At 44.8% G+C, this 72,089-nt stretch overlaps 2 protein-coding genes across 2 annotated transcripts in view; one reads left to right on the top strand and one right to left on the bottom strand.

Moving 5' to 3' along the window:
- Positions 1-13,505, top strand: part of LOC144602161 (ovochymase-2-like) — a 23,239-nt gene extending 9,734 nt beyond the window's left edge. Inside the window, exons 4-11 of the mRNA XM_078414897.1 lie at positions 1-173; positions 1,077-1,172; positions 2,863-3,014; positions 5,000-5,195; positions 7,072-7,104; positions 9,530-9,659; positions 11,166-11,305; positions 13,351-13,505. Coding sequence (XP_078271023.1) covers positions 1-173; positions 1,077-1,172; positions 2,863-3,014; positions 5,000-5,195; positions 7,072-7,104; positions 9,530-9,659; positions 11,166-11,305; positions 13,351-13,505 — 1,075 coding nt within the window. The remainder of the gene's footprint in view (positions 174-1,076; positions 1,173-2,862; positions 3,015-4,999; positions 5,196-7,071; positions 7,105-9,529; positions 9,660-11,165; positions 11,306-13,350) is intronic.
- Positions 13,506-19,752: 6,247 nt separating this feature from the next.
- LOC144602302 (acyl-CoA 6-desaturase-like) lies at positions 19,753-67,092 on the bottom strand. The gene is made up of 12 exons (XM_078415242.1): positions 66,678-67,092; positions 47,550-47,660; positions 40,419-40,616; positions 36,461-36,562; positions 35,365-35,490; positions 33,221-33,281; positions 33,043-33,119; positions 32,445-32,542; positions 29,657-29,753; positions 25,786-25,865; positions 23,865-23,990; positions 19,753-22,539 (listed from the first exon to the last, which is right to left on the bottom strand). Exons 1-12 carry the CDS (start codon positions 66,879-66,881, stop codon positions 22,488-22,490), a joined length of 1,332 nt encoding a protein of 443 aa, XP_078271368.1. The 5' UTR covers positions 66,882-67,092; the 3' UTR covers positions 19,753-22,487.
- Between the last annotated feature and the right edge of the window lie 4,997 nt (positions 67,093-72,089).

The raw sequence follows: 72,089 nt of genomic DNA, 5'->3' as shown, positions 1-72,089 counted from the left end.
CAACATCTTGACCGTGTTGAAGGTGACAGCTGGTGAGCATAACCTGAAGAACAAGGATAGCGGGGAGCAGAGTCAGACGGTCAAACGCATCATCGTCCACCCCAAGTTCAAGGCCGCCTTCCCTGTGGAGTACGACGTGGCTCTGCTGGAACTCAGCGGCAACTTCATCTTTGGTAACGTCTGACCAAACAAACCTTGCTTTATTGACATGCTTTCCTTCAAGACTTCTCACGTATACACCTTCATAGCGTTGGTAGTCCATTGGATGTGGATATGCTCTTGCAACCTGATAGATCTCAATTAGATAGGCACTAAAACTAAGCAGAACATAGAACATAGAACAATGCAGGGCCTTTGGCCCACAAAGTCCATGCTGAACGATGCAAAATCAAACTGATTTATATCCCACTATTTCTTAGGTATCCATGTACCTTTCGAAAAGCTTCAAAAATGCAGAACATGATGCCGAGATAAAATAATCTAATCTGCTTACACAAGATCTTTTCCCTCCACTCCCTGCCTATGCATGTGCCTATCTAAAAGCCTCTTAAATGCCACTATCGTATCTGCCTCCACCACCACCCCAGGCAGTGAACTCTTCTGCTCTCTCTCCAAAGCCTCTATTTCTTTCCTGTAATGGGGCAACTAGAATTGCACACGATAAGTCTTCGGCTTTTGGAGATCTGCCCCAAAGTGTGTAGACTATCCTAGAGACTGGACTGTCAGGGCGGCGAAGTTTAGTTCAGTTTAAAGATACAGTACGGAAACAGGCCCTTTGGCCTACTGAGTCCGCACTGACTGCAATCCCTGCACATTCTATCCTACACACTAGGGACAATTTACAATTATACCAAGCCATTAACCTACAAACCTGTACGTCTTTGGAGTGTGGGAGGAAACCGAAGATCTCGGGGAAAACCCACGCGGTCACAGGGAGAACGTACAAACTCCATACAGACAGCACCCATAGTTAGGAACGAACCCGGGTCTCTGGCGCTGTGAGGCAGCAACTCTACCGCTGCGCCACCGTGCCACCCCTGAGAGATAGTGACGATGCTGGTGCTTGTCCATTCCAGGATCTACTGTTTACCCGGCTTGCCTTCCCGGAGAGGAGGATAGCTTCGGCAAAGGAACCGTCTGCACCACCACTGGCTGGGGCCGGCTGTCTGAGGGTAAGTCCTGTGTGTGAGGGGCGGGGGGGAATGAAACAGACCCGAAGCAACGAACGCAGATCCTGTCCTATTCTCCAAAAGGAAGGCTGGAAACCCATTCATGATTAGACGTGTGGCTTCTCGGTCTAACCTGCACAGAGCCGTTCCTGATCGTAACTACCCGATGCCTTTGTTCCTATCCTCCCGTGTCTCAACCATCAATGTCAGCGCAGAACAGTACAGCACGGGAACAGGCCCTTCAGCCCACAATGTCCCTGGTGTATATGATGCCAAATGAAGCTAACATCCTCCGCCTGCACGTCATCCAAATTCCCTTAATCCCCATCTATCTATGTGTCCATCTCAAAGTCTCTTAAACACCAAAATCATAACTGCCTCATCACCTCCCACGGCAGCACGTTCCCGGCACCCACTCCTCTCAACATGAAAAAAACCTGCCCCACCCCACCCCCCCAATTCTCCTTTAAACTTTCCCCCTCTCATCTTAACGCTATGCCCTCTAGTCTTTGACATTCCCACCCTGGGAAGAAGATTCTGAAGCCTTTCCTTCGATCCTCCTGTGTCTTGCTCATCACTGTGAATCATTGAAGATAGACACTAAAAGCTGGAGTAACTCAGCGGGAAAGACAGTATCTCTGGAGAAAGGGAACAGGTGACGTTTCAGATCGAGATCCTTCTCTCAGACTGGGAGTCAGGGAAAAGGGAAACGAGAGATATTGATGGGTGATGTAGAGAGATATTGAACATTGTCTTGTATCACCAGCAAATGGGAACAGCTTCCCTCTCACTGCTCCAGAAATCCCACACCACCCGGTCCATCTCCACCCAATCTCTCCCCACCCCCCCACTGCTCCAACCTTCTTTGGTCCAAAGAGAGCAATCCCACTGTAGTGACCTGGTCTTTTATTCCTTCAAGATATGTGGGATACACAGGGTAAGTCAGCATTTAATTGCTCTCCCTTCATTGCACTTGAGAAGGTAGTGGTGAGTTGTCTTCTTAAACTACTGCAGTCCTTGAGTTGTGGCTACACCCACAGTGGTATTAGGGAGGGAGGTGGTACAGAAGCCTAAAGTCCCACACCATCAAGTTCAGGAACAAAGAAAGACACAAAGTGCTGGAGAAACTCTTTGGGTCAGGCAGTATCTCTGGAGAACATGGATAGGTGGCGTTTCGGGTTGGGACCTTTCTTCAGACCGAAGAAGGGTCCCATCCCGAAACTTGAGTCTGAAGTAGTCTGAAGTAGGGTCCTGACCCAAAATGTCACTCTTCCAAGTTCTTCAGAGATGCTGCCTGACCTACTGAGTTATTCCAGCATTTTGTGTCTTTTTTTTGGTCAACCACTATCTGCAGTTCATCGTTTCTAGGTCCAGCTACTTTCCGACAACCATCAGTTTCCTGAACCAACTTGCACAACTCTATTCCTACCTCAGCAACAGAACACTACGGACCATCTCCTTCGTTACCATGGGCTTGTTTTTTTCTAATTGTGTTTGGCACAAATGTCGTGATTATTTTGCATGGTCTTTCATTTCACTGTCTTGCAGAATGAATGTTTTTGTGTGTTCGGCTGAGTCAATGTCCCTGTGATGCTGCTATAAGTGGGGGTTTCACTGTAGCTGCACATCATGTGCCTGGATATAATCTATCATCTCGAGTCCATTTGACTTGATTATCTGTGTTGCCCTCGAGGTGGAAGGCTGCCGAACACTCCGCAAGAGGTCGACCTTCCCATCCTGGACCTCCAGATCTGCTTAAAGGTGATGAAACTGGTGATAAAACAATTCAAGGGGAACACACTCCTGTGTGCGGGATTCCCCAGCGGGGGAAAGGATGCCTGTCAGGTAAGGAAGACTTGCATGTATAAGGCACTCTGCCCGATCTCTCAAGGTGCTTTGCAGCCAGCAAAGTGCAGCCACACTATCCTGCCTGGTGGGAAACATAGCAGCCGATTGATACACAGCAAGATCCACAACGGACAATAATGTTGGTTAGTTTTAGTTTTTAGTTTTTGAGATACAGTGTGGAAACAGGCCCTTCGGCCCACCGAGACTGTGCCGACCAGTAATCACCCATCCACTAGTTCCATCCTACACCAGTGACAATTTAGAGAAGCCAGTTAACCTACAAACCCGTACGTCTTAGGAGTGTGGGAGGAAACCGCAGCACCCGGAGAAAATCCACGCCGGTCACGGGGAGAACGTACAAACTCCGTATAGACAGCGCCCGTAGTCAGGAGCAAACCCGGTTCTCTGGTGCTGCAAGGCAGCAACTCCGCTGCTGCGCCACCGTGCTGCCCCAATGTGTGGTTGAGGCATTAATGTTGGTTAAGGATTTATAAACATCTTGAGATAGAAGGGGGATTACCCAGAAGGGAGATTACCCACTCCTTCTGCAAATTAGTACCAGGTCTTCATAGTTCATAAGTTATAGGAGCAGAATTAGGCCATTTGGCCCAGTCGCCATTCAATCATGGCTGATCTATCTCTCCCTCCTAACCCCATTCTCCTGCCTTCTCCCCATAACCCGTGACACCCATACCAATCAAGAATCTTAAAAATATCCATTGACTTGGCTTCCACAGCCTTCTGTGGCGATGAATTCCACCGACTCATCACCCTCTGATTAAAAAAAATCCTCCTCATCTCCATTCTTTTATTCTGAGGCTGTGGCCTCTGGTCCTGGACTCTCCCACTAGTGGAAACATCCTCTCCGTATTCACTCTATCCAAAGCTTTCACTGTTTGATAAGTTGAGTGGGCAGGCAGCTCCTCTGGCAGTGTGGTGCTCATTCAGCCCTGCATTGGGAGGGTCAGCCTAAAGATTGTGCTAACTTTCCCAATTTGGTCTGTGATGACAATGCCCTTGACTCAGAGTGATTTGTGCAACCCATACTGATGTTGTGTTACATAGAACATAGAACTGTGCAGCACAGGGACAGGCCCTCCAGCCCACAATGTCCACGCTGAACATGATGCCATATAGCTAATCTCCTCTGCCTGTACGTGGTCCATATCCCTCTATTCTCTCCATAACCACGTGCCTGTCTAAAAACCTCTTAAATGTTACTATCCTATATGCTTCCACCACCTTGCCCCAGGCACTCACCATCCTCTGTAATAACTTGCCCCTCTTAACCTAAAGCTATGCCTTCTAGTCTATGATAATTTTTATAAACTTCTAACTGTAGTTGTATTAGAAGTTGGTGAGGCCACATTTAGAGTGTTGTGTTCAGTTCTGGGCACCATGTCATAGGAAATATGTTGTCAAGCTGGAAAGGCTACAGAGAAGATTTACGAGGATGTTGCCAGGGCTAGAGGAGCTGAAATACAGGGAGAGGTTCAGTAGATGGGACTGTACTCCTTGGAACACAGGAGGATGAGGAGTGATCTTAAAGAGGTGTATAAAACCATGAGAGGAATAGATCAGGTAGATGATGCACAGAGTCTCTTGCCCAGAGTAGGGGAATCGAGGACCAGAGGACATAGGATTAAGGTGAGAGGAAAAGATTTAATAGGAATCTGAGGAGTCACTTTTTCACACAAAGGGTAGTGGGTGTATGGAATGAGTTGCCAGAGGAGGCAGTTCAGGCATAACTGTTTAAGAAACAGTTAGACAGGTAGACGGATAGGACATGTTTGGGGGGATGTGGACCAAACGATGTGGGACTATTGTAGCTGGAACATTGTTGGCCGGTGTGGGCAAGTTGGGCCGAAGGGCCTTTTTCCATGCTCTATGACTCTATGACTAAGTAGGGCATCTTGGTTGGCATGGTTAGACCACCCGTACATTGGTTGTGTTGACTTGATCCACCACTGTTTTTCTCGGAGGGTGATTCAGGAGGTCCCCTGATGTGCCGGGGGAAGGGAGGTGCCTGGACCGTAGCCGGAGTCACCTCATGGGGAATGGGCTGCGGCCGCAGCTGGAAGGACAACGGAAGCAAATCGCCCAACGCCAGAGGAACTCCAGGGGTCTTCACCCAGGTGAAGGCTCTGAAGTCCTGGATTCAGCAGAGTACAAAGAGCAGTAAGTGCCAGCACCACCGCTCGCCTAATGGGATCGACCAAACGTTTCAAACCAACGCACATGGACAGGGAAGACCATTGGAGCAGAAGAGCCTGCCCCAAGTGTATATAGACAGAAAAAATGCTGGAGCTACTCAGTGGGTCAGGCAGCATCTCTGGAGAAAAGGAATAGGTAACGTTTCGGGTCGAGATCCGGTCAACAGACTGAGAGTCAGGAAGAGGGAAACTCGAGCTCAGAGAAGGTACAGAACAAAGCAGAGCCTGCATTGATGACTCAGTAAAGGTGGAGCCCACAATGGTCCATTGTTGGCTGGGAACGAGGTGATAATGAAGGGATACAAACGGTGAAATTAGCACAAAGTCTAGAGTGGGGAAGGGATGGAGAAAGAGGGAATGCAAGGGTTACTTGATGTTAGAGAAATCAACATTCGTGCTGCTGGGTTGTAAACTGCCCAAGCATGATATAAGGTGCAGTCCCCCCAATTTGCATGTGGCCTCACTCTGACAGTGGAGGAGGCCCAGGACAGAAAGTTCAGTATGGGAATGGGAAGTTGAGTTAAAATGTTTGGCAAACGGGAGATCGCGTGGGCCAAGGCGGACTGTGCGCAGGTGTTCAGCGAAACGGTTGCCCTGTATGCCCCCACTGTGAGTTGTTGTCTCCACTTTGCTTCACTAAAAAAAAGGCCATTCAGCCCATCACAGCTGTGCCAGAACTCTATGGAGCATTCCCATCATTTTCATTCCCCCACTGATTTCCGAACCTCTTCCTTTGTTATTTCCCCGCATTTATCCTCCCTTAAAAACTCTCCTCAACTGAGGCTTAGTTTAGTTTAGTTTAGTTTAGAGACACAGCACAGAAACAGCTCCTTCGGCCCACCGAGTCCGCGCCGACCAGCAAACCCCGTACACTAACACTGTCCTACACACGAGAGACAAGTTACAATTTTATACTAAAGCTAATTAACTTACAAACCTGTACGTCTTTGGAGTGTGGGAGGAATCTGGAGCTCCCAGAGAAAACCCATGCAGTCACAAGGAGAACATACAAACTCCGTACAGACAGCACCCGTAGTCGGGATCTAACCTGGGTCTCTGGAGTTGTAAGGCTGCAACTCTACCACTGCGCCTCCGTACCACGTAAGGCTGTTAACTTTAATGTCTCCATTACCATTGTCTTCACTGTCCAAAGATTCTTCTTTGTCCCTTAACCATTGCTAATTGGTTTGGTTTATTATTGTTATGTGTACCGATACAGTGAAAAGCTTCTTTATTTTCGTGTTTATCCAGTCAAGTCATGCCATGCATGAGCACAATCACGCCATATACGAACGAGTACAACAGTAGTACAAAGAGAAAATACCAGAGTGCAGAATATAGTTTAGTTTAGTTTAGTAGAGTTTAGAGATACAGTGAAGAAACAGGCCCTTCAGCCCACAGAGTCCACGCCGACCAGCAATCCCTGTATACTAGCACAATCCTACAATTTACAATCTTTACTGAAGCCAATTAATCCACAAACCTGTACATCTTTGGAGTGTGGGAGAAACCCGGGAGCACCCCGGAAAAACCCATGTGGGTCACGGGGAGAACGTCCAGACTCCGTACAGACAGCACCCGTGGTCGGGATCGAACCCGGGTGTCAGGCGCTGCCGTGCCACCCCAAATATAGTTTTACAACGTTCCAGCTTTCCAGAGAAAAAGTCCAATGTCTGCAATGGGGTAGGTTGGAAGATCAGGACAACACCCTAGTTTATGGAAGAACCGTTCAGTAATCTGACAAAACAGGGGGGAAGAAGCTGTTCCTGAGTCTATTTCGGCTTGTTATGGTCAACATGAAGTGGTGCAGGAGGACTGAACATGTTTACTTCTCATTGCAGCACTTAAAGGACGTAGCAGATCGATTTTATCTGGTATGTTAGGATTTAAATTGTTAATAAATCTTTCAGCTCTAGATATTCCTTCCTAAGAACCTCCAGATATATATCTCTCTCTATCTCGCTATCTCTCTCTACATCTCTCTATCTCTCTCTATCACTCTCTAGCTCTCTCTACCTCTCTCTATATCTCACTCTATCTCCTGATTAAATATTACTCATGCCACGTTATCACCCCCTCAGCTAACAATTAACTATTCTACATTTCCTTAGCATCCCATGCTTTGATCTGTCATTTTCACACCTTACTTCTTCTATATCTCTGGACTTCCTCTTCCCTGACCCTCAGTCTGAAGAAGTATCTCGACCCAAAATGTCACCCATTCTTTCCAGAGGTGCTGCATCCCGCTGAGATACTCCAGCATTTTTTGTCTATCTTTGGTGTAAAGTTCCTTCCTACACCTATCTCTTGGGCTGAAGATAGACACAAAAAGCTGGAGTAACTCAGGCAGCAAATCTGGAGAGAAGGAATGGGTGACGTTTCGGGTCGAGACCTTTCTTCAGATTGGTTAGGGATAAGGAAAACGAGAGATATAGACGGCGATGTGGAGAGATAAAGATCAATGGATGAAAGATATTGAAAAAAGTAACGATGATAAAGGAAACAGGCCACGGTAAGTTGTTTGTAGGGTGAAAATGATTCCCTTGTCCTAATTTCCCTTCCATGGATTGCTCATAGAGTCATAGAGTGATACAGTGTGGAAATAGGCCCTTCGGCCCAACTTGCCGACACCGGCCAACATGTCCCAGCTACACTAGTCCTATCTGCCTGCGGTTGGTCCATCTCCCTCCAAACCTGTCCTATCCGTGTACCTGTCTAACTGTTTCTTAAATGTTGGGATAGTCTATGCCTCAGCTACCTCCTCTGGCAGCTTGTTCCATCCACCCACCATCCTTTATGTGAAAAAGTTACCCCTCGGATTTCTATTAAATCTTTTCCCCTTCACCTTAAACCTGTCCTCTGGACCTCAATTCACCTACTCTGGGCAAGAGACTCTGTGCATCGACCCGATCAATTCTTCTCATGATTTTATACACCTCATAAGATCACCCCTCATCCTCCTGGAATAGAGTCCCATCCTACTCAACCTCTCCCTACAGCTCAGCGCCAGAGACCCAGGTTTGAAGAGAATGTGGATGTGGAGAGGATGTTTCCACCAGTTGGAGGGTCTAGGACCCGAGGCCATAGCCTCAGAATTAAAGGATGTTCATTTAGGAAGGAGATGAGGAGGAATTTCTTTAGTCATTGGGTGGTGAATCTGTGGAATTCATTGACTCAGAAGGCTGTGGAGGCCAAGTCAGTGGATATTTTTAAGGCGGAGATAGATAGATTGATGATTAGTACGGGTATCAGGCCTATGGGGAGAAGGCAGGAGAATGGGGGTATGAGGGAAAAATAGATCAGCCATGATTGAATGACGAAGTAGACTTGATGGGCCGAGTGGCCTAATTCTGCTCCTATCACTTGTGAACGGAGACACTGCTGCAGGGTGATCACCTGCCTCTCCACTACAGGGAGAGAGAGGTTGGGCAGGTTGGCACTTTATCCTTTACAGTGCAGAAGGCTGAGGAGTGATTTTTTAAAGGTATATAAAATCATTAGGTAAATGTATATACAAAGATATATTTTCCAAAGGTAGTGAATCAAAAACTGGAGTGCATAGGTTTAAGGTGAGAGGGGAAAGATTTAATAGGAAACTGTGGGCAACATCTACACAAAGAAGGTGGTGGGTGTATTGGAACGAGCAGCTTGAGTAACTGCGGCAGGTACAATGGCAACATTTAAAAGGCTTTTGGACAGGTACATGGATAGGAAACATTTAGAGTGATGTGGGCCATGTGGGCAAATGGCACTGGCCTAGATGGGACATTTCGGTCGGCAAGGACGAATCAGGTCTTATGACATGTATCCCTGCTGGATGACCCGATGTCTTTAGTTTAGTTTGGTTTAATTTAGTTTAGCCATACAGCGCGGAAACAGGCCCTTCGGCCCAATTGGTCCGGACCGACCTGCGATTCCCGCACACTAACACTATCCTACTCACACTAGGGACAATTTACATTTATACCAAGCCAATTAAGCTACAAACCTGTACGTGTTTGGAGTGTGGGAGGAAACCGAAGATCTCGGAGAAAAGCCACCCAGGGAGAAACTCCATACAGACAGCACCCGTATTCAGGATGGAACCCGGGTCTCTGGCGCTGTGAGGCAGCAACTCTACTCATCCGCTGTGCCACGCTGTCTTTTTGAAGTTATTTTTTTTTAAAGTCCAGAGATAAGAGATGAGATATATGGTGTCCCATCACACGGCTCCGAAGCTGTCTCTCCCCCCCCCACCCATGATAGGACACTGAACGGTGACGCCCTCACACAGGCACTTTCTGTTGTTCCTCCCAATAGGAGCTGATCCGGAGACTGCAGGGGACACACAACCTACCAAGACCATTCATTACTCCCCTGGATGCGGAGACCTGCTACTGACAAGAGCTTGGGGTGAAATCCAAGCGGCCAGTTCCGTTAACCAGTCTAAGTATGTTGTGGGACAGGTACTGTAACCCCGTCTTTCCCGGGGACATCCTCCACAGCTAAAGGCCAAGCGGGAGAGATGGTGAGGGTCAGAATTCAACAGTCAGAACACTCAGCATATCCCTGCACACTCTACCACAACCTGTAGTAATCCCAGTACAAATACTGACACACTCCCTGTTCCAGTACAAATATTGACACACTTTGAACCAGTAAAAATACTGACACACTCCCTGTCTCGGTACAAATACTGACACACTTTGGCCCAGTACAAATACTGGCACACTCTCTGTCCCAGTACAAATACTGACACACTTTGGCCCAGTACAAATACTGACACACTTTGTCCCAGTATAAATACTGACACACTTCCCATCCCAGTACAAGTATTGACACGGTCAATATTTGTCCCTATCTTGGTTCAACAGATATTTGGCCACATTGGTGATGCACAGGATGAGGGGGACCTCATTGAAACTTACCGAATAGAGTTAAGACCTAGATAGAATGCATGTGGGGAGGATGTTTCCACTAGTGGGAGAGTCTGGAACCAGAGGCCATAGCGAGGGAAAGATAGATCAGCCATGATTGAATGGTGGAGTAGACTTGCTGGGCCAAATGGCCTAATTCTGCTCCTAGAACTTATGAATTTGTGAACTTACATTGACAGGATCATTCCCAACTCTGGAATAAAATGTGTTTCCCGACGGATGTCCTGGTGTTAAGAGATCATTATGTGAGAATCCTATTAGTTTCATCCCAGGCAACAGCATCTCAATGGTAGCCCTATCCCTCATGTGGTGGGTCCTCGTGTGACAGTAGGAATGTACTGCCTGCAGTGTTTTTGGACTTAATCAGAACTTTCAAAAGAATCTTGTCGAATCAAGAGATGCTAGATAGTTTGGGCCTGTATTCCTTGAAGGCTAGAAGAATGAGGGGTGGCCTTATTCAAACATGGAAGATTCCAGAATGGCTTGACAGGTTAAATGTTGAGATGTTTCCACCAACGGGAGGGTCATGAACAAGAGGCAGAGTTACAAAATGAGGGGCTGGTCGTTTAAATCTAAGGTGTGCAGATATCTCTTCTCTCAGAGGGTGGTGGATCTCTGGAGTTCTCTGACCCTGGGGCTATTAAGAGAGACAAGATCATTAGATGTATTTAAGGTGGAGATGGACAAACATGTGAAAGATCGAGGAAGCGAGGGCTACAGTTGAGTCATTGAGGCCAGCATACAGCCATGATCATATTGAATGGTGCGGCAGGCTTGAGGGGCCGAGTGGCCTACTCCTGCTCCAATTTTTTGGCACAGGAAAGAACTCCAGATGCTGGTTTAAATCGAAGAAAGACACAAAATGCTGGAGTAACTCAGCGGGACAGGCAGCATCTCTGGAAGAAGGGTCTCAACCCGAAACGTCACCCATTCCTTCTCTCCAAAGATGATGCCTGTCCCGCTGAGTTACTCCAGCATTTTGTGTCTATCTCCATTTTTTTTGCATTCTTGTGTTCCAGTTGCTTGTGGACGATCATGGCACCAAAGGACAGAATTGTTAAACTGGATGTCAAAGCCTTTAATGGCAGCGTGGAGGGTGATGATTGCGTGTTTTCTCTTTCTGTCTTCGATGGAGAAACTGCTGGCAAAAACATGAAGGGTATGTCCTGCTTAATAAATGGCCCCTGGCCTGGTTTCCTCTTCCACCTGTCCTCTGGATCGTCCTGAACTCTCCAGGTGGGGTAACAATCACCGAGGCTCACTGAGCTACAGACGCAGAACCCTCTCAAAGGTTTAATGACAGAATAAATGCCACGAGTGAAATGGAAGACATGCCTCCTCTGGAACATGATCTCACCACCCAAATTCAGGCCAATGCCTCCCATTTCACTTTGTACAGTTCTGGTTATCTAGCTACAGGAAGGAACATATTCTGTTGTGCTGCTGCAAGTAAGAATTTCATTGTTCTATATGGGACATAGGACAATAAAACACTCTTGACTCTTGATGTTGTTACTTTGGAAAGGGTGCCAAAGATTCTCCTCTCTCCGACGGGTTTTCTGCAACACCCTCTCGCACTATGATTCCTCCTGATCTCTGGCTCTATGACCACATGTTAACCTGGACTCTCTACCACAGCCACGCATGTTTCCTGCCAGTTCCACTGTTCGCATCTCTGTGTCTACTTCGTTATCACCTCTTCCCCAGCCAACAATGGAGCATTGTGGGCTCCACCTTTCCTTGGTCATCTGTTGCCAGCCCTGTCTTGTTCTGGCCTTTTCCTTCCTCCAGTCCCCCCCCCCGTCCCCCCCCCCTGTAATTTCAGTCTGATGAAGAATTCTGACCCAAAACGTCACCTATTCCTTTTCTCCAGAGATGCTGCCTGACCTGCTGAGTTACTTCAGCCCTTTGTGTCCATCACCAGGATGTCACCTGGGCTTGCGGGCTTGAGTTTCAGGGAGAGGTTGGATAGGCTGGGACTTTTTTCATTGAAACATAGGAGGCTGAGGGGTGACCTTATTGAAGTGTACAAGATCATGAGGAGCATGAATGAATTGAAGGCAGTCTTTTTCCCTGCGGTAGAGGATTCTAAAACTAGAGGGCATATTCCTGAGCTGTGGTGGAGAGATTTACGAGGGATCTCAGGGACAATTTCTTTACTCAGAGGGTAGTCCTAGCAGAGAAGATTAGTTTAATTTAGCATCATATTCTGCACTGACATTATGAGATGTAAATATATAATAATCATCTGTGTGATATCAGGTTACAGGCCTGTTAAGCTGCAGTAAGTAAGAATTTCTTTGTTCCGTTGACGGTATATATGACAATTAAACACACTTGGACTCTTGACATTAACATATAACATATAACATATAACAACTACAGCATGGAAACAGGCCTGTCCGGCCCTACCAGTCCACGCCGACCATTCTCCCTGACCTAGTCTCATCTACCTGCACTCAGACCATAACCCTCCAATCCCCTCCTATCCATATACCTATCCAATTTACTCTTAAATAATAAAATCGAGCCAGCCTCCACCACTTCCACCGGAAGCCCATTCCATACAGCCACAACCCTCTGAGTAAAGAAGTTCCCCCTCATGTTATCCCTAAACCTTTGTCCCTCAATTCTGAAGCTATGTCCCCTTGTTGGAATCTTCCCCACTCTCAAAGGGAAAAGCCTACCCACGTCAACTCTGTCCGTCCCTCTCAAAATTTGAAAAACCTCTATCAAGTCCCCCCTCAACCTTCTACGCTCCAAAGAATAAAGACCCAACCTGTTCAACCTCTCTCTGTAGCCTAAGTGCTGAAACCCAGGCAACATTCTAGTAAATCTCCTCTGTACCCTCTCCATTTTGTCGACATCCTTCCTATAATTTGGCGACCAGAACTGCACACCATACTCCAGATTTGGCCTCACCAATGCCCTGTACAATTTCAACATTACATCCCAACTTCTATACTCGATGCTCTGATTTATAAAGGCAAGCATACCAAACGCCTTCTTCACCACCCTATCCACATGAGATTCCACCTTCAGGGAACAATGCACAGTTATGCACATTGTGGGCCAAAAGGCATCTTCCTGTGCTGTACTGTTCTATGTTCGACATCCTATAGTGCCGTGGATGAATGGCCTTGTTCTGCACTCTTTCATTTTACATTTGTACAATGTTAAGCGTTATTTCTTTGCTCCTCCCAGCGAGATTGTGTGAGGGTCAAACATCTCCGCCCATCTGGTCCAGTGGGCCAGCACTAACGGTGGAATTCACTGGCAGGTTGAACAGTACGTCAGCTGGTATCCAGTTGGCTTACACCACCTACACCTCGACGTACAGTCAACAACTCCTCGTGTGAGAGGCGAGACGCTCAAGAGAATGGAGTACCTGCAACTTACAGCTCAGATAGGACATTTGGCATCGATGCTCCAGGGTACATACAAGCCTCCCGAGATGCACACAAGCCCCTTTCACCTCTTTCCAGCCACTTAATTCCTCTTCCATTTATCCAACTTCTCTTTTAAATGTGGTGGCACAGTGGCACAGCTGGTAGAGCCGCTATCTCCCAGCGCCAGAGGCCCAGGTTTGATCCTGACCTCGGGTGCTGTCTGTGTGGAGCTTGCTTGTTCTTCCTGTGACCACACGGGTTTTCTCCGGGTGCTCCGGTTTCCTCCCACATCCCAAAGACGTGCGGGTTTGTAGGTTAATTGGCCTCTGTAAATTGCCTCTTGTGTGTAGGGAGTGGATGAGAAAGTGGGATAACATGGTACTAGTTTGAATGGTTGATCGATGGTCGGCCTGGATTCAGTGGGCTGAAGGGCCTGTTTCCATGGTGCATCTTCCAATCAAAAACAAAATCCATCTCTCCTGGTCATCACAAGCCTTTCCTGCCATCTCACCACTTTTGGCACTCCCTTTTTAAAATTGAATTATTCTGTACGGTTTACCAAAGGGTTGAGTTAGGAGTCTTCAAAATGTAGTTGCTCATCCAGGTTATCCAACAACATGGTGTCGGCAACATTAGGGGGGCACTGTGGCACAGTGCCAGAGTTACTACCTTACAGCGCCAGAGATCCGGGTTCAATCCTGACTACAGGTGCTGTCTGTACAGAGTACGTAAGTCATCCCTGTGACTGCATGGGTTTTCTCCGGGTGCTCCGGTTTCCTCCCACACTCCAAAGACGTCCAAGTTTGTAGGTTAATTGGCTTTGGTTAAAAATTGTGAATTGTCCCTAGTATGTAGGATAGTGTCAGTGTACAGGGTGATCACAGGTCAGTGTGGTCTCGGGCCTGTTTCCGTACTATATCTCTAGTCTAAAGTCTAAATTGTCATAGACCCCAACAGCAAGGAACGATATGCGTTCTGGCACCATTTTGTCTCCAAAAAAAGAATTGTCCACAAGAATCTTTATCTTTAAACATGTGTAGAAACATTTTTTTCTGACACTGAATGACTGCTTAATCATGAACATATATTAAACAAATTGACTTTAACAGCCGGATATAAATTGTATTTTCGCTGGTATTCTGAAGAATCGCTGTAAGGTGATATTTTAACCCAAACTTAAATCAAATTGTACCTGCCACAATATTGAAGAGCCCAAACAAGGGTCTCGACCCGAAATATCACCTACCCATGTCCTCCGGAGATGCTGCCTGACCCGTTGTGTTACTCCAGCACTTTATATCTTTTATTGTAAACTAGCTTCTGCAGTTCCTTGCGTTCCCACAGTAATACATTTATAGTTTCACTCTGTGATTGCATCAGCACCCTACGTTTTATTTTTGTTTAATAATTATGGTTTGATATGTAGCAGATGGAAATTAAAGTTCCTCATGAATATTTTCCTTTGCCTCTCCATCAGTTATTTCTTCACTAATTTGTTAATTTTATTTTCAGAATCTGGAACTTGTCCACAAGAACTGTTTAAAATAAAATATGGGCATCAGATGTCCATCAGATTTTACTGCGTAGACAGCACTAGCGTGATCCCACTACTGGCCACATCTTCCCATCTCCACCCCTTTCTGCTTTCCGCAGAGACCGTTCCCTCCGCAAACCCCTGGTCAACTCGTCCCTTCCCACCAAAACCACCGCTCCCCAGGTACTTTCCCCTGCAACCGCAGGAGATGCAACACCTGTCCCGTTACCTCCCCCCTCGACTCCGTCCAAGGACCCCGACAGTCTTTTCAGGTGAGGCAGAGGTTCACTCGCACCTCCCCCTCATAGATACATAAATGCATAGAAAATAGGTGCAGGAGTAGGCCATTCGGCCCTTTGAGCCAGCACTGCCATTCAATGTGTTCATGGCTGATCATCTACAATCAGTACCCTGTTCCTGCCTTCTCCCCATATCCCTTGATTCCGCTAGCTCTAAGAGCTCCGCCTAAACCTATCTGATCTCCCGGTTACTCAAAACTTTAACTCCCTCTCCCATTCCCGGTCTGACCTTTCTGTCCTGGGCCTCCTCCATAGTCAGAGTGAGGCCCAGCGCAAATTGGACAAACAGCACCTCATATTTCGCTTTAGTAGCTTACACCCCAGCGGTATGAACATTGACTTCTCTAACTTCAAATAGCCCTTGCTTTCCCTCTCTCTCCATCCCCTCCCCCTTCCCAGTTCTCCCACTAGCCTTACTGTCTCCGACTACATTTTATCTCTGTACCACCCATTCCCCTGACATCAGTCTGAAGAAGGGTCTCGACCCGAAACGTCACCCATTCCTTCTATCCAGAGATGCTGCCTGTGAGTTACTTCAGCATTTTGTGTCTTCCTTCGATTTAAACCAGCATCTGCAGTTCTTTCCTACCGATTTTACTGCGTGTTATACTGTATGTGTGCCTATATGCGAGTGTGTGCATGTGTGTGCGTCTGTGTGACTGCGTGTGCATTTGCATGTGTGTGCATGTGCATGTGCATGTGTGTCTGTGTGTGGATGAGCTCTCCTCAGTGCATCCGTGTGCACCGGGTGGGGTTGGTGATGTTGTGAAGCACTATCCCTAGGTTAATGATGAGGTGCTGATCCTCGGGCTTCACTGGAAAAGCAGAAGAGACGGAGAGATCAGCATGAATGATGCTGCTGTTGTTGTGGACTCTTGCTGTTCATTTGTGTTGTGTGTCCTGTTATGTGTCATGTTGTGTCTCGTGTTGTGTCTCGTATTGCGTCCGGTGCTGTGTCTCATGTGTTGTGTCTCATGCCTCCACCACGAACTGACTGATCAGATCCATATAGCTGCCCAATAGCCACAGGAATGGTTCTTCTTCCTCGCCTTCCAAGATATTCTGCCTAAATCACTAAAAGAACTTCCCTGGAGCTCCATCATTGTCTCAAGATATCCCCTTGACCCTCTCCAGCCATCTAGTCGATAACTCTGGCCATCTGCCTGATGCTCCCAATCTTATAGAGACGTATAAAATTATAAAAGGACTGGGCAAGCCAGATGCAGGAAAAATGTTCCCAAAGTTGGGGGAGTTCAGAACCAGGGGCCGCGGTCTAAGAATAAAGGGGACGCCATTTGAAACTGTGGTGAGAAGAAACTTTTTCACCCAGAGAGTTGTGAATTTGTGGAATTCTCTGCCACAGAAGGCAGTGGAGGCCAATTCACTGGATGAATTTAAAATAGAGTTAGATAGAGCTCCAGGAGCTAGTGGAATCAAGGGATATGGGGAGAAGGCAGACACAGGTTACTGATTGTGGATGATCAGCCATGATCACGATGAATGGCGGTGCTTGCTCAAAGGGCCAAATGGCCTCCTCCTGCACCTATTTTCTAATCTATCTTCATGTCCCATATCATCTGACCAATACTCATGAACCATCTGCACAATCCTCATTGTCTGCCCAACATCCCACATCACCAATATGAACCCCTCTCTCTGCAATGGAGAGATCATGATGTATCTCACCACAAATTACACCTTGGGCTTCAAGTGCAGCAGAATATCAGAGGCCCTTTCTCAAGCCAATTCAATTGGTCTTGTAGGCCAAATGAGGCACGTGAACCATAAATTAGGTGGCCCTATTCCTGGCCGTGACGGTTGTAGTCACCATATCCTGCAGAAGATACATGGAGCAGCCACAATAAACCCGTGAGGGACGAGAGCTACACTCGTGCCTAGATTGCCGAGGAAGTAGGCACATGGCCCTGAATGCTATCTAGCTTCTTGTGTGCTGTTGCAGTTCACTCCGTCAGCTAAATACAGTGTGATCCCTCGTACAGGGGATAGGTGGAGTAAGCTGGGTCTCTATTCCTTGGAGCACAGGAGGATGAGGGGTGATCTGAAAGAGGTGTATAAAATCAGGAGAGGAATAGAATGGGTAGAGGCACAGAGTCTCTTGCCCAGAGTAGGAGAACCGAGGACCAGAGGACATAGGTTCAAGGTGAAGGGGAAAAGATTAAATCGGAATCTGAGGGGTAACTTTTTCACACAAAGGGGTGGTGGGTGTATGGAACAAGCTGCCAGATGAGATAGTTGAGGCTAGGACTATCCCAACATTTAAGAAACAGACAAGTATATGGATAGGACAGATTTGGAGGGATATGGACCAAGCGCAGGCAGGTGGGACTAGTGCAGCCGGGACATGTTGGCTGAAGGGCCTGCTTCCACACTCTGTCACTCTATGTTCCAAGCAAAACACAACTGCAGGAGGAACTGTGGGGAAGTTGGGGTAAATGCACAAAATCTTTTACCCAGAGTAGGGGAATCAGAGGACAAAGGTTTGAGAAGGGAAATATTTAATAGGAGCCTGTTGGGCAGCTTTTTTCACACAAAGAACTAGTGTACGGGTGATTGTTGGTCAGCATGGACACACTGGGCCAAAGGGTCTGTTTCCAAGCCGTATCTCTAAAAGTAAAAAATTGGACAGGTGCTTGGATAGGAAACATTTAGAGGGATATAGGACAAACGAAGGGCAAGTGGGACTGGTGTTGATGGGGCATCTTGGTTGGCATGGATAAGTTGGGCAGAAGGGCCTGTTTTGGTGCTGTATGGCTCTATGACTCTTCTGGCATTAATTCAGTGATTAATTCGGTAAAAGTCCTGGAGAAACTCAGCAGGTCAGATAGCATCTGTGGAGCGAATTGAAGGCACATTGAATTGAAACCATTGATGTTGAATTCTTGGGCAAAGAAACAAAGTACTGGTGAAACCCAGCAGGTCAGGCAGCATCTGTGGAGGGTCCCTTCTTCAGACAGAGTTCCTCCAGCACTTTATTTTTTTGCTCACGATTCCAGCATGTATGGTTTCATGTATCGTTCATTCCCTCCACAGATGTTGCTTGACCTGCTGAGTTGTTCCAGCACTTTGTTTTTTGCTCAAGATTCCAGCATCTGCAGTCTTTTGTGTTTCCAAAGCTCTTGTTTCTTAATGTGGACAAATCAACCCTGGGTGAATGCACTACTAGATCCACAAGGGGGCACTACTGTTACACTCCCACTGAGTCGTCAGATTCATACAGCATGGAAACAGGCCCTTCGGCCCAACTTACCCATGCCAGCCAACCAACATGCCCCATCTATGATAGTCCCACCTGCCTACATTTGGCCCATATCCCTCTAAACCTTCCCTATCCATGTACCTCCAGATGTCTTTTAGATGTTGTTATGGTACCTACCTTAACTATCTCCACTGGCAGCTCGTTCCATATACCCACTCAACCTCTAAAAGCTGACTCTCGGGCTCCTATTAAATGTTTCCCCTCTTGGTCAACGTGGGTTGTTTTTAAATGTGCTATACAAATAAAATTGACTTGACTTGACTTGACCTTAAACCTATGTCCCCTGGCTCTTGATTCTCCTATCCTGGGTAAAAGGCTCTGTACATTAACCCTATCTATTCCCCTCTTGATTTTGTACACCTCTCAGCCTCCTCTGTGGCTCAGGTCCCCAAATCCTGGCAACATCCTCGTACATCTTCTCTGCATTCTTTCCACCTTAACGGCATCCTTCCTACAGTAGGGTGAGATAATATTCCAAATAGTCCTTTGCCAATACAGTATTGGATCTCTGCTTGCTCTCAAACCGTTTAATTAGTTAATTTGAGACAGACTCAGAATTTTAGTTAATGGCTGCTTTGGGTTCTGGTTGTTGTTTTCCCTTCTGCTGTGGGATGCTGAGTCCAACAGTACTATAGAACCATAGAAACAAGGAACTGCAGATGCTGGTTTACACAAATAGGACACAGAATACTGGAGTAACTCCACGGGTCAGGCAGCATCTCGTGGGGAACATGGATAAGTTATGTTTTGGGTTGGGACCCCTCTTCAGTGATTGTGGGGGTGGGAGGGAGAGGCAGGTAATAGATGGACACAATCGAGGACAGTTTTTGATGTCTGCCTATACGATGCCTATTAAAAGTCGGATCCGCGCTTTACATTCATAAAGCACAAGAGTGGCACAGCGGTAGAGTTGCTGCCTTACTGCGCCAGAGACCCAGGTTCAATCCTGACTATGGGTGCTGTCTATATGGAGTTTGTACGTTCTCCCTGTGACACGTTCTCCCATGGTTTTCCTCCAGGTGCTCTGGTTTCCTCTCACACTCCAAAGACATGTGGGTTTGTAGGTTAACTGGCTTCTGTAAATTGTCCCTGGTGTGCAGGATAAAACTAGTGCATGGATGATCGCTGGTCGGCGCGGGCACGGTGGCCCGAGGGGACCCTTTCCACTCTGTATCTCCAAATGAAACCAAACTAGATGTTAATTTTGAAATTTTAAATCAAAATGTTTTGGAAACTAATGAACAACAGGAATTGCATTCAGTGATATGCAGCTGATGGAATGAGCTGCCGCTGCAGATGGGTGCATTAGATTTAAGAATCCACAATTTACAAATAATGTTCACCAGAGTAGGTTTAAAGTGAGTCAACGACTATTTGATGTTGTGTCATGCCAAAAAAAAAGCAGAATTAGTCAGTTTATTAAAAACAACATTGTCATAGTCTCCTGGTCTGTAGAGATTGTGAACAGAGATGTGGGTGAAGGAACCTTTGTTTCAGCAGATACCTGACCAGGATGAGGGGTGCATGCCGTACAAAGGTAAGGGGGCCTGGAGATCATGGTTCCAAGAAGATGAAACAGTGTTTGGCAAGAACAGAATCAATGGCGGCTTGGATCGATATCTCAGGTCAACGATCTGTTCCAAAACGACACAGACACAATTTTTGCAAATCACCCCTAAACCACTACAGAACCAGTCATTCCTCAGGTCTTTTTTTGAGAGCGTTTTCTTTTTAAACTAGACTCTCTGGGCTTGATTTTATTCATGTTCAGATTCACCAAATGTGTGTGTAGTGTTTACGTTAGTTCTCTGCTTCTGGCACTTTGTTCGTGTACGTGTGGGGAGGGTGTGAGGTGGGCAGGAAGGAGTGGCAATAATGGTGGGGGATGGATGGGAACAAGAGTGTAGGGTAGCAGCAAGTTATTCTCCCCCCCACCCCCCCCCCCCCATCCAAATGCTCAGACAGTTTAGTGATAGTTCAAAGCATATGGAGGTCGCTGGAAGGGAAAATATTTATTGTTCACCATGAGCTAAGAAGCTTGTTAAAGATCGAAGAATGTTGATAGATCTAGAATCAGGAATAGGCTGAACAGGGTGAGTGGAGTTCATCGGCAGCAAGGAACTGCAGATGCTGGTTTACAAAAAAAAAGACAAAGTGCTGGAGTAACCGGGATGCAACAGTGGCAGGCTGACCCCTTGTCCGGAGAAAGACACCAGCAGCATGTAGAAACCTGCCTAGTGTAGACTTTAGAGATACAGCACAGAGGCAGGCCCTATGGCTCACCGAGTCCACACCAAACAGTCATCACCCCACACACGAAGACTATTCTACACACGGTGGACTATTTACAATTTTACCAAAGCCAATTAACCTACAAACCTGTACTTGTAGGAGGAAACCGGAGCACCAGGGGAAAACCCACACAGGTCGCGGGGAGAATGTATAGACTCTGTACAGACAGCACTAGTAGTCAGGATCGAACCCAGGTCTCTGGCGCTGTAAGGCAGCAACTCTACCGCTGCGCCAGTGTGCTGCCCCATTCTGACTCTCTATGCTGCGGTCCCCACTGGCAAGTTGTATCAAGATGCCACCTTGGCGGAGAACGTGGGCTGTGTCTGGTCTGCAGGGCTCTGTGGCACCCATGGGTGGGGTGCCAGTGACCCAGGCATAGCCACAGTTATAATAACGCGTACAGATAGGAAAAGGTTAGAGGGTATGGGCTAAATGCTTCGGTGGGCACCTTGGTCGGCGTGGACAAGTTGGGCTGAAGGGCCTGTTTCTAGGTTGGGCTGAAGGGCCTGTTTCCATGCTGTGTGACTCCATGACTCTAACTGGTTCTCCCACCACTCTCTACAGAAGGTTAGTGACTCAGAAGGAAACAGGTTTCCAAATCCTCCTGCCTCAGGGATGTGTGCCATTTCTACTCCATTTTACTCAGAAGTGTTAGTTAAGTAAATGATCTCATCCAGGGTGAAGAACATAAATGCTTGCGTGCGGGTTTGTAGGTCAATTGGCCTCTGTAAACTGCCCCTCATGTGTTGGAAGTGCAGGTAAAGTGGTGTGAGCGTGTGATCGCTGGCCGGCGTGGACTGGGTGGGCCAAAGGGCCTGTTTCCATGCTGTATCTGTTAATCAATTAAAATAGGAGCAGAAGTGAGCATCACAGCCCCGTAGTCTGCTCTGCCATGCACTGAGATCACGGCTTCTCCAACCTTGCCTCAGCTCCATTTTATTGCCTGCTCGCCAGAATTCTTGACTCTACCATTGTCCAAAAGTCTATCGACCTCATTCGTGTGCCACCCATGGAGAGAGGGCAAGTGAAATAGTTGCTTTAAATACTCTCACAGCCCTTCCTCCTTAGCAACCCCTAAAGTAACTGGCAGTGGCCACAGCAAACCTTGTTGGACATATATTTCACCCAGAGTTAAATGTCCATCCACCTATTATTGTAGTTCCTCTTAGCACAGCTTAGCAGAACACAACATTGGTGTCACAGCTCTAAGGGCTGTGACTGTGAACACAAAGAAATTGAAATAAAATCAAGCCATTTGTCTCTTGTCTAATTAAAACGGCCTCTGCTCCATTGAGTTGGTTGCCTGCCAAGGCTGGAATGGGGAGGGGGTAGGGGTATGGAACAATCTGATTCAAAGGTGCTCTTCACCAGCCTTCAGTTGATGATGGGATCTGCCATCAGGTCTTGCAGAGAGCCAGTGGCAGCTTCCTGTTCATGCCGCGGAAAGCACTTGAGATGCACACAGACTCCGAAAGAAACTGGAATTCCAAAACAGTGCTGGAACTCAGGAGCAGTAAGGAGAGAGGGAAGTGAGGATTGCTGGAGCAGCCTCATTTGTGGAGGTAAGCATCTAACCACAGGTCGCCAGACTTCTTCAGGGACCTAGGGGTGTGAAAAGTAATATGTTAGATGACGAGCCTCGATCTACAACATACAAGATAAGCTTAAATAAAAGTCTAAACAAATAATTCGCACCAGAAATAGTGCAAGATTGAAATACTTTTGAGTTACAGTGTGGAAAAAGGCCCTTCGGCCCACCAAGTCCCCGCCGACCAGCGATCGCCCTGTACACTAGCACTATCCTACATATTAGGAACAATTTCCAATTTTTACCAAAGCCAATTAACTTACAAACCTATATGTCGTTGGAGTGTGGGAGGAAACCAGAACACCCGAAGAAAACCCACACGGTCGCAGGGAGAACGTACAGACCGCGCCTGTGGTCAGATAGGGTCTCTGGCACCTTAAGGCAGCAACTACCGCTGCGCCACAAGGAAACAGGCCCTTCGGCCCACTGACCTATGTTATCCCACTTTCTCATCCACTCCCTACACATCTGGAATGATTTCAGAGGCCAATTAACCTGCAAACCCGCACGTCTATGGGATGTGGGAGGAAACTGGATCACCCACAGGAAACCCATGGAAACTGGATCACTCAGGAAACCCACGGGAGAACATGCAAACCACACCCAAGGTCAGAACTAATGCTAACGGGTGATACAAAGAAAGGACACAAAATGCTGGAGTAACTCAGCAGGTCATGCAGCATCTCTGGAGAACATTGGTTGGGTTTTTTGGGTCAGGACCCTTCTTTGTGAACAGGTGATCGATGGTTGGTGTGGACTTGGTGGGGCAAAGGGCCTGTTTCCATGCTGTATCTCCAAACTGAACATCAATATACATGATTTCAAGGTGACAGGTTTAAAATTGGCAAAGCTTTAACTTAATAAGAAGTACAAGAAATAAAAGAACTAAAGCCTTGCATATATTTAAGTTCTCCGCTCGGCAACTTTGAAGGGGAAGATGGCGGCACAGTGGCACAGTGGTGTGGGAGCAGCATGGTGGGGATAGAGTTACAGACTTACAGCGCCAGAGACCCGGGTTCGATCCTAACTATGTTCTCTCTGTGACTGTGGCTTTTCTCTGGGTGCTCCAGTTTCCTCACACACTCCAAAGATGCACAGGTTGTAGTGTAATTGGCTTTGGTAAAAATTGTAAATTGTAAATTGTAAATTGTCCCTAGTGTGTAGGATGGTGTACGTGGATCGCTGGTCAGTGCGGACTCGGTGGGCCGAAGAGTCCTTTTCCGCGCTGTATCTCTAAAGTCTAAAGATAGGTTCAATTTTAAATCTCTCCGGCAGAGAATTAAGACAGTAAACAGTGTGTGCAAAGTGGACATCCTCTGGTATCGCTGCTTATGCTTACCCGATGATATCCTTAAAGCCCTGCGACAATGACTTCACCTGGTAGCTCAGCCCATGCTTGTCACACAGCGACTTCACTAGAGGTGCGATCTTGTAGTAGTTGTGACGAGGCATCGTGGGGAAAAGGCTGCAAAAGAAAAATGTTTCAAAGAAAGGAAATTAAGTGTCATTTTGCAAAGTCTGATGTCAGAAGAGTAGTTTAGTTTAGATATACAGCTCAGAAACAGGCCCAGAAGCTCACCAACGCCAATCAACCTACAAACCTGTACGTCTTTGGAATGTTGGAGGAAACCAGAGCTCTCGGAGAAAATCCACACCTGTCACGGAGAGAATGTACAAACTGCATACAGACAGCACTCGTAGTCAGAATTGAACCCGGACCCCTGGCATTGTAAGGCAGCAACTCTACTGCTGTGCCACTGTTTCACCCCCACAAAAGTCAGGAGCCCACAACCTAACAAACTCATCAGGATTCACAGACTCATCAGGAAGGCTGGCTCCGTCCTGGGGGCGGAGTTGGATTCACGGGAGGTGGTCTTGGAGGGGAGGATGCTCCTCAAACCGCGGAGCATCATGGACAATACAGCTCACCCCCCTCCATGACACACTGGTCAATCTGAGGAGTACCTTCAGCAACAGACTGGTTCCACCAAGATGCAGTACAGATCGCCACAGGAGATCATTCCCTACTGTTGCTATCAAACTGTACAAGTCCTCCCCCTTCTGTCATGGGGTGGACTGTCTCCCCTCCCCCCACCCCCCCCAATCTTTGCACATCCCCAATTCTTTCCATTCTCGCTTTAATTTCATGTTTCATGTATCTTGTGTTTTATGACTGTTGACAGATTAAATAAAGTTCTATTGTATCGTATCATACCTCCCATATGGCTCCATCTCCTTCCACCACACCCAAGCCCAGATCCATTCCTTGGTTCTATGCGACATTTTAACTCGATCCACCCGGTGGAATCGAACTACTGGTGGAATTATAATTTCTGTGCTAAACCTGCAGCCCATTTCTACCTGGGTCACCTTCTGTTGGATGGTTTGTCCCTCTAAGCCACTCGAGGTGCTCTATCATGGTGTCAGAACAAAAAGCTGGAGAAAATTGTTAGTTTACCAAGGTTACCAAGCTTTGTTTTGCATGCTATCTAATCAAATCAGATAACGTAAAACGTGAATACAATCAAGCCAAGCTCAAGTACAACAGGTAGAGCAAAGGGGAAGATACATAGTGCAGAATATAGTTAGAATGTGTAGGAAGGAACTGCAGATGCTGGTTTACACCAAAGATAGACACAAAAAGCTGGAGTAACTCAGCAGGTCAGGCATCATCTCTGGAGAAAAGGAATAGGTGATGTTTCGGGTCAAGATCTTTCTTCAGACAAAGTCAAGGGAAAGGTAAACGAGAGATAAAAAAAGGCACATAGAATAAATGAATGAAATATATGCAAAAAGCAACGATGATCAAGGAAAGGTGAAGCCCACAATGGTCCATTGTTGGCTGTGGGGTAGGTGATAACGAGTTAGACAGACAGTGAAACTCAGCAGGGCAACAGTGAAACTAGAATGATGACCAGGGTGGGGGAGGGATGGAGAGAGAGGGGGTGCAAGAGCTACTTGCATTGTAACATATCAGTTCCAGAGACAAAGCCCAATGTCTACAATGAGATAGAGGTGAATTGGACAAAACTCTAGCTTATTGCCAATCTTGTCAGTTTAGGGTACAACAATAGAAGTGAGGTGTTATTATTACATTACTGTTGACACGATTCTACCTCCTGTTTGTGCTCAGCCCAGGCACACATGAAAAGTCCTTCCACTCATCAGAAATCAAATCTTCGTCACTGAAAGATGAGCCCAAAAAGAATCTGTCCCCTCATAATACGAAGTGCTTCTGGTTGAAAGAGGAAAGTACTTACTGGTGCTCAATCTGAAAGTTGAGATGGCCACTGAACCAGTCATTGAAGAAGGATTGTTCAATGTTACAGGTGGAGTCCAACTGGAGAATCAACAGAATTGTACATCAGAAGCCAGTATCATATTTGCCTCCATCACCAACCCTGGATATGCATTCCAGGCATTCACCACCCTCTGGCCATGCCATGTCTGTCCCTGCAGCTAATACCCCATTATCCAGGCAATATTCTGGTCAACCTCCTCTGTACCCTTTCCAAAGCCTCAACATCCTTCCTGTAATGGGGGCAACCAGAAATACATGCAAAATTCCAAATCCTGCCTAACCAAATTCCTATAAAGCTGCATCATGGCTTCCTGAAGTATCATATCATATCATATCATATCATATATCTACAGCCGGAAACAGGCCTTTTCGGCCCTCCAAGTCCGTGCCGCCCAGTGATCCCCGTACATTAACACTATCCTGCACCCACTAGGGACAATTTTTACATTTACCCAGCCAATTAACCTACATACCTGTACCAGAAAGGAGCTCACATTTGTTCAGCAGGGCAGCATCATTGGGACATGTGGTATATTATCAGCTTGTATTTCACTGAATTCCAAAAAAATGTAGCAATTTAACAGCAGGATTGAAAATGACTATGAATTTGGTGGAATGGTAGATCAAAAACAATCAGTGCGAAGATTGTGGCATTTAAGAAGCTCTTAGAGAGGCATGTAAACATGCAGGGAATGGAAGGATATGGATCATGGGCAGGCAGATGAGACTAGTCTATCTTGGAATCATGTTTGGCACAAACATTGTGGGCCAAAGGGCCTGTTCCTGTGCTGTACTGTGGTAAGAATCCAGAATTTTAAAAAATCATGTCAGAATGTTTGATATCAGAAAGTACTTCTACATTTAAAAGTGGTGGAAAGAGAAAAGACTGTCCCCTAAAAAGCTATTGAGATTGGGTCCACTCAAAATTTCAGCAGAGCCTGGTGGATTTATGTTGGGTAAAGGTGCCAAAAGCTGCAGGAGCAATGTAGGGAGATTGGTCATTGGCTAATTGGGATGCCTCGTGGATTGCTATCACTCCCATGTAACACACCTTAACTTAGCAAATATTAATGTTGAAGTGATGTGCATTACATTAGCAGTTCTTAAGAAAGAATTTGGTTTAGCTTAGTTTAGTGTAATTTATTGTCACGTGTACCAAGGTACACTGAGAAGCTTTTGATGCGTGCTAACCAGTCAGCCTAAAGACAATACATGATTACAATTGAGCCATCCACAGTGTACAGATACAGGATAGAGGGAATAACGTGAATAATGTTTAGTGCAAGATAACATCCAATCAAAGATAGCAGTAGTGTCTCCATTGAGGTAGATAGTAGCCTCGGACTGCTCTCTAGTTGTTGCTAGGATGATTCAGTTGCCTGATAACAGCTGGGAAGAAACTGTCCTTGAATTTGGAGGTGTGCGTTTCCACACTTCTATATCTTTTGCCTGATGGGAGAGGGGAGAAGAGGGAGTGGCCAGGGTGCGACTCGTCCTTGATTATGCTGGTGTCCTTGTCGAGGCAACTTGAGGTGTAAATAGAGTCAATGGAAGGGAGGTTGGTTTATATTGTACTGCAGGGAATGTGATGCAGAGGCAGTTACATGATCTCCTAAAGTTAGTCTGGACTCCTTGTCCAAAGGTCTGTTTGAAAAAGAGAAATATCAAAGCCAATATGGAAAGAAGATATGTATGAAGGAACTGCAGATGTTAGTTTATACTGAAGGTAGACACAAAATGCTAGAGTAACTCAGCGGGTCAGGCAGCACCTTTGGAGGAGAAAGAATAGGTAACATTTTGGGTTGGAACCTTTCTTCCATTCTGGAAGAATGGAAAGAACAGACATCATTTTGCATCAAAATATCCCATTTTGCATCCACTGAAATCTGAATGATTAGCCCTGCGGTTTGAAAGCATTTTACAAATTAGTAGCATGACTGATCCTTAATGGCTTTACATGTTTGTTTTATTGATTATATGAATCTGGTTTCTTTAATTTAACATTATATGTTTTACTTTGAAATAGCACAACACAGTGGTGGCACAGTGGCACAGTGGTGGCACAGTGGCACAGTGGCACAGTGGTGGCACAGTGGCACAACAGTAGTGTTACTCTCTTACCACACCAGAGACCCGGGTTCAATCCTGACTACGGGTGCTGTCTGTACGGAGTTTGTACGTTCTCCCTGTGACCTCGTGGGTTTTCTCCGGGTGCTCCAAAGTTTCCTCCCACACTCCAAAGGCATACAGGTTTGGAGGTTAATTGGCTTCTGTAAATTGTCAATTGTCCCCAGTGTGTAGGATAGAGCTAGAATACAGGGTGATTGCTGGTCGGCTTTGATTTGGTGGGCCGAAGAGCCTGTTTCAATGCTGCATCACTAAAGTCATAGACAACACTCTTTAAATTTACCATCCCTAACTCCATACAATACTCACACTCCATTTGATCACCACCTTTCTTAGATCTTTTAGAAGGATGAGAGGGGATCTTATCGGAACGTATAAGATTATTAAGCGGTTGAACATGTTAGAGGCAGGAAACATGTTCCCAATGTTGGGGGAGTCCAGAACCAGGGGCCACAGTTTAAGAATAAGGGGTAGGCCATTTAGAACAGAGATGAGGAAAAACTTTTTTAGTCAGAGAGTTGTGAATCTGTGGAATTCTCTGCCTCAGAGGGCAGTGGAGGCCAATTCTCTGAATACATTCAAGAGAGAGCTAGATAGAGCTCTTAAGGATAGCGGAGTCAGGGGGTATGGGGAGAAGGCAGGAACGGGGTACTGATTGAGAATGATCAGCCATGATCACATTGAATGGCGGTGCTGGGTCGAAGGGCCGAATGGCCTACTCCTGCACCTATTGTCTATTGTCTATCTACGTCATTGTGCCTGCACTTTCCTGTTTTATCATGAAACTTTAATTTACTATAAAGATTCTAATTGTGTTGATTAGTATTTTAATATATTGCCTTCAGTATTCTTAACATTCTGAGCAACAAAGTCATTGAAATTTGAGGTTGAAATAGATAATAGAAACTGACGTAATGTCATTTGCTTCTCCTGTCATGAATAGTGTGCATTAATAATTGAAGATCTTTCTCCACAGATTAATGAGAGATCATATATCGAACATCTCAACATGATAATGGAACCATAAGACACAAAACTTTTCATGGAGTGTCTGATTGATTTGTGCTCTATTTATCTTTCTGAACTCTCTCTGTTTCCTCTCTTGAAAACAAACGCACTTGGTGTTCCACAGATACTGGACCACCTGTCGGGGTCCCCTACAAGTAGCAATTCCCCATTTCAGACTTGGCAATGATAAGATCAGTCAGGACTGATCTGTCCTCTCAAATTCCCCATTCCCCATTGTCGTCCAGGAGTCGTACAAGAAAGAGATAAAAGAAATGAATAGTGAAGATCTTGTTACCGAGCCTCCACTGATGCACCAAATCGTGACAACAGTCAATCAAGATGGTCTGAAGAAGGGTCCCGTCACGCAACATCACCTATCCATGTCCTCCAGAGATGCTGCCTGACCCACTAAGTTACTCCAGCATTTTGTCTCTATCTTTGGTATAAACCAGCATCTGCAGTTCCTTGTTATTAGCAATCACTGTCGAGAAACCAAGTGGCCAATTTGATGTGGCACTCTGTAAAACTGAGGGGCAATAGTTTTGATGCATCTCTTGTGTAATGACTATAATTTAGTGTGGTGGCCATTTTATTAAGAATAAAAATTTCTAACACCACGAAGCATGTTTTTTGAAGTGGAACTTTTATAAAAGGCCCAAAGAAAGTTCCAAATCTGTTCCTTAAATGGAAACTACCTGCATACTGAGCCAGTCCTTGTGCTTGTCATCGTCAATCTCCATAGGAATATGATTCATCTGGGTCACCCACACAAACCAATGGCTCTCGATGAACCTGCAGAGAGAATTATGCAGGAGTTAGGCTTCAACTTTTATCAACACTATGCTTACCTTATAACTATCAGGCTATTAAACACACAACCTCTAAATAAACTCTGACCTACATTGGTGTAAACCAGCATGTGCAGTTCTTTCCTACATATAACTTTTTTTGGTGTTTATTATGGTGTTTACAGAGTCCTACCCATACATATCTGTTGAACTGGCGCAGGTAGGAATTTCATTGTTCCATTTTGGGACATATGACAATAAAACACTCTTGAATCTTGACTATACAACATCTCCAGGACCTGACAATGTTTCTCCCTCTACCCTCAAGCTCTGTGCCGAACAACTGCCACCGATCTACACAGACATTTTCAACCAGTCCCTGCAAACCTGCACTGTCCCTGCCTGCTTCAAGGTCTCCACTATTGTCCCTGTACCCAAAAAGACAAGGATCGCTGGCCTTAATGACTACAGGCCTGTCGCACTTACCTCTGTAGTCATGAAGACCTTTGAAAGACTTGTGCTGGCCCAGCTGAAAAACATCACAAACCCCCTGCCGGACCCCCTGCAGTTTGCATACAGGGCCAATAGATCGGTGGACGATGCAGTCAATCTAGGCCTGCACTTCATCCTCCAGCACCTAGACCGCAAGGGGACCTATGCCAGGATTCTGTTTGTGGACTTTAGCTCTGCTTTTAACACCATTGTGCCAGAGCTACTAAACTACAAACTCTCCCAGCTGACTGTGCCTGAATCCCTCTGTCAGTGGATCATCAACTTCCTGACAGACAGGAAGCAGCATGTGAGGCTGGGAAAGCACACCTCGACCCGCAGACCCTCAGCATAGGAGCTCCGCAAGGCTGCGTACTCTCCCCTCTCCTTTACTCTCTCTACACCAACGACTGCACCTCCACAGACTCCTCTGTCAAGCTCCTCAAGTTTGCCGTTGACACTACCCTGATTGGACTGATCCAGGATGGGGAGGAATCTGCCTACAGATGGGAAGTGACACAGCTGGCGTCCTGGTGCCATCGCAACAACCTGGAGCTCAATGCTCTCAAGACAGTGGAATTAATTGTAGACTTTTGAAGAGATCCCCCTCCCCTCCCCCCACTCACCATCAACAACACCATAGTCACATCTGTGGAGTCATTTAAGGTCCCTGCCATCTCCAGGGACCTTAAATGGGGGGCCGCCATTGACTCCACAGTAAAAAAGGCCCAACAGAGGATGTACTCCCTGCAGCAACTGAAGAAACACAATCTGCCACAGGCAATGATGGTCCAATTCTATACTGCTATCATTGATTCCATCCTCACCTTTCATGGTCTGGTTTGGCTCAGCCACCAAGCACGACATCTGGAGGCTGCAACGGATCGTTCGCACAATGAGAAGGTTGTTGGCTGCAACCTTCCCCCCATTGACGAACTGTACACTGCAAGGGCCAGGAAGCGCGTGGGCAAGATCATCTCTGACCCCTCTCACCCTGGCCACAAACTCTTCAAAGCACCTCTCTGGAAGGTGACTCCGAACTGTCAAAGCAGCCACAGCCAGACATAAAAAAAGCTTTTTTCCACAAGTGATAGTTCTACTCAATAACCAAAGTGTAGTCTCTTTTTTGCTCTGGTTTATTTTCACCCACATGTTTAGACCGTAATGGTGTATCCTTATTGTTTTGATGTGTTTATGCTTTATTCTTAATTGTTAACTGTATGTTTGTGTTGTCATTTGTGAGCGGAGCACCAAGGCACATTCCTTGTATCTGCATACTTGGCCAATAAATTTATTCATTCATTCATTCATTTAAAGGTCGTTTTGACGGGTACATGAATAGGAAAGGTTTAGAGGGGTATGGGCCAAATGTGGGCAGGTGGGACTGGTGTAGATGAGGCATCATGGTTGGCATGGACATGTTAGGCTGAAGGGCCTGTCTCTGTGGTGTATGACACACTTCAAACACTATATTTTTACCAATCTATTAAAAATAACAGGCTTTGTGTCATTTATTTGGGTGCCCTTCCATGAATATTATGAAGTGCAACCAGTTAACATTTTTTATTCAAATTCATTTCATTTGATTTAGTCTCATTTCCTGAACTGATCACCTGAGTAGAGTTTCACGGCAATGGGTAGATGTCCAAATGGCTGTTATTGTTCAGTAAAGTTGACATTGAAAGTTGGTAAAACTTATAGACTTCATTAACTGATAGCTGTAAAGTCAAGTTCCTATTGGCAAGCTTTCAAATACCTGGAAAGCTATAAAATATTTCTCAATGGAATTTGGTTACTCCACTTAGTAATCTTATTCAAATTCTAACCACAGCCCAACTAACATTATAGTTATGGAGTCGCACAGCATGGAAACAGGACCTTCGGCCCAACTTACCCATGCTAAGCGAGTTGCCCCATCTGCACCAGTCTCACAGCACCAGTGTTTGGCCCATATCTCTCTGAACCTTTCCTGTTTCATGCACCTGTCTGAGTTATAGTACCTGCCTCAACTACCTCCTCTGGCAACATGTTTCATATACCCACCAGCACTTTGCCAGCCCCTTGGGCCGAAGGGCCTATTTCCATTTGGATCTTTCAATTCAATTCAACTATTTAAATGTGGCAGCACCTTAATATATAATCCAAATAATCGTAACACTAGTAGGTTTGACTGAAACAAAAGTAAATTCTCCCTAATTGTACGTACCTGACGAATAGAACAAAGATGACAGAACCAAAGAATCCATAGAAAGAGGCATAGGTGTTGAAGTAGCGGATGTAGTACGTTGTTGCCCAAGCAAGATCCTACAAAGTGGAGAAGATGCAAACCAGATCAAGTTAATGGCTTTGTGATATTATTCCTGATTTAAATGGTGTAAACACCATTGCTCTGTTGTGCATCCAACACAATCAATGTAGGGAGTGCTGAGCTTCAGCTCCCATCTTAGGCTGTTCAAGTTGTGTCGCTCAGGCATTTTTGGCAGGCGATGTTGCCCTAACCAAAACACTCATGAGGGAAGTGGCCGGGGATGAGGAGGGAGGGAGGGTGTATTGCCAAGTTGACCAGGATCGACTCCATGTGCCTGGATCTCTTAGTCTGCACACAAATCAGAACTGCCTTCCTCCTAGAACTAGGTTCTGGCCCAAAACGTCACCTAAACTTTTTCTCCAGAGAAGCTGCCTGACCCACCGAGTTACACCAGCATTTTGTCTCCACCTTGAAAATAATGTTCAACTTGGACAAATGTGGGGAAATGGGAGAGGGGAAACAAAACCTTGTGTGGGAGAGACGCGAATGTACGTACCACCCAATCGCGGCGGGTGACCATGGTCATCATTATCTGAATGTAGAAATACACCGGAATTAGCAGGGGCGGGCCAACTGTAAGAGAGAACAACAAATGACAGCACAGCAGATAATCAGCACACATAACAACCGTGACAACCTACAATATTGCCAGATGCTCAAGGAGACATACTCACTGAGGAAGAAGTACTTGTGCTGATAGTTGTACGGCAAATACTTGATCTTCTTTTTTCCAAACTACCGATAGAAAAGAGGACTTAGGTGTAAACCAAGCCAAGCCTTTAGTACATAGTTGTAGAATCAAGGAACTGCAGATGCTGGTTAATATACAAAAGGACACAAAATGCTGGAGTATCTCAGTAGGTTAAGCAGCATTTCTACAGAACATGGATAGGTGCTGTTTCAGGTCAGGACACTTCTTCAGACTGAAGAAGAGTCTCAACCTGAAACGTCACTTGTCCATGTTCTCCAGAAATGCTGCCTGACCCGCTGAATTGCTCCAGTACCTTGTGATTGAAGGGGGTTCTCGACCCAAAATGTCACCTGTCCATGTTTTCCAGAGATGCTGCCTGCCCTGCTAAGTTACTCCAGTACTTTGTGTTCATTGGTACACAGTTCATAGAATACACTATCCTAAACATGCCAGACCTTAATTAAATTCCACTCTAACATTCTCCCTGATCAGTAGTGCATTAGATTCCATCACACATCCTTCTCCTATATACTTATCATTCTATTGAGCTAAATATTGCAGGCGCAGGCTCCAAGTAGGGAGCAAATAGGAGATAGGGTTACAATATTTATTAAGGATTTTTCTGCCAACATTGCTACCCATCAGAAGCATGAAACACAGAATAGATATATTCAAATGGTAACACACCAATGAAAGTTCATTGGATTCAACAAGTAGATCTATTCTCAGGTTCAGTGAAGGATCTCTTGACTAGATATGGACTGTTGGACAGAGTGGGAAGAAGGAGCAATTATCCATGTGCTCCCTGAATGATCATTTTCCTTTCACTAACACACTACCCCCAATGTCTCTTCCTCTTGTTTTTGCTGGTTGGCATGGATTCGGTGGGCCGAAGGGCCCGTTTCTACGCTGTATCTCTAAACTAAACTAAACTAAACTAAACTATATTTGCTGTCAATTACATGCAATGGGGTGAGCAATATACAAAAATATCACGACTGGGACCAGAGTGAAATGCCTGCTTTCAGCTTTAAGAACAGGAATCTTTCCCACCATATTTTATTACATCTTCAAATCTTTGATCATCTGTGAAAAATCCAGGTGGTAGGTTGATATAAATCCTTTCTACAGGAATTTAAAAATGAAAGAAAACTCACATCCAAGGGCATTTTGCAGTTTTCATTATTCTGCTACTAAATCATCTGAAAACTTGATCTATTATTCACTCCTACGTACCTGCTATGTATGATAGCAATTGCTATTACGAGTGAAATGATTTTGTAAATGTCTCTATGACTCCTATTCTGTAACTCAGGGGAGTTTTTTTTAAATGAAACCAATGATTCTGTTTACTAAGTGCATGAAGAGGTCAGACAACATGACAGTCTCGCATACCTGTGGGATTTTATCCCAATTCTGGTCCCAGCCTCAAATATCAAGAAGATAGAAATAATCTGTATTGCAAATTTCCCAACGCAACTCCCTTTAACCTGTCCACTGTCAACTCTTGGCCATGACCCGAATATACTCGGAGGTTGAAATCAAGTGAGTCTAGATTCATAGAGTAATCCAGCATGGAATCAGGCCCTTCAGCCCACCTCATTAATGCAGACCAAAATGCCACATCCAAGTTAGTCCCATTTACCTGTATTTGGCCCATAATCCATGTAAAACCTTTCCTATCCATGCTGTTCCTTAAATCCCCCCCCCCCCCCCCTCCCTCTCCCCCCAAAAGAGAACAGAATTTCTTGTTTTAATTCATAATTTGGAACTCAGTAACAGAGAGTCAATGTTTCCTTATTGACCTCAAAGGTAGACACAAAATGCTGGAGTAACTCAGCGGGTCAGGCAGTATCTCTGGAGAGAAGGAATGGATGACGTTTCAGGTCGAGACCCTCCTTCAGTCTGAAGAAGGGTCTCGACCCGAAACGTCACCCACTCCTTCTCTCCAGAGATGCTGCCTGACCCGCTGAGTTACTCCAGCATTTTGTGTCTACCTTCGATTTGAACCAGCATCTGCAGTTATTTTCCTACACTTATTGACCTCAAGGTCATTTCTCAAACGTATTCTTGCCCACCATTATAAGCCTCTATTTTTATTTTAATATCTGAATTAAAAGAAATTACCTCCACAGGTTGTGTGTTTCCCAGTACGAACACCTTCAGCATGTTCACATCAGGGTCTTTATTAAAGATGTTGGGCTTGGCGTGGTGTTGGAAGTGTCGATGATTCCACCAGTTTCCAGAAGCTCCCTTAGAGATGAGATACAATATCATACGGCTTACTAGGTGCGCGGTAATCTCTATTCACCCTCCCTTTCAGATTGTTGCCACACCTGTTTACAATAATCCAAACTCGTTGTCTATAAGCTTCACATTTTGTCACAAACAAGTTTTAACATCCCGCTACTGAATGAATGAACAGATGAATGAACAGTGGTCAGTAGAGAGCATATTGACTGGTTGCATCACGGCCTGGTTCTGCAACGTGAACACCCAGGAGTGAAGAAGACTGCATAAAGTGGTGAACACTGGCCAGTCAATCTCAGTTCTGACCTCCCCACCATCAAAGGGATTTACAGAAGTCGCTGCCTTAAAAAGGCAGCCAGCATCATCAGAGACCCACACCACCCTGGCCACGCACTCATTTCACTCCTGCCATTGGAAAGGAGATATAGGAGCCTGAAAACTGTAATGTCCAGGTTCAGAAGCAGCTTATTCCCTACAACCATTAGGCTATTAAACACTACAACCTCCAAATAAGCTCTAAACCACATAGACTTGGGGGCTTTGCTTTTGTCTTTTTGCACTATTATTGTTTGTCTCGTTTATTATATTTTTACAGACTATTCTGTTTACAGATTCTGTTTGTGCTGCTGCAAGTAAGAATTTCATTGTTCTGTCTGGGACATGTGACAATAAACCACTTGACCTTGCGCTTGTGGATCTCATCAGTCTTTCCATATCCTTGTATAATATGCCCCTATCCTATTCAATATTTTCCGTAGGATCTTCTGGTATATCTGCACTCAACAACATTTTTACTGTTGTGCCCACCTCTGCACTATTTAACTGCTGCGCCAGTCTGAAGGAGGGCCCTGACCCAAAACGTCGCTTGTCCATTTCCCTCCACAGCTGCTGCCTGACCCACTGAGTTCCTCCAGCACTTTGCTTTGCTCAAGATTCCAGTCTCTGCAGTTCCTTGTGCCTCCATAATGATTACCTTCATGTGACCTATGAGGAACTTGTGCAACAGGTGATTCCATTTTGTTTTCCGGAAAACTGACAAATGTCCGAAGTCATGTTGAAGCCAGCCTGACTGAGCCTGGAATCGACAGAGAAAGATCATCACTTCTGGCAAAATTGCACTGGGAAACATTTCACTCCGTTTACTGTTTATCGCAAGTAATAAAATAATAGTCAAGAAATTTGACCATGCAATGCTCTTTTCTGCATTTCACTATTACAAATTAACAAATGGTTTCCTTTTGTTTACAGATAAAGCATGGAGCAGGCCATTCGGCCCACCAAGTCTATGCCGAGCATTGATCACCCGTTCACACTAGTTGCAGGCTATCCCACTTTCGCATCCACTCCCTCCACACAAGGGGCAATTTACAGAGATGCTGACTGTTGAATTAAATCTACTAGCGTAACTGCTGGATAGCCATTTCAGAATGATTAGTTTAGAGATAAGCATGGAAGCAGGCCCTTCGGCCCACTGTCCATACTGACCTGTTCACACTAGTTCCATGTTATCCAACATTCCGTACCCACTAGGGGCAATTCATAGAAGCCAATTAACCTACAAACCCGCATGCTTTTGGGATGTGGGAGGAAACCAGAGAACCCAGAGGAAACCCGTGCGGTCACATGGAGAACATGCAAACTCCAAACAGACAGTGCCTGAGGTCGGACCAAACCCATGACTCTGGCACCGTGAGGCAGTGGCTCTGCCAGCTGTGCCACTGTGCCTCCCATAATGAATGAAGAATTACGATAATAAATTATCTCAGAGATGCCTGGAATCTGAGTGACTGTCGATGGAATACGTGGAGGCACTAATAAAATATAAACCTGTTCTTGATTAGTACGGGTGTCAGAGGTTATGAGGAGAAGGCAGGAGAATGGGGTTAGCAGGGTGAGATAGATCAGATATGATTGAATAGTCTTTCATGACTTGATGGGCTGAATGGCCTAATTCTGCTCCTATCACATGATCTTATGATTTTAATACAGGTGGGAAATCAGCTCTAAAATTCTGCGCAAGTTTCAAAAGAGAGGTAGACACAAAATGCTGAAGTAACTCAGTGGGACAGGCAGCGTCTCTGGAGAGAAGGAATGGGTGACGTGGCGACCCTTCTTCAGACTGATGTCAGGGGAGTGGGCGGGACAGAGATAGAATGTAATCGGAGACAGTAAGACTAGTGGGAGAACTGGGAAGGGGGAGGGGATGGAGAGAGAGGGAAAGCAAGTGCTATCTGAAGTTAGAGAAGTCAATATTCATACTGCTGGGGTGAAAGCTACCCAAGCGAAATATGAGGTGTTGTTCCTCCAATTTGCGCTGGGCCTCACTATGACAATGGAGGAGGCCCAGGACAGAAAGGTCAGACTGGAAATGGGAGTTAAAGTGCTTAACAACCAGGAGATCAGGTAAGTTAAGGCGAACTGAGCTGAGGTGTTCAGCGAAACGATCGCCGAGCCTGCGCTTGGTCTCGCCAATGTAGAGAAGTTGACATCTGGAACAGCGGATACAGTAGATGAGGTTGGAGGAGGTGCAGGTGAACCTCTGCCTCACCTGGAAAGTCTGTTTGGGTCCTTGGATGGAGTCGATGGGGGAGGTAAAGGGACAGGCGTTGCATCTCTTGCGGTTGCAGGGGAAAGTACCTGGGGAGGGGGTGGTTTGGGTGGGAAGGGACGGGTTGATCAGGGAGTTGCGGAAGGAACGGTCACTGCGGAAAGCAGAAAGGGGTGGAGATGGGAAGATGTGGCCAGTAGTGAGATCCCGTTGGAGGATTATATGCTATAAGCGACGGCTGATGGGGTGGCAGGTGAGGACAAGGGGGACTCTGTCCTTGTTACGAATGGAGGGAGGGGAGCAAGAGCGGAGCTGCAGGATATCGAAGAGACCCTCATGAGAGCCTCATCTATGGACGAGGGGAACCCCCATTTCCTAAAGAATGAGGACATCTCTGATGACCTGGTATGGAAAACCTCACCATGGGCGCAGATGTGGCATAGATGGAGGAATTGGGAGTAGGGGACAGTCTTTACAGTAAGCACAGTGGGAAGAAGTGTAGTCTAGATTGCTATGGGAATCAGTAGGTTTGTAGTAGATGTCGGTCAATGGTCTGTCTCCTGTGATGGTGTCGGTGAGATCCAGAAACGGTAGGGAGATGTCGGAGATGGTCCAAATGAATTTGAGTGCAGGATGGAAATTAGTGGTGAAGTTGATGAAGTCAGTGAGTTCTGCATGGGTGCAGGACGTAGCACCAATGCAGTCATCAATGTAGCGGAGGTAGAGTTCGGGGATAGGGCCATTGGATGCCTGGAACAGTGATTGTTCGACATACCCGACAAAGAGGCAGACATAGCTGGGGCCCATGTGAGTGCCCATACGCCTTGGATTTGGAGGAAGTGGGAGGAGTCGAAGGAGAAGTTGTTGAGGGTAAGGACCAGCTCTGCTAGGTGGAGTGGATGGAAATTGGCTGGTTCTGCGGTCGAGGAGGAAACGGGGGGCTGGCTTTAAGACCTTCCTGGTGGGGGATGTAGGGTGACTGGACATCCATGGTAAAGATGAGGGAGTGGGGGCCTGGAAAACAGAAGTCGTTGAAGAGACGAAGAGCGTGTGAGGTGTCTTGGACATAGGTAGGGTAGGATTGGACCAGGGGAGATAGGATGTAGTCCAGGGATGTGGAAATCAATTTGGTGGGACATGGACAAGCAGAAACAATGGGTCTGCCAAAAGAGAGGTATTCACTGGCATTTCTCAGCACAATCTTTTGAGTCTGAAGAAGGGTCCCGATCCTAAACATTGCCTATCCATGTTCTCCAGAGATGCTGCCTGACCCGATGAGTTAATCCACCACTTTATGTCTTTTTGCAAACCAGCATCTGCAGTTCCATGTATTTAAACCTTAGTTGGGTTTTTTTGGTTCCTTTTTCAAGTTCCTTTATCCACTTCTTTTTTTTAAAAACCCTTAACGGTATGTAGGTTAATTGGCTGGGTAAATGTAAAAATTGTCCCTAGTGTGTGTAGGATAGTGTTAATGTGCGGGGAGCGCTGGGCGGCACGGACTTGGTGGGCCGAAAAGGCCTGTTTCCGGCTGTATATATATGATATGATGATATGATAACTGTTCCTATTCCATCTCAGTTTCTCCTAAGCAATTCCTTTGCACAAAATGTTTCGAATATTCTCCTCATCTCCCTCACTTCTTTTACAATCGTCTTATGTTGGTGTCTTTTCATTACTGACCAGTGACAATAGTTGTTCTTTTTGCACAAAATCATTGATAATTCTGAACACTTCCATTGCCTCAAGCTGAAGATAGTTCATATATATTTTAATGTCTTCAAGCTGCTTTAATAATAATAATAATAATACATTTCATTTGTATAGCGCTTTTCTGGAAACTCAAAGACGCATTATCTCACAGCGCCAGAGACCTGGGTTCGATTCCGACCCCAGGTACTGTCTGTGTGGAATTTGCAAATTCTCCCTATGACTGATTGGGTTTCCTCTTTCCTCCCACATCCCAAATACCTGTGGGTTTGTAAGTTAATTGGCCTCTGTAAATTGCCCATGGTGTACAAGGAGTGGATTTGAAAGTGGGATAACATAGAACTGGTATGAACAGGTAATCGATGGTCGGTGTGAACACAGTGGGCCGAAGTGCCTACTTCCACTCTGTATCTTTAAACTAAACTCAGCAGGTCTGGCAGCGTCCATGGAGGGAATGAACAAGTGACGTTGCAGCTCGGGATCCTTCTTCAGAGCTTAAATTACATCTGCCCATTCCCTACAAAGATGCTGCCTGACCAGCTTAGTTCCTCCGACACTTTGTGTTTGGCTCGGGATTCCAGCATCTGCAGTTCATTGATTCTCCACTGACATATTCCACCACTATCCCCAGCTCCATGCTTCATTGATCTGTTGCATGGCCATGACGGCCCCATACCTGTGAGGTTGCCAGGATTAAGGCAGTAATGAGCGTTGGAATCCAACCAGACCCAAAATATGACAACGTAAACCAGGCTAAGAATTCCAGGAGAAAAAGTTGGCCAAGGTAGAGGGAGAAAAAGACCAGATCTGTCTTAAATAGTTTCATGTCTTCTGCTGTTTTCCGCAATGCCCGAAAATCTTCAATCAACTCTAGCTGCAAAGAAGAGTTCATGGAAACTTCAGTAAACTGCTTTGAATATATTTTTAATAATTCATTTTTACATTATTTCAAATCTGCTGTGAATTAATCAGCTTCCCCAAGGTATGAAGTGAAATCTCCCATAAAGTGTCAAGGGAAAAGTCCTTAATGCTAGCGGCAGCACAGTGGTAGAGTTGCTGCCTCACAGCACCAGAGTCCTGGGTTCAATCCTGGCTACAGGTACCGTTTGTGTGGAGTTTTTACATTCTCCCTGTGATTGTGTGGGTTTCCTCCGGGTGCTCCAGTTTCCTCCCACATCCCAAAGATGTGCGGGCTTGTAGGCTAATTGGCTTCTGCAAATTGCTTTCTTATCTCTGGCCTTTGTTCCAACCATCTGCCTATCACCCCTCCCCCATCCATGCCACCTGTGCTGATCTTTTACCTGCCGCACTTTGCCCTGCCTCTCCTCTTTTCCAGCTTTCTTGTGCCCCACCCAACAATTAGTCTGAAGAAGGGTCTCAACCCAAAATGTCTATCTATGTTCTCCTGAGATGCTGCCTGACCACCTTACTCCAGCACTTGTTTCATTTTGTGTATAAACCAGCATCTGTATTTCTTTGTTTCTACACCTGAACTCCATTTAGTTAGCTGATACCTGACAGGAACTTAGTGGGAATCTGGACAAAGCAACCAGATGAGAGAAAAGTTGGGGGTTCCCAGTACACATAATGAGACATCTTTTGGAAGGCACGTCGATGTTGAGGTTATTCATCAAAGGCATTGACTTGCATAAAATAGCTTGATAGTACACTGCTCACATATGACGGCTATTTACTTGACACATTAAAGAAAAGCTGAGGAACTAAAAAACATTATCAGACACAAAATGCTGGAGTAACTCAGCGGGACAGGCAGCAGTCGAGACCCTTCTTCAGACTGATAGGCTCAACCCAAAACGTCACCCATTCCTTCTCTCCAGACCTGCTGCCTGTCCCGCTGAGTTACTCCAGCATTTTGTGTCTATCTTCAGTTTAATCCAGCATCTGCAGTTCCTTCTTACATAAAAAAAACATTATTGAAGCTTAAATCAGTGGGCATTAAAAAAATAACAAAAATGTTAATAAAACGTTATTTTCTTCTCTGCAAAGGGATGTGCTGTTCAAACAAACCTAGATCAAATTACAGGGAGTTGCAAACATTGCAGGCACACAGAGGCCATCTGTAAGGTAGAGCTTTATATCAATGTGCAAGGAGGTAATTGGATTACTGAGAGTATATGTGTTGTTGAAATCCATTGCTTTCAACTCTGCATTAGCGATGTAAACTGAATCTTTTAATAAATTATTTAATGACGTTCTTCTCCATTCTGACTGACCCGAGCACTGATCTATGACTAATGTGTGCAGATAAAGAAACTTGTAACCCACCACAGAAACTTTGTGCATTTCCACCTTTCTGCTCGCTGGACAATTAGTGCTGGGGTTGCTTCAGGGAACAGGGTCACCTAGACATCTTCCTTTCAATTCCCGCAAGCCATCAGGCACAATGATGTGGTTTAAAGAGTCCTGTTCAAAGCGGTGGTGGTTTAAAGATATCAGCATCAAGCACTCCTTTAGTTTAGGAAGGAACTGCAGATGCTGGTTTACACCGAAGATAGACACAAAATGTTGGAGCAACTCAGCGGGTCAGGTAGCATCTCAGGAGAACAGGAACAGGTTCAGGAACAGGTGTCTATCTACTCCTTTAGTTTAGTTTGGAGATACAGCGTGGAAACAGGACCTTCGGCCGACCGACCAGTGATCACCCGTACACTAACTCTATCCTACACACAAGGGACAATTTTACCGATGCCAATTAACCTACAAACCTGCACGTCTTTGGAATGTGAAAGGAAACCAGAGCACCCGGAAAAAACACATGCAGTCACGGGGACAATGTACAAACTCCGTACAGAGAGCACCCATAGTCAGGATCAAACCCGGGTCTCTGGCGCTCTAAGACAGCAACTCTACCACTGTGCCATGCCAGGTTTACCACTTCTATGCCAAGTATGTCACAATAATTATAGTTTTCCCCTCTTAATTCTACATTGATTTGCTTGACTAATATATTAGTTCAAATTAAAAATACGCCATGAGAAAGATCCTGTGTGCTTAGGCTAAACTGTCTCCCGGATGCTACTATTTATTTTAAAGAAAGTAATGGTGAATAGATATGTTTAATTTCCCTAAGTATTGACATAGATTTGCGCTCTGCCACCTTACTGCTGTGGACTCATCTACATTATCTTTTGGACCCACCTCCAAGGTTGACTGTGCAGCTAACAAAAAGAAGTCCTACATTTTAGGCAAAGTATCTAAACATAACATTTCAAATCAACAGCAAAATAAAAAGTGTTAGGTCTCCGTATTATGCAATGACAATAAAATAATCCAATAATCTGAGGCAGCACAGTGGTGCAGCTGGTAGTGCCGCTGCCTCACAGCACCAGGGACCTGGGTTCAATCCTGACCTCGGATACTGACTATGCAGAGTTTGAACGTTTTCCCTCTGACCACCTGGGTTTCCTCTAGGTGCTCTGGTTTGCTCCCACATCCCATAGATGAGCTAGGTTTGTAGGTTAATTGGCCTCTGTAAATTGTCCTAAATGTGTGGGGAGTGAATGGGATAACATAGAGCTAGTGTGAACGGTTGATCGATGATCAGCGTGGACTCAGTGGACCAAAGGCCTGTTCCAATGCTGTATCTCTAAACTAAACCAAACTAAACTAAACCAAACTAAACTAAACTAAACACTTTCCAAACACTTGCTGCCAGTACCAGGTCAGTAAGGGGTCTCCAATGAGGTAAATGGTAGGTCAGGACCACTCTCTAGTTCATGATGGAATGGTTTAGTTGCCTGATAACAGCTGGGAAGAAGCTGTCCCTGAATCTAGAGGTGTGCGTTTTCACACTTCTTTACCCCTTGCGTGATGGGAGAGGGGTGAAGAGGGAGTAACTGGGGCTGCGACTGGTCCTTGATTAGGCTGGGACCTGAGAGCAGATCAGTGGGCTTGTGCTGATTTTTTAAAGGAAGCATTGCAGATGGATATTAAAAAAAGAAACAAAGTGCTGGAGTGGGGTCAGGCAGCATCCCTGAAAAACATGGATAGGCGACGTTTCAGGTCTGGACCATTCCAAAGCATCCTGATCCGAAACGTCACCTATCTATGTTTTCCCGAGACGCTGCCTGGCACATGGAGTTACTCCAGCAACTTTGTCTTTTTTTGTGTAAACCAGCACCTGCAGTTCCTTGTTTCTACTTACTGATAGATATATTCTCTCCATGTTCTCCAGAGATGCTGCCTGACCCGTTGAGTTACTCCAGCACTTTTTGTCTTATTTGTAAACCAGCACCTGAAGTTCCTTGTGCCTACTGATAGATATGTTTAATTTGCTTAACTAAGATTATAGATTTAGTCTTACATTGTGCACCACTGGTATATGGCCAGGCCAGTCTAATGCATGCCCCTACCTCAACACTGCACACTGGATTTACACCCAAGTGGAAACTCACGCTTATCATCATACACCAACATCCCTCATTACCCCATCCCAAAATATATCCTTGCCTGCTCAGATTTTGGTGCGCTTTTCATGGATGGGTCAATCACAAAACACAGAAAAGCATAGATGGACACAAAAAGCTGGAGTAACTCAGCAAGTCAGGCAGCATCTCTGGAGAAACAGAATAGGTGCTGTTTCAGGTCGAAGCCCTTCAGACCCGCTGAGTTACTCCAGCATTTTGTGTCTATCTTTGATGTAAACCAGCATCTGCAGTTCCTTCCTACACATAGAACAGTACAGCACAGGAACAGGCCCTTCAGCCCACGATGTCTTAGCCAAACATGATGTCTTAGCCAAACATGATGCCAAGACTAACTCTTATCTGCTTGCCCATAACCCATATCCCTCCATGCCTTGCATTTGTATACAAGTGCATCTCCCATCTATTGCCAGCGGAGAATCTGCGCGGCTCGATTTCTGTCTTGATTAAGGGCACTTTTCACTGCATCTAACATGCACCGAGTCTGACCCATTAATATGTGATGAGGCTGCATCACGGGGATTTAACTCTACAGTAGCTGATCTGGCATGAATAGAGAGGGTGGGCCTTTTCTTTGGAACTGATCCCTGTCTGTGTGGTCGTCATGCATGGGGAGCCAGGAGAAGATGTGATCCTCGCCCTGACATTTATGACATTGAACGTGCACAAAAGATCTCCTAATTATTAATGACGGCAATGATGGAGGAGTTGGCATCTATCCACTCTCACACAGAATGTGGATCACAATACAATGGCGACTTGAATTTCTTTTTGGCCTGTTCTCGTTAAAAAGACTCTTTCAGTAGAAGCTGTAGAAAGACCCGTCTACTTTTGCTGAGGGATCAGAAACCAAGGGGAATAGATTTAAAGTAATTGGTGGAACGATTAAGGAGAAAGCATCCCTGGAAGTGTAGCATCAATTGATATTTATATGCTGCTTTATTAAACTATTATAGGATGCTTAGCAGCAATGTCTCACACATTGGAACACAGGAGAACTAGGCTTACTGACTTTTTCTCAAAAGCTAACATACAGTGCTCCAAAATACAGTGAATGGAATGAACCTTCACAGATTTGAACATCGATTAATCAGTTTGTATAAAGTTAATGGCAAGATCCGTAACAGCATTGATGTACAGAGGGATCTTGGCATCCAAGTCCATAGCTCCCTAAAAGTGGCAACACAAATAGGTAGAGAGTTAAAGAAGGCGTATGATATGCTTGCCTTCATTAGTCAGGACATTGAGTATAAAAGCCAGGAAGTCATGATGCAGCTTTTTACGGGTTTGGTTAGGCTGCTTTTGGAGTATTGTGTGCAGTTCCGGTCACCCCATTACAATGAGGTTGTGGAGGCTTTGAAGAGGGATCAGAAGTTTACCATTGACTTATTCTAGCACACTATGTCTTTCTTCCCCTCAGTTTGCTCTGTTCCAAGGAGGATCATAATAAAAGAAGGAACAGACATAAGGGAAGGCAATTCAGCCTCTCAAGCATTCTCACCTTTCAATAACATCAAGGCTCATCCAGTCTTACGTCAACACACTATTTTTCAGCTCTTTCTCATACCTCTTGACTCCCTATTCCCTATTTGCAATGTGCCAAATGGCTTCAACTTCACAACTCTCCAGAACTCCAGTCATGACCCTCCGAGAGAAGAAACTTCTCCTTATCTCTGCATTAAAGGGGCAACTTCTTCTTCTGCCTCCACCAAGATACACTCTCTCAGCAACCCCCTCAGAATGTATTTGGCTCCATAAAATCACCTTTCACTCTTCTTAACTTATAATTAGATAAAGGAAGGAAAGTGTAGCATCATGGTTAGGTTGCATGATTAGCAACAAGAGTTCCAGACCATTGATCCCGAGTCAAGAGTTCAAATCCAAACACGGCAGCTAGGACAATTAAATTCAAGTATTTTACGGGTGGAACAGTGGTGCAGCGGTAGAGTTGCTGCCTTCCAGCGCCAGGGACCCGGGTTAGAATCTGACTACGGATGCTGTCTGTGCGGAGTTTGTACCTTCTCCCTGTGACCACGTGGGTTTTCTCCGGGTGCTCCTGTTTCCTCCCACACACCAACGACGTTTGTAGGTTAGTTGGCTTCGGTAAAATTGGCCCTAGTGTCTGGGATAGTGTTAGTGTATGTGGTGATCGCTGATCAGCATAGACTCAGTGGGCCGAAGGGCCTGTTTCCGCACTTCATCTCTAAAGTCTAAAGGAACTCAACTCGTCAACCTTCCTACATTTGTCCACCCTTTCACCCAGTGAGCCTTCTCTGCCCAATGTAAGTTTATCCATCCTTAAACCCAGAGACAAAAACTCTAGAAGTACTCCAGCTGCAGTCTCACAATTCCCCGTAAAGTTGCTTCAAAACCTTCCTTCATTTATAATCCATGCCACTTTCAATAAAGCACCTCAGTCCACTAGCCTTCCTAATGACTTGCTGTGCCTGCCTGCTATCTTGTGTTTCATATAAAGGACCTGAATCTCTTTGTACCTCCACAATTTTCAATCTTCCACCATTTAAGTAATAATTATCTTTTTTATTCTTCATAACAAAGTGGATAACTTCACATTTTCCTATTTTACATACCATCTGCCAATTTCCAGTTCCCTTGCTTACATTGTTCATATCCCTTTGCAACCTCCTTACAATTTCTTCACTACTTGCCAACCCACCTTCAGACTTTAGAGATTCAGTGCAGAAACAGGCCCTTCAGCCCACCGAGTCCATGCTGACCAACGATCACCCCGTACACTAACACTATCCTACACACGAGGGTTAATTTACAATTTTATCAAAGCCAATTAACCCACAAACCTGTATGTCGTTGGAGTGTGGGAGCAAAGCAGGGCACCTGGAGAAAACCCACGTGGTCACGAGGAGAATGTACAAACTCTGTTCAGACAGCACCCATAGTCAAGATCAAACCCGGGACTCTAGCGCTATAAGGCAGCTACTCTACCACTGCACTGCCCCGAAGGTACACACCTATCTTTGTATCATCTTTGGCTACAGTATACTTAATCCTTCCATCAAGTCACAAATAGAAGTAGATGAGGCCCCGGCACTGATCCCTGTGGTATCCCATTAATGACTGCAAACTCCACACAGAAAGCATCCAAAATCAGGATTCAAACCCGGGTCTCTGGCACTGTGAGGCAGCGGCTCTTTTAGCTACACCACCAAAGCATACTGAAAAACATATTTACATTTAATTATTGGGCTATTTTAATTTAGTGATTAAGCTATTCAAATTAAACACGAAATAAAATATTAAAAATGGCACATGTCTGCTTTAAAATGGTGTGTGTTAAATTTAGGTCAAAAGAACCATAGTCGAGAAACTAAGCAAGATTTCACCTTCTTCTGGTGGTCCTGGCTGGGCTCTCCCGGTGCTAGTTCACCAAGCAGGAGAGGTTTCAGAAATTTCCGGACAAAGGTCAGGTCTGGATGGAAAGCCCGGAATGCATCCTGTAATGAAAAAAACCCACAAGCAATGAAAAAACAAAGCGTGACCTTTCAGAGAAAGAAGAATGCAAATATTCTAAACCAGTAAACTCATTGTGACTTCCAAAGCATGTTCAGTTTAGTTTAGAGATACAACAAGGAAACAGGCCCTTCAGCCCACCAAGTCCACACCGACCATCGATCACCGTTCACACCAGTTCTGTTATCCCACTTTCACATCCACTCCCTCCCATTAGGAACGATTTACAGAAGCCAATTAACCTACAAACTTGCACATCTTTGAATGTGGGAAGAAACCGGTGCAGTCGGAGAAAACCCACATGGTCACCGGGAGAACATACAAACTCCACACAGGCAGCACCCGAGGACAAGATTGAACCCAGGTCTCTGGCACTGTGAGGCAGCATCTCCACCACTACGCCACCGTGCTGCCCTTGCACAGGGTGATATTGGCATTGGATAAATGTATTAATTATCAATGATCAAATCCTCCCTGAAACAGCAATGGACTGCTGATACAAATCTGGTACAAGTCTAGGGATGGTAATCAAAAAATGCCAAATCTTTTGCCAGCATTTGCAAAAGCAGAGAGGTGTGCTGAGCATGGAATCTATATCCACTCAATTCACACATAATCCTTATACAGAAGACAAAGCTATGGTGGCATTTAACCATTATTATTTAAATTATCCTTTCTGGTGCAATTGTTATTAAATGATCCTCTTCCCAGCAAAAGCAAGATTCCACATCCAGGTATTTCCCAAGATATTTCCAATGTTTTAATGATCTTTCAATTTCCACACTCCTGTTCACACTATGGGAACCTTTCTCTCTCTCTCTCTCTCTCTCTCTCTCTCGCACTTTCTCTCTCTTTTACATCTTTTCTCCACAGTTTTAAATTCCTTCTGTTTGACAATGTCTTAAGCTTTTTTTAGTTTAGATTAGTTTAATATTATAGTCACGCTTACCGAGGTAATGAAAAGCTTTTTTGTTTGCGTGCTATCCAGTCAGCGAAAAGACTATACATGATTACAATCAAGCTGTCCACAGTGTCCAGACACAGGGAATCATAGTTTATGTAAGAAATGCTGCTTTTCAAATAAAGATTTAAAAGTGTGGAGCGGTTATAATGAATGATAACAGATCCACTTCTGGGACCGGCACGTAAGTAGTCGCCCGGCTTGAACGCCATCTTGGGGTCTTCTGACTCCTATTCATCATCTATTGATCCTGAAACTCGAACATGCTGAATCTAAGTGAAAGTCGTTGCTGCAATGCCTCTATTCAAGCCACTATCCTACCCATTCCCTCTCCTGTGCATTAAGAGTCATAGAGTGATACAGTGTGGAAACAGGCCCTTCAGCCCAACTTGCCCACACTGGCCAACAATGTCCCAGCTACACTAGTCCCACTTGCCTGTGCTTGGTCCATATCCCTCCAAACCTGTCCTATCCATGTACTTGTCTAACTGTCTCTTAAACGATGGGATAGTCCTAGCCTCAAGTACCTCCACTGGCAGCTTGTTCCATACACCCACCACCCTTTGTGTGAAAAAGTTACCCCTCAGATTCCTATTAAATCTTTTCCCCTTCACCTTGAACCTATGTCCTCTGGTCCTCAATTCCCCTACTCTGGGCAAAAGACTCTGTGCATCTAACTGTTCTATTCCTGTCATGATTTTGTACACCTCTATAAGACCCCCCCTCATCCTCCTGCGCTCCATGGAATAGAGACCCAGCCTACTCAACCTCTCCCTATCGCTCACACCCTCTAGTCCTGGCAACATTCTCATAAATCTTTTCTGAACCCTTTCAAGCTTGACAATATCTTTTCGATAACATGGTGCCCAGGTTTGTAGGTTAATTGACTGGGTAAATGTAAAAATTGTCCCTGGTGTGTGTAGGATAGTGTTAATGTGTGGGGATCGCTGGGCGGCGCGGACTTGGTGGGCCGAAAGGGCCTGTTTCTGCGCTGTAGAATCTAAATCTAAAAAAAATCTAAAAAATATTCTAAATGTGGTCTCACCAACGTCTTATACAACTGCAACATGACCTCCCAACTTCTATACACATTACTCTGACCGATGAAGGCCAAAATGCCAAAAGCCTTTTTGACCACCTTATCTACCAGTGACTCGACCTTCAAGGAACCATGCACCTGTAATCCTAGATCCTTCTGCTCTACAACACTACCCAGAGGCCTACCATTTACTGTGTAGGTCCTGCCCTTGTTCGATGCAACACCTCACACTTCTCTGTGTTAAATATCACCAACCATTCCTCCGCCCACCTGGCCAATCGATCCAGATCCTGCTGCAATCTTTTCTAGTTATTTTGCCGGGGATTGCCCATGTAGTCATGGACAAATAGAGTGGCCACTATATCCAAATGGACATCTGCAACCTAACTACTCCAAGTGGATACCACGCAAAATTAATCGCGAGGTCATTTTGATCCTCTAATTAAGTTGTTCCAGTGCAGTTGCAACACTGGCATCTACCCGATAAAGGAGAAGCCCAAGGGTGACCCATTCACAAACAGCAGGGCAAATCCATCCATCCTATTACTAGCCAATCGGTCTACTCTTAATCATCAGCAAAGTGATAGTAACTATCACAACCAAGTGGGACTTGGATACTGACCAATAACCTACTCATCAGATCCAGACCTCATTACGGCCTTGGTCCAATTTGGGGCCAGAGATGAGATGAGGGTGGCTACTGTTGACATCCAGAAATTAATTGATCGAGTGGGACATTGAGGTGCCCTGGTAGAACCGAAGTCAATAGGTATCAAGGAGAAAGTACTCCATCGCTTGCAGCCTTACTTCACATAATTGTAGATGGTTGTGCGATCAAAGATCAATTATCACAGCCCTAGGACTTCCTCAAGATATTGTCCTAGATCCAACTATCTTCAACTCCATTAGTTGAGTTTAGTTTAGTTCAGTGTAGAGATACAGTGTGGAAACAGGCCCTTTAACCCATCAAGTTGGCGCCAACCAATAATCACCCGTACACTAGTTTTATCCTACAACCTAGGGACAATGTACAAAAGCCAATTAACCTACAAACCTGCACGTCTTTGGAATGTGGGAGCAAATCAGAGCAGCCGGGGAAAACCCATTCGGTCACAGGGAAAACGTACAAAATCCATACAGACAGCACCCGTGGTCAGAATAGAAATCGGCACTCTGGTGTTGTAAGGCAGCAACTCTACCGCTGCGTCACTGTGCCGCTCAAATTGCTGATGATTGCATGATTCACAACTCCTCAGCAAATGAAGGGGTCCATGTCAGCTTGCAGCAAGATTGAGACAACATTTGGACTTGGGCTGATTTGTTCTACAAGAATGCCAGGAGATAACCAGCTCCAGTGAGAGAGAATGAAACTGTTTATCCTTGACATTAAATGGAATGACCGTCCCAATGTCCCCAATGTCAACATCCTGGGAGTCACCATTGACCATTAACATGACTAGACCAGAATATGAAAACCAAATGACTGCTTATCCCAAACATCTAAACTGAAAACAGAAAATGCTGGAAATACTCAGCAGGTCAGGCAGCATCTGTGGAATCCAAAACAGACTTAAAGCTTAAGAGCAAAGGGGAATCATAGGTTTAAGTGAGAGGGAAAAGATTTAATAGGAACCAACTTGTTCACACAGAAGGTGATGGGTATATGGAACAAGCTGCCACAGGAGGTAGTTGAGGCACTATAACAACTTTTAAACGACGTTTAGACAGGTACATAAATAGTTTAGAGAGATATGGGCCAAACGCAGGCAGGTGGGACTAGTGTTGATGGGGCATCTTAGTTGGAATGGTCAAGTTGGGCCGAAGGGCCTGTTTCCATGCTGCATGACTCTGACTCCATGACCTTTCAACAGAACTGAGATGTCTTCAAAATTTAACTCAATAGAACCAGCCACATAAATACTTTGGTTACCATCCGTGATAAAACAGTCCACTTTTACTTCCCCATATCAACCACTTTAGACATTTGATCGCTCGATCACCAGTCCACTGTTCCTGCAGCATGTACCATTTACAAGATGCAACAGTATGCTAATCTACTGCAATCCCCAGCAGAAAGAGAGGAAAGAAGACACAAAGTGCTGGAGTAACTCAGCATCTCTGGAGAACATGGACAGCTGACGTTTCAGGTCAGGACCTTTCTTTCAGCCCTCACTCATTTTATTTTGTTCTTAGGTTTACCTATAGAAACGCATTTCTTATTAGAAATGGCTGATTCTTTTCATGTGTTGGGCAGGCTGAAAGACCAACATAAAACATTCAACCATTTTTATTCTTCAAATGGCTTGTCATGTTGTTCCAAAATTTCCTACAGCCAGAGTAGGGACTGCCTTGGAATTCCCCCCATTCTGCCAACGTTGCTGGCAGTGAGTTGGCTGATAAATCACAAGGTTCTGAGACTGGACCAAGAACAGCTTTGACCAATTCCACGCATTCTTCAGCTTTTTTCTTCATATTTGGGATTTCCAACCTTCACGGATTTTATATGAAATTTCTATAAAGGCAGAAGTTCATCATCAACTTGATGTGAATTCAATTAGGTTACACTGGTCAGAATCAGATGCACCGGATCATCTAAACCTGGAGATGATAACTGTTCAGGTCTACTAACAATACATAGACACCAATGTCAAACGTCATCTGCCATTCCCTCCACAGATGCTGCCTGACCTGCTGAGTTTCTCCAGCGGATTGTGCTCAGCTCAAGATTCCAGCATCTACATTTCCTTCAGTCTCCACTGCAATGTGATGGCACGTTGTGAGAATTGAGTTAGCCTAGTCTTCTGTGTTTTTGGATCGCTAAATCAGTTTGTTGTTCCAGAGATTTACATCATAAAAAACTATATTTAGACTTTAGAGATTCAGTGTGGAAACAGGCCCTTCAGCCCACCAAGTTCATGCAGACCATGATCACCCCGGATACTAACCCTATTCCATACACTTGGGACAATTTACAATTTTACCAAAGCCAATTAACTTACAAACCTGTAGTTCTTTGGAGTGTTGGAGGAAAGCGGAGCACCCGGAGAGAACGCATGCATTCACGGAGAGAATGTACAAACTCCGTACAGACAGCACCCATAGTCAGGATCACACCCATATCTCTGGCGCTGTAGGGCAGCAACTCTACCGCTGCACCACCGTCCTATTCTGAAGCAAACTATTATTTTTATTCAGGATCTGGTGGAAACTAATCATCCTGATGGAAATGGAGGGTTGTACCAGTAGTAATCTCCCACTGGGAGGAGTCTGCCTTACCTACAGACACAAAGTGCTGGAGAAACTCAGCAGGTCAGGCAGCATCTCTGAAGAACATGAACAGGTGAGGTTTTGGTTGGGGAGCCTTTGGATTGCATTTTCTTCAGACATCCCACAAAATGGCTGCAGCTGAAATCTTTACTCAACCTTTCTTCACATTGATGCCCTCTTGAAATTTATCAGCCATTTCTGCTTGTGTTTCAGACAAACACATGGTTTCTAAGTTTTCCTTTCCACCAGTATTACGTTTTGAACAAAACAAAACCTCAACCGCCTGCATCCACCAGTTACATGTGAAGCTTTGTCCCACCCCAAACTCCCTTTTCCAGCTTTCTCCCCCCCCCCCCCCCCCATCCCCACTCCTATCAATCTGAAGAAGGGTCTCTCTCCAAAAAGTCATCGGTCCATTCCCATCCCAGATGCTGCCTGACCTGCTGAGTTCCTCCAGCGCTTTGCATTTTGCTCAAGATTACAGCATCTGCCGTCCCTTGTGTCTCTGAATTAAGTTTTGAGCATCCACATTTCCGATCACAGCGTGTTCATTTGCATTGCCCGGTCCGTCTTTCCCTCATTGCACTATCCTTTGTCATTGAGGATACTGACTGAAATGTTAAAAGATTTGCACAACCTCAGGATCCTGAAAATCTCCATCTGAATAGCATTCCTTCTACCAGCTAAACACAATCTTGGCATCATTCTTAATTCCCATGTGAAATACAATCGGCCTCTTGTTTTTTCAACGTGCTCACCGACAACCAGCAGCCAATTGACAGGAATGCACACACCTCGTATTGAAGCTCCCGAGTTTTAAATTTCCCCACATGCACCCTGAGGAAAGATGTGGCTGTTCCACGCTTTATACTCATTTAAATTAGCTGGACCCTTTTCTTTGCTGAACAGTTTTTTTTCTGGAATAGTTAAAACCTTCCAAGTGCCAGAGGGAGCAGCAGAGATTCTGTGTCAAGTCCTGGTTTGGACGCCCTTGTTTGAAATGCAAGAGCCAAACTTTCCACTGCAGTGAACGTAGTTTGATTTCATTAGTCACCCACTCAGCGGGGATTATTGGATAATGATTAGGGGCTGTAATCCAGGTTGATATCCCCCTGTGGAACCCGACTCAGCTTCCTCCCACTGCCTTGCCTTTGGCCAGAGTGCATGTGTGCCAATAATCTGCAAGGCAATGCCATGGTTTTTTCCATGATGCATTGGAGCTTTGGTGCAGGAGGTAGCGACTTCTGATGTTTGAGGCAGGGCGTGCCCTAGACATACGATGCAAAAGATGTGGGCAGAGTAACTGCAACATTCAACTGCAGGAATCAAATCCCAGTGAAAAACTTTGCGTGGGTTAATAGATCTTGAAATGCCATTCTGTCAACACCATCACTAGCCTTAGATATCACTCAATGTACATATTCCCCACTCACCTACCAAGGATCCACATTAATCATTTGCTTCAATGTACCCTCACAAAATGAATATTACTCCAATGCACACAATTATATCTTGCATATCTTGCACAAACTGCCGGTTGATTGTAAGATACAGCATGGAAACAGGCCCTTCAGCCCACCACGTACATGCTGACCATCGATGACCTGTTCACCCTAGGTCTATATTATCCTATTTTTGCAATCACTCTCTACACACTGGGGGCAATTTACAGCAGCCAAATAACCTACAAACCCGCACATCCTTGGGATGCAGGAGAAAACCAGAGCAACCGGAGGAAATCCACTTAGTCACAGGTAGAATAATATAATAATAATATAATAATATGCCTTTATTGTCATTGTACACAAGGTACAATGAAATTAGAAATGCTACAACTGATAACAGTGCGACAGTGCAGAGACAATTGCACAGACATACGAACCAACACAACAAATGCCAGTATCATATAAAAACCGATTTAAAATCCTAATAAATAATGAGTGGGTTAAACACTTAAAAATTCTTTTTAAAAAGTTTCTTTTTTGAAAATGATAGTAGCCGAATCATGTGCTTCCGTTCAGTTCTTATTGCCCAGGGAAAGAAACTGTTCTTGAGTCGATTTGTCCTGGCCCTTAGGCTCCTATAGCGCCTCCCAGAGGGCAGGAGAACAAACAATTCGTGTCCCGGGTGAGTGCTGTCCTTGATTATGACTCTGGCCCTGTTCAGACAGCGCGAGCTGGTGATGTTCTTCAGAGAGGGTAGTGGACAGCCGATGATTTTCTCTGCTGTCCTGATGACCTTTTGGAGGGCCTTCTGGTCTGCAGCCGAGCAGCCAGCATACCACACAGTGGTGCAGTATGCCAGTACGCTCTCGATGGTGGAGCGGTAGAAGGTCACCAGCAGATTCTCCTTCAGTCTGTTTTTCCGAAGTAATCTTAGGAAATGCAGTCTCTGCTGTGACTTTTTCACTACCGCCTTGGTATTTGCAGTCCAGGTGAGGTCCTGGGAGATGGTGGTCCCTAGAACATGCAAACTGCACACAGACAGAATCCGAGGTGAGGATCAAGCATGGGTCCTTGGCACTGCGAAGATACAGCTCTGTCAGCTGTGCCACTGTGCCATCCTAAATTCAACCATGGTGACTTTCATCTGATACTTGGCATGATGATCTGCAACACAAGAACACTGACACACTGCCTTGCTCTTGTGGGCACAGTTAACAGCTGTAGCTAACCAACCAGGAGCACACTGTGCTTCATCTCATCCAAAGGAGAGGCAGTACCTACAATCATCGGAGAACACATTGCTCAGAAACACTGTCCCATCTCACTTTATCCTTAACCCACAGTGCTACAAGCTGCAGATGGTGCAAGTGTGCACTTCTCTCCTTATCTCACTACCTTTTGTGAGATTTGTCCGTCACGGTTACTCACCTACCCACCAACGAAGGGATCTGCAAGGGATCATTGTCTCAAAAAGGCAGCCAGCATCATCAAGGACCCACACCACCCCGGCAATGCTCTCATTTCACTCCTGCCATTGGGAAGGTGGTACTAGGGCCTGAACACTGAACCATCCAGGTTCAGGAGCAGCTTTTCCAAACAACTGTCAGCCTATTGAACACTGCGCACTCCAACTGAACTCTGAACTCCAAACTGACTGCGTTGCACTAGGGACTTTGGCTTTGTTTTGTTTTAGCACTATATTGTTTTTTTGTAATTTATTGAACTTCTTTTATTTTGTGTGCTTATTTTATTATCTATTTAGTCCAGTATTTCCAAGCCTGTTGTGCTGCTGCTGTTGCAAGTAAGAATTTCATTGTTCCTTTTTCAGGACATGTGACAATAAAACACTCTTGATGAAAGGAGGTTCCAAAGGAGACACAAGGAACTGCAGATGCTGGTTTGCCAAAAAAATATACAAAGTGTTGGAGTAACTCAGTGGGTCAGGTAGCATCTCTGGAGAACATGAATATGTGACGTTTTGGATTGGGACCCTTCTTCAGACTGCTTGTGGTGGAGGAGGATAAAGCTGGAAGAGAGGTGGAGGCCGGACAAAGCTTGGGAAATGATAGATGGATACAAGTGATGGGTGGAGAGGGGGAGTTGATTTGCAGGTGGTTGGACAAAGGGATGGAAAGACAAAAAGTATGAGATAAGGATAGAAGAGGTGCAAGTTGTGAAGGCAGAGGAAGGAATACAGGTGGAAGGGGACGGGGGTTAGGGGGAAGGGGCGAAATCGATGTGAATCCAGGGAAGAGGGGGGAGGAATTGTGTAACGGGTTGGATGGAATGAAGAGGGCGGTTCAGAGTATAGAGAGAAGGTTGTGGGTGGGCTACGTTGTCCTAGATGGTGTACAAGTTGCACTCCACCAGCAGAATTGGAGAATGTTCCATCATATTACAGCATTCCACTGCTCTAACTACAACAGGCAACACAGAAAACCGAAACCCACTTTGAGGAGTGATAGGAACTGATAAATTCCTTTCCTACTTTTGACCAGCATTGTGTATCACTAACACGGTTTAAAAGTCCATGAAAGATTGCAATCTTCCAATGCATCATTCTCTGAAGTGAGATCCCAAATTATCTTGGTGTAAAGCTACATAGCTGTATTTGACATATAAATTTGTAATTGCAATACCACCCATTCACACAACAATGGTGCTAACGAGTCAAAAGTTAAAGTCCTTATTTTTTGATAATATAAAAATTAACTCATTACCAGAGAGTAAAATGTAATTGAAGAATTGTTTTGGACTTATCTCAAAACATTTTCTCAAATAAAATGTTCAAGGAACGAGGAATGTAAAAACAAGGAACTACAGATGCTGGTTGATACCAAAGGGAGACACAAAGTGCTGGAGTAACTCAGCAGGCCAGACAGCATCCCTGGAGATGCCACCTGACCCGCTGAGTTACTCCAACGCTTTGTGTCAATTTTTTGTGGAAACGAGGAACTGGAGATGCTGGTTTACAAAAAGGACATAAAGTGCTGGGGTAACTCAGGCAGCATCTCTGGCGAACATGGATAGGTGACATTTCGGATCGGGATCCTTCTTCAGAGGGTCCCGACCTAAAGCACCCCTATCCATGAAGAAGGGTTCCGACCATGATACCTGCCCCGTTGGGTTACTCCAGCACTTTGTGGCCTTTTTTTTTTTTAAGCAAAATACTGTGGTACTAGAAAGCCCAATTCTTTTGTTCTGTAAGAATTCTTATGGGCTGTCATTGCCATTTTTTTTTTACAAAGAAAATATAATTTTCCAATAAAGCTGCACATATTTAGCTCAAAGATTTTCAGCTGTTTCGTCAGTGACCTTCCTTCTAAGATATGGTCAGATGTGGGATGCTTCACTGGTGATCGCTCAGTGTTCATTTCCATCTGCAACTCCTCAGATAACGAAGCAATCCGTGCACGTATGCACCAAGGCATGGACAACTTGGACTGATAAGAGGCAAACACATTTTGATTAAGCCTGATAGAAGTATTTATAATTATGAGGATTTATAATTAGGATTTATAATTACGATAAGGTATGTTTTCCCCGGGATGAAAATGGCAAAAACTAGACAGCATAACTATACGGTGAGAGGGACAAAGTTTAAAGGAGATATGCTGGGAAAGTTTTTTTTAATGAGAAGGTGGTGGGTGCCTGGAAGGCAATGCCGGGGTGGTGGTGGATATGATAGTGGTGTTTGAGGTTTTTGGATAGGCACATGAACATGGAGGAAATGGAAGGATATGGATCATTTGTAGGTAGAGGACAGCCTGGACATTGTGGGCCAAAGGGCCAATTCCTGTGCTGTACTGTAATAAGGTCTTTGTTCTACATGTGTCAAATTAATTTGTCCAATTCATTGTGCGCTTCATTTTTTGAAATTATAGACTAGATATATGACAGCTTTTCTTATCCAACGGGTGTTAATTTTCAATTCTGGGCTTGTGAAATGTGTGTGGTACACTGCAAGCTTTCTGACTACTTTCTGACTCTGCAAGCTGTCACCCTACAGAAGGAATCTAACCCAGAAGTTGATGTGTGTACTATCAGTAGACTGGTTTTGATCCACTGGGGCTGCTGCCTTACAGCGTCAGAGACACAGGTTCAATCATGACTACAGGTGCTGTCTGCACAGAGTTTGTATGTTCTCCCTGTGACTGCGTGGGTTTTCTCCGGGTACTCCAGTTTCCCCCCACACTCCAAAGACGTAAAGGTTTGTAGGTTAATTGGCTTTAATTAAAAATATGTAGACTGTCCCAAGTGTGTAGGATAGTGCTAGTGTACGGGGTGATCGGTGGTCAGCGCGGACACGGTGGGACGAAAGCCCTGTTTCCGTGTTGTATCTCTAAAGACTACAAGTCACTGAGTGAATGCAAGAGAAATATCTTTCTTAGCTCTATATTGGAGTTACGGGGCCTCAGGGGAGGATACAGAACAAGCTTAATCATAATGTCTGCAGTTTCAAGTAGGTTTCTTGAACCAACTGGTATTTTAGTGCCCAGGAATACATTGCAACTAATCACCCGTTGGATAGGAAAAGTGTCTTGTATCTAGCATGCAATTTAATAAATAAAGTGCACAATTTTTGGACAAGCTAATTTGACAAACATAGAACAAAGAACATATAATACAGCACAGGAACAGGCCCTTTGGCCCACAATGTCCATGCAGAAATGAAAGACATTATTAACTACAGCAGTGCTCCCAAGTTTGATTGTAAAAATGAGGGCTTTTCCAACTTGAACATTTTTCATGGATTCATTTCAAATTAGCTTTAGGTGATATTTGCTGCCAGATACTACAAAATGCTATAATTTATTCTCTTAAAGGTCCACAGTGTTATCATACAGATTGTGTATTATATTCCCCGTCCCCCCCACTTTCAGTCTGAAGAAAGGTCCCGACCCAAAATGTCATCCATCCTTTTTCTCCAGAGATGCTGCCTGATCCGCTGAGTTACTCCAGAAGTTTGTGTCTTTCTTTATTATTCATAGAAAATGGCCAACATTTAATAAAGTTGGAGCTAGACCACTTAGGGTTGAAATTGGTAATCTTGTAAATCAGGATTCTCTTAAAAGCTCAACATCAAAAACCTCTTTTGTTATTTTAAAGGACAATGTTCTTGTCACCCAATTCATCGAACAATTTCAATTTATATTGTTTAATTCTCCTTTTCTTCCTTGACCAGCAACACTATGAATTACAGTGAAAATCCATCAGCCAGGTTGCTCAGCTGTTGCAGCTCCAAGAGGTTGACGTGTTTAATTTAGTTACATTGAGAGATACAGCAGAAACAGGCTCTTTGGCCCAGTGAGTCCGCGCAGACCAATGATTCCCATACACTAGCATTATCCTACACACTAGGGACAATTTGCAATTTCTACCAAAGCCAATTAACCAACAAATCTGTACGTCTTGTCTTTGGAGTGTGGGAGGAAACCAGAGCACACGGAGAAAGCCCACGTGGTCACAGGGAGAACATACAAACTCCCTGACGGACAGCACCTGTAGTCAGGATTGAACCTGGGTCTCTGGCGCTGTTAGGCAGCAACTTTATCGCTGCACCACTGTGCAAAAACACTGTAGATTTTCTTCATGTTTAACCAGCTCCACTTGTTAAACAACTATGGTATAACCATTGTCTTTTGTGTCACTGAGCCAAGTAGATGATCTTTGAACATCACCAAATTGGTTCCATCAGTGAATGAAACCAGGGCAGGTCTACATCTCAATGTTATTTAACCACCTTCTGTCTTTTCCCTCAGTAAAATGACCAAAATCTGTCTTGAAAGTTTTGATTAATCAGTCTCTATCAACAATTAAATGTTCCACATTTATGGAAATTTTTATGGAAGGTATTTCCTAATTTCAATCCTAAATGGTCTCGCTTGAAATTTATTAAAAATTGGTTTTACCTTGGATTGTTAACCAGAGAAAAATATTGTGCTATTTTTAATCCCTTTCACATTTCAGATACTTCCATTAGAACACTCACTAACTTGTTGCGCTCAAGAAAACACTGGTTTATGATATATCCCTTGATCTGTTAACTTTCTATTTTTCATCTTCTAACAACAATGTATACTTGCTAGGTCTGATGTTCCATATGGGCCTGAGCAAAGGTCTGCACACTGTACACCTCAAGGAATACCCTTCGTTTCTGAAGTCGACCAACAGCATGTATCACAACAATGTAATCCCACTTTCGCATCCACTTCCTTCCTAGCAGGAACAATATACATAGGCCAATTAATCTACAAACCCACACTACTTTGGATGTGGGAGGAATGCGGGGTGGCACACTGGTAGAATTGATGTCTTACTGCGCCAGAGACCCTGGTTCGATCCTGACTATGCATGCTGTCTGTACGGAGTTTACATGTTCTCCCTGTGACTGTGGATTTTATTCAGGTACTCCGGTTTCCTCCCACTATCCAAAGATGTACAGGTGTGTAGGTTAATTGACTTCTGTAAATTGTAAATTGTTCCTAATGTGTCGTGTACAGGGGTGATTGCTAGTCGGAGCAGACCCACTGGGCTGAAGGCCGTGCTTCCACGCTATCTCTCTAAGGTATGAATTAAAGTATCCAGCGTACCTGGAGGAAACCCACGCAGTCACAGAGAGAACAGGCAAACTCCACACAGACAGCACCCGAGGTCAGGATCGCCGTGAGATGCTATTAGGACATCTGTTTGCTTTCCTTGTTTAAACAGCCTGATCTTGGGCACAGCTGTGAAACTGTTGAAGAGTGCAGATGAAACAGAAGATCACAATGGTAAATAATGAATAGGATAGGAGCAGATTTCACAGAGAGAGAGAGAGAGAGAGAGAGAGAGAGAGATAGAGAGAGAGAGAGAGAGAGAGAGAGAGAAGGAATGATGAAATCCACAGGCACAAGGTTACGAGATAATGCAGTTTTAATATGCACTGATGCACTTAGGAGAGATAACCTGGACAAGATAGTATTCTGTAAATGATACTACTGGACAGGAGTAGATCATAGGAGTCCCAGGAGGTTCATAAAGGCTTGAAGGTAAGAGGATGAGTTGATAAGGTGATTAGAAAGCAAATGGCAGAGTTGGCTTTCCTTTCGTCTAGTTTTAGAGATACATTATGGAAACAGGGCCTTTGGGTCACCATGTGAACGCCAACCATTGATCACCCGTTCACACTAGTTCTATGTTATTCCACTTTCACATCCGCTTCCTGCACACTAGGGGCAATTTACAGAGGCCAATTAACCTACAAACCTGCATGTCTTTGGGATGTGGAATGAAACTGGAGCACCCAGAGGAAACCCACGTTATCACAGGTAGAATGCGCAAACCCCACACAGACAGTACCCGAGGTCTCTGGCGCTGTGAGGGAGCGGCACTACCAGCTGTGCCACTGTGCTGCCCTGGATACTTTGAACCCGACTCTGTGGAATCATGAAAATGAACATTTATTTCAGAGGGTCAGTCAAGGCTTGAATTGCTAAATGGCCTCTCACTGAAGGATTCCATCGCTCTCTAAAATACAACATCCACCAGCACAACGGCGCAGCACTTTTCACAGCGATAGAGTTGCTGCCTTACAGTGCCAGAGACCAGAGTTCAACCCGGACAATGGGCGCTGTCTGTACGGAGTTTGAACGTTCTTCCTGTGACCGGTTTCTTCCCACACTCCAAAGACGCACAGGTTTTTAGGTTAATTGGCTTCTGTAAATTGTAAATTGTCACTAGCGTGTAGGATAGTGCTTGTGTATGGGGTGATCGCTGGTCAGCGTGGGCTCAGTGGGCCGAAGGGCCCGTTTCCATGCTGTATCTCTAAAGTTTAAAGTCACTGCCTCAGCTGCAATGAGCTAACGGCATGTAATGAGACCTGCTTAGTGACTGCTGTGACACACTTACCCATGAATTTATCAAGAGCAGCTTCAAAAGAAGATTTAACAACTCACTGAAAACCACCAGTGCAGTGACAGTATCATTCAGTTTGGGTAATTGCACCGTGAAGTTCAGGGCCAGGAACCCTACGTCATCACTTCATCTGAAGAGCGAGGACAGAAGCTGAATCAGTTAAATCACTGGGCGAACAACCTACTTCATTCGCCTATAATTTACCAGCTGACCTTCTGTTTTCGACTGCCTGTATTATGCCCCAAATGGGTTACATGTGCTGCGGTTTCATTGATGACTCACACTATTATCTAACCAAATGCATCTCACTACAGGTTTATTGGGTACAATTATAAAATTCCAACACTCCGCCCCAACACCCTGCTGCTGTAAGATTCCAGAGTATTCCATTCTAGAGTATTCCATTCTACAGTGAACACAAACCATTGTACAGAACTGAGTCAATTATTTTGACAAATCTCTGATTAGTTTACTTTAGTTTAGTTTTGTTTAGTTTACTGTCATGTGTACCGAGGTACAGCATAAAGCTTTTTGTTGAATGCTAACCAGTCAGTGGAAAGACTACACATGATTGCAATTGAGCCATCCACAGTGTACAGGTACATGATGAAGGGAATAATGTTTTCTGCAAGATGACGCCTAGTACAGTCTGATTACCTGAAGTGGTCTATGAAAATACCTCAGCTCCTGTCAGGCAGAAGATACAGAAGCTTGTAAGCGCGCACCACCAGACTCAGAAACAACTTCTCTACTGGGTGTTCCAGTTTCCTCCCACATCCCAAAGATGTGCAGATTTGTAGATTAATTGGTTTCTGTAAATTATCCCTAGTGTCTTGGAAAGAACTAGTGTATGGGTGATCGTTGGATGGTGTGGACGTGGTGGGCCAAAGAGCCTGTTTCAACACTGTATCTCGAAACTAAACTAAATTAAACTATACTAAACCAAACCTCTGTTATCAGGCTTCTGAACAGTCCTTCCATAAGCTAGGATACTGTCTGATTCACCTCTACCCCATTATGGACATTGGACTTTGTCTATGGAACTGGTGCACTACAATGCTGAGAATTATATTCTGCACTCTGTATCTTCCCATTTACTCTACCTATTGTACTTCAATTTGGCTTGATTGTATTTATTAGTACTATCATCTGATCGGTTTGAATAGCACACAAAAACAGCTTATCAACCTCACTGAAGGAAAGCATGAACTGTAAGTATATTGCCAAAATTGCCCATCAAATTGCTGAACTTTGATGCAGAAAAAATACAATTTAGAAATCCAATCTCTACCTCTGAGCAACAGATGTCACTAGTGGAAAATGTAACTAAATTGGAAAGAAGGCACGAGAGGAAGTGACTCAAGAATTGTTCAGGAAATTGGAGATCAGATTGAATCAAGAGGATAAATCCTTTGGGAACACCAGGAACTGCAGTTGTTGAAATCTTGAGCAAAATACAAAGTGCTGGAGGAACTCAGGAGGTCAGGCAGCATCCGTGGAGGGAATGAGCAGATGACGTTTCAGGTCGGGATCCTTCGTCAGACTGATTGTAGTAGGTGAAAACTGGAAGAGTGGTGGGGTGGGACAAAGCCCCATGCAAGTGATATTGAACCTTAGGGTGTTGTTTCATCAAGGAAAGCCTACTGTGTGAACTAAATGTACATTAGCTTTACACAGCAGAATTTTCCATGGGTTTTGAGAACGATTTGCAATGCAATATTAAAATGGTGCGTAACAATAACATAACCATTGCCCTTGATGAAAGCCCTGTCATACAGGACTTCACAGCTACAGGTTTCCTTTGCATTCTCTAAAAATGAGGACAAAATCAGGAAGAATACTGAAAAACCTGATGGAAAATGTGCAAGTAATTGCCTCTCTCTGACTTTATTGCCTTGAAAGATTTCCAATGTATTAGAGAGTCCGAATATATATTTGACTGAAGTTTTCTAAAAACTAGGATGACCTTCAGCATGGACATTATGGGCCAAAGAACCTATTCCGGTGCTGTACTTTTCTATATATAATAACAAGGAACTGCAGATGCTGGTTTTGTAAAAAAAAAGACAAAATGCTGGAATAACTCATCAAGTCGTTTGCAAACTTTTCTATCCTGAAGCTTCAAAATTTACAGCTCTTTATCTTTTTGAGCTCACACCTGTCTTTTCATCTGTCCAACAATCTACCTATGAAATTACCCCCTCACCATTGTTCACCTATTACCGGCCATGTTTTATCCTACCCCTCCCCTTTTCCAGCTTTCTATCCTACCTCTGCCCCCCCCCCCCCCCCTCCACCCAATCAGTTTGAAGAAGGGTCCCAAAATGTCACCTATCCATGTTCTCCAGATATGCTGCCTGACTTGCTGAGTTACTCCAGCCTTTTGAGTTTGTACTTTTCTATGGTCTATGTTCTTATCATCTGATTTTACCAAACACTAAAAAAGATGAAACACCCCTGAAATGAACCAAACATAAAATCTGACAAATTAAGTACAACTCAGTGGTAAGTGTACAAAAGAAATGCAGATGCCAGTTTACAGCAAAGATTGACACAAAATGCCAGAGTACCTCAGTGGGTCAGGCAGCATCTCTGGAGAAAAGTAAGAAGTGACATTTCGGGTCGAGACCCTTCTTCAGACTCACACTTCACTGTCTGAAGAAGGGTCTCGACCCGAAACGTCACCTAATCCTTTTCTCCAGAGATGCTGCTGGACCGGCTGAGTTACTCCAGTACTCAGTGGTACAGGAGCTGAGAGCATTGTAATAACATTTAATAATAGGAATCTGTCCACTATATCCATTGCAGAGTCTATTCAATGCAACATGTACTCTGGGATAAACAGGGCACACAAATACAACAGTATTTCAACAAATCAATTCATAAAGGGGAGATTGCATCATATCCCACAAAGGCTCACTGCCTAATACGTGTATAATCCAGTTCCAAGTTTACAATGAACTGCCTAATCTCAGGTTGTAACAATCTGCAGAACTCCCAAATCCTGATCATTATTGAGCTACATGTGCAGTCCGTTAGACGCTGGTTAGGTATACGAGGCATACCATCTCCTACAGATGAAGAGCTTAGGAAACACAGAGTTTAAGAACCACATTGAGCATGAACATCTGACAGACATCAATCGAGCTACATCCCACTAAACAGGCAGCAAGTTCAGAAGGGGATGAGATTCACATGAGAGGGAGCAGAATTAGGTCATCCAGCCAATCATGTCTACTCCGCCATTCAATCATGGCTGATCTATCTTTGCCTCTCTACCCCATTCTCCTGCCTTCTCCCAATAACCCTTGACACCAGTACTAATCAAGAATCGATCAATCTCTGCCTTAAAAATATCAATTGACTTGGCCTCCACAGCCTTCTGTGGCAATGAATACCACAGATTCACCAACCTTTGACTAAAGAAATTACTCCTCATCTCCTTCCTAAAGGTATGTCCTTCTATTCTGAGGTTATGGCCTCTGGTCCCAGACTTTCCTATTAGTGGAAACAACCACTCTATTCAGGCCAGAATTGGACAACATTTACAAATATTTTGAAATAGTTTACAAGTTTCTGATTATTATCAAGAATCTACTCTAAGGAAGCTTTAATTGTGTTAATACAGTATATCAGTACAAATAATACTTTTATCCATTGAATTAAGCGATACGTAAAATGGTAAGTCATTGCCAGAACCGAGTAGGACAAGTGCTGTTCATATAAAACAGGATTTCAGCAGTTTCCAGATGCGTTCTAAAGTAGAACGAATTTACGTCCCACCCACTGAATAATGGTGGCTGGAAAAAAAAATATTTTTATCGTATGGTATCCCCCGGTTTTCCTAGATTACAGTGAGTATTTTAGAAACTGCAATCTACCAACAAATTCATGCACGTTTTGAGAAAACCACAGTCATTGCTTAGTCGATTTTGTTTAATTATATATTTAAAGACGAGCCCGTTTCCCAATGATGTTTTGTCTTCCACAGTAGCAATTTAGTATCTAGACGTGGACCAGGTCTAGAGTTGTACAGCGGGCAGCAGCGGGCAGCAGCGCTCCACAATGCCAGCCACAGATCCAGATGACCGAGAGTAACTCTGCATTTCTTGAACTCGAGTAACCTTGAACCATTGCCAAAAAAAATCTGGTGTTAACCCCGGAGCAAGTATTCCATATCAAGAATGCATTCCAAATAAATTTGCCAAGCGATTTGCCACGAAAAGGCGCTGTGGGTGGGGGGAGAGGGGGGTTTACACACGCGCTGTGATTTTCGGAAAGACGATAAATGTTCTCAAACTCGTCTGTTACAAACAGCAAGAATGCATCACTCCATCACTGGATGCCTTTAATTTACAGGCGCTCCGATTCTCTACGAAGGCTGTTTCCTTACCGTTGCATCTTCGCCGGCATAATGACTGATAACCCGTATCCCTCCCGGGTGTTTGAGCGCCCAGTTGGTGATGTTGTACACTTTACTGTCAATCACAAGCCACTGGTCCGTCCTGCTATTGTGCTTCTGAATCTCGTTCCACGTGTAAAGGGGAACTTTTTTCTCGAAATCTTCCTCTTCTTTTTTCTCTCCACCTTTCCCCATGCTGGTATGCTGGTGTGTTTGTGTGTGTGTGTGTGGGTGTCTCTCTCTCTCGCTCTCTCTCTCTCCACGTAATTCCCTGTCTCTCTCTACCTGTTCTCTTTGCTTTAGCGTTTCATCTTATATTTCCAACCCGCCCAGCAACATCCTACAAGAATTAACCATTAATACGATGCTGTATCCTCGGTGATCAGCAGAGTTTGTACACCAATCAAGTGGCGGTGTCACAGCTCTCGTCTGCAGGCATTGGCTCGATTCTGATCTTTCGAACGAGTCGGGGGCTGACACTTCTCCAAGAGTTTGCAGGGGAACCTCCGTCCAACGAGATGACTGCCAAAGCGGCGAGGCGCGGCGAAGAGTTCCTCCGCTGTGTTGCCCAACTTGCCAACCTTCTCAATTGCGTTGAGTTCTATCTTCCTCCTTTGAATCGGATACACAGACAGGATCAGATGTTTCCCGACTCGCTGCCCCGGGACGAAGGGTTGGTTCCTCCTCGCAGTGTTTCCCCAACTCTCACTCTGTTTCGCAGAAAGAAAGAACTGCAGATGCCGGTTTACGCACAAAGGGGGCACGAAGTGTCTGCAGTAACTCAGCGGGTCAGGCAACATCTCTGGAGAACATGGATAGGGGACGGGTCTCGACCCGAAACGTCGCCCATTCCTCTTCCCCAGAGATGCTGCCTTGGTCGCGGAGTTATTCCAGCATTTCGTGTCTAATGCATAGGGGACGTTTCTAGTCGGGACCCAACTTCAGACACGATTCTGTTTCATTCAGTCTGAAGAAGGGTCCCGACCCGAAACTTTGCCTGTTCATTCCTCCACATACTTCCATCTCTATCTCTGTCCTGCCCACTCCCCTGACATCAGTCTGAAGAAGGGCCTCGATCCGAAACGTCACCCTTTCCTTCGCTCCGGAGAAGCTGCCTGTCCCGCAGAGTTACTCCAGCATTTTGTGTCTACCTTTGATTTAAACCAGCATCTACAGTTCTTTCCAACACATCCCTCCACATATGCTGACTGGTCCGCTGAGTTCCTCTAGCGCCCACAGTGCATTCTGAGCCTCACTGCGCCAGAGGCACGGGATCGATGTGGCGCAATGATAGAACTGCTGCCTTAAAGCCCCAAGGACCGGGTTTGATCCTGACTACGGGGTGCTGTCTGTACAGAGTTTGTACGTACTCCCTGTGACTGCTTGGGTTTTCTCCGGGTGCTCCGGTTTCCTCCCACACTCCAAAGACGTGCAGGTTTATAGGTTAATTGGCTTTGTTAAAGGGGCTCATGTTGCCGACCTCCCCGTGGTGAGTCCTGTCAACTAACCTCAGTCACGCGATCGACAACAAACAGAGACAGCAGAAGCAGAAGCAGCTTCATAACTTCTGCTGCCTCAAACGCAAGAAGAAGAAGACTTTGGTAAAAGTTGAAAATTGGCCCTAGTGTGTTGGATAGTGCTAATGTATAGGGATTGCTGGTTGGCGCAGACATGGTGGGCAGAAGGACTTGTTTCCATGCTGTTTCTCTTTATCTCTAAAGTCTAAACGGACAAGGAATAGTGCTGCAGTTGGGTATCTGAAACTAAAGAGAATGTTGCAAATCACCAGTAGATTAAGCAGTTGAGTTATTGCCAGGTGGATCACTTAGAACCAAAGAAGGGTCCCGACCCGAAAGGTCACCTATCCATGTTCTCCAGAGATGCTGCCGGACCCACTGTTCTCCAGCACTTTGTATCTTTTTTTGTAACCCTGTCTCTGCAGTTCCTTAATTTATACATTTTTACAACAGTAGTGACCATTTCTAACGCAAACAGGAAAAGCCAGATATTTGAAATGATTGAATTCAGGGCAGGACTTGAGAGTAAGGAGTAAGTGGGAGGAGAAGAGAATAAGGAGCATTAAGGATGGAAATGGATTAAAAAACCTATGCACAAGAGGCAAGCAAGGAGCAAACGTGGGTGAAGCCACATAGGTGGGGGAGTCCATCTATCCGAGGCAGAGGGACGGGACTGGAAACAATGCATGTCAGAGGGTGCAGTAGTTTAGTTTAGTGATACAGCATGGAACTTCAGCCCACTTCATTCCGCACCGACCATAGATAACCTGTTCACACTAGTTCTATGTTATCCCACTTTCTCATACCTTTGTGTATACTTCCTTTCCACTAGGGACAATTTTTAGAGGCCAATTAACCTGCAAACCCGCACCTCTTTGGGATGTGGGAGGAAACCAGCGGAAACAGTTTAAGAATAAGGGGTAGGCCATTTAGAACGGAGATGAGGAAGAACTTTTTCAGTCAGAGAGTGGTGAAGGTGTGGAATTCTCTGCCTCAGAAGGCAGTGGAGGCCAGTTCGTTGGATGCTTTCAAGAGAGAGCTGGATAGAGCTCTTAAGGATAGCGGAGTGAGGGGGTATGGGGAGAAGGCAGGAACGGGGTACTGATTGAGAGTGATCAGCCATGATCGCATTGAATGGTGGTGCTGGCTCGAAGGGCTGAATGGCCTACTCCTGCACCTATTGTCTATTGAAACCCATGAGGTCACAGGGAGAACGTGCAAACTCCACGCTAACAATGCCTGAGGTCAGGTTCGAACCGGGGTCCCGGGTTGTGTGAGGCGGCGGCTCTACCAGCTGTGCCACTGTGAAGCATAGCTGTGGTGATGACAGCGGGTGACTCAAGCAGGGAAGAATTGAACAGCGCCCATCCCCACACCACATCTGACATCATCCAATGTGAGTGGTCAGCCCTTCTATATGAGCTCCACAAGGAATCGCAGATGCTTGATCTCTTCAACAAAACACAGTGCTGGAGGAACACAGCGGGTCAGGCAGCATCTGTGGAGGAACAGTCCGAAGACTGAAGAAGAGACCCGACCCGAAACTTTGCCTGTCCATTCCTCCACAGATGCTGCCTGACCCACAGAGTTTCTCCGGCACTTAGTGTTTTGCTGAGGATGGGAATGATTTGGAAGAGAGGGAGGGATTTCAGGTGCTAACAGACCTGCAGCAGAAGATCGGCAGAGCCGCAGCTGAAATTAAGTGAATTAAAATGTTTGTCAGCGTTCTCTTGCCAATGATTTGTTACACAGTGGCATTATTATTTCTCAGCTCCTGCCATTTAAGCACAATAATATAATCTTTCAGCAAAGTATCTTAAACAACTAATCAAAGTTGCAATTTTGTATTTGAATAGACGGCCTGTTCCTTTGAGTTAAAGAGATACGAAGAGTCAGGAGCACAAGCAAGTCTATTTGTTAAAGTGACCGAGCGAGCAAGGGCACAGAGTGTGGTTAATCAAGGTGACATCTATCTGTGTGGGAGTATGTAAAGGATGACAGGGAGTAAAACAGGCTTGCACCAGGAATATCTTAGTTTAGTTTGGAGATCCTGCATGGAAGCAGGCCCTTCACCCTCCCGAGTCTTCGCTGATAGAACTAATTCTCACTAGTTCTGTGTTATCCCTATTCTATGTTTTTCGGGGTGGCATGGTGGCGCAGCGATTGAGTTACTGACTCACAGTGTCAGTGACCCAGGTTCAATCCTGACTACAGGTGTTGTCTGTACGGAGATTGTATGTTTTCCTTGTGACCGCGTGGGTTTTCTTTGGGTGCTCCAGTTTCCAACCACACTCCAAAGACATACGGGTTTATAGGTTAATAAGTTTAAACAAAAAAAAGATTTTTGATGCTACAATAGCTCGTGGTGCATAGGTCCAATGGCCAATTTCAATGTTCCATTCTTTTGGCTTTAATCTCAATGTGTGTCATTGTTACCACAGTATCAACAAATGAAGGTAATCTCCCACTCTTAACTCTTTCTAGTGTTGAAGTCCTCTATCAAGTCCGCAGTAACTCGAACTATTTCTTCTTCTCCCAGCTCCTGTCGGGCAGAAAATACAGAATCTTGAAAATGCATGCCATCAGACTCAGGAAACAGCTTCTTCCCCACTGTTATCAGGCTTCTGAGCAGTCCTCCCATAAGTTAGGGTACTGTCCCATTCACCTCTACCAGTGTTGGCATGCTCCAACACTGAGAACTATATTCTGCAGTCTGTATCTTCCCCTTTTCTCTACCCATTGTACTTGAGTTTGCATTTATGTACATTATTATCCGATTTGTTTGGATAGCATGCAAAACAAAGCTTTTCACTGTAAATCGGTACACGCAACAGTCATAAATCTAAACCCAGAACCTAATTTATACTTCTTTAATCACGGGTTACACTATCAAGTTCCCACTATAATAATCATTTAACTTCCTCATTTGTACATAAAAATCACGAAATTGTTGATGCTGGAAATGTAAAATAAAACCAGAAAATGCAAAACATTCAGCAGGTCTGGCGCATTTATGGAAAGAGATGTTAATATTTAAGGCTGGATTCTGTTGTTATTATCTTTTTCATTTCTTTTTACATGTTGTCTATAATGCCTGGTATTTTAATTGGACAAGATTAACTAAGTTCATAAGACATAGGAGCAGAATTAGGCCATTCGGCCCATCAGGTCTACTCTGCCATTTGATTAAGGAAGATCTATTTTTCTCCTCTCAATCCCATTCTCCTGCCTTCTCCCCGTAACCTTTGGCATGCTTAGTGTACTGTGTACTTTAAAGTGTGCGGCCTTATATACCTCCAGAAGATAATTAGTAATTCACTACATTAAAATGTTTCTCTTTAGATGGATCACATCATGTAACTCAAAACAGAAACATTGTTTCAGATGTAACTTTCACTGTTGTTAAAATGAAAAAAGGGCAGAAATTGATTTTGAAAAATTATACAAAGTGCTAAAATGTAACATTTATCTCTGAACTTAGAGAAAGGGTAAATTAAAGTTGAGGTTCATAATAGAAATGCTAGTCACCTTTGTAAACATTCTCTCATATGTATTGACAGAGTTCTCTTGCCATTACTGTGATTGTTTTGGGAAAGGGTTTTTAGATTAAAAGTATATGCATTATGAAATTATGACATCCGTTCCTATGTTCAAAATTTGAGAATTAGGTGAAAAAACAATAAATAGAAGCCAACAGAATCTTAGAAATGTGTGTAAGTAAGAGAAGAAATTTAGCTTAATCAACCTCCTGAACATCATTTCAACAACATCAAATGAAATTCCAAAATGATTAGGCTTGGAAGTCTGGAAAACCACTGATAAAAGTTGCAACAATAGCTCGGGATGATCGATAACACTCGCAACAAAGACTGGGCAAGAGGAAAAC

This window comes from Rhinoraja longicauda, chromosome 18, assembly GCF_053455715.1.
Source record: "Rhinoraja longicauda isolate Sanriku21f chromosome 18, sRhiLon1.1, whole genome shotgun sequence".
NCBI lineage: Eukaryota > Metazoa > Chordata > Chondrichthyes > Rajiformes > Arhynchobatidae > Rhinoraja > Rhinoraja longicauda.
Note: the sequence above shows the minus strand (reverse complement) of the source record. Positions and strands in the feature narration are given on the sequence as shown.

What these genes read in the sequence shown, in the direction of transcription:
- LOC144602302 (XM_078415242.1), bottom strand. Translation starts at nt 66,881, where the DNA reads ATGGGGAAAGGTGGAGAGAAAAAAGAAGAGGAAGATTTCGAGAAAAAA. An exon ending in TAATCCTGGCAACCTCACAG is followed by an intron (nt 36,563 to 40,418) that starts GTATGGGGCCGT and finishes TGTCGATTCCAG; the next exon opens with GCTCAGTCAGGCTGGCTTCA. An exon ending in GAAACACACAACCTGTGGAG is followed by an intron (nt 33,282 to 35,364) that starts GTAATTTCTTTT and finishes TTCTATCGGTAG; the next exon opens with TTTGGAAAAAAGAAGATCAA.